General features: G+C 36.4%; 5 protein-coding genes and 1 pseudogene across 5 annotated transcripts; 1 reads left to right on the forward strand and 5 right to left on the reverse strand.

Moving 5' to 3' along the window:
* Positions 1–10226: 10226 nt before the first annotated feature.
* On the forward strand, positions 10227–11933 carry LOC142632793 (uncharacterized). Its single transcript, XM_075807130.1, has 2 exons — positions 10227–10296; positions 10798–11933. The coding sequence occupies exons 1-2, from the start codon at positions 10227–10229 to the stop codon at positions 11931–11933; spliced, it is 1206 nt and encodes a 401-aa protein (XP_075663245.1).
* A 3526-nt stretch (positions 11934–15459) lies between these two features.
* LOC142632794 (egg cell-secreted protein 1.1-like) lies at positions 15460–15789 on the reverse strand. Its single transcript, XM_075807131.1, has one exon. The coding sequence runs from the start codon at positions 15787–15789 to the stop codon at positions 15460–15462; it is 330 nt and encodes a 109-aa protein (XP_075663246.1).
* A 3403-nt stretch (positions 15790–19192) lies between these two features.
* Positions 19193–23527, reverse strand: LOC142632795 (egg cell-secreted protein 1.2-like). The gene is made up of 2 exons (XM_075807132.1): positions 23512–23527; positions 19193–19536 (listed from the first exon to the last, which is right to left on the reverse strand). The coding sequence occupies exons 1-2, from the start codon at positions 23525–23527 to the stop codon at positions 19193–19195; spliced, it is 360 nt and encodes a 119-aa protein (XP_075663247.1).
* Positions 23528–33059: 9532 nt separating this feature from the next.
* LOC142632796 (egg cell-secreted protein 1.1-like) lies at positions 33060–33389 on the reverse strand. Its single transcript, XM_075807133.1, has one exon. It carries the CDS (start codon positions 33387–33389, stop codon positions 33060–33062), a length of 330 nt encoding a protein of 109 aa, XP_075663248.1.
* A 21138-nt stretch (positions 33390–54527) lies between these two features.
* Positions 54528–56873, reverse strand: LOC142632797 (WEB family protein At1g12150-like; annotated as a pseudogene).
* A 6924-nt stretch (positions 56874–63797) lies between these two features.
* Positions 63798–69804, reverse strand: LOC142630392 (lipoyl synthase, mitochondrial-like). The gene is made up of 4 exons (XM_075804381.1): positions 69285–69804; positions 67713–67924; positions 65365–65744; positions 63798–64315 (listed from the first exon to the last, which is right to left on the reverse strand). The coding sequence occupies exons 1-4, from the start codon at positions 69686–69688 to the stop codon at positions 64196–64198; spliced, it is 1116 nt and encodes a 371-aa protein (XP_075660496.1). The 5' UTR covers positions 69689–69804; the 3' UTR covers positions 63798–64195.
* Positions 69805–72089: the final 2285 nt, after the last annotated feature.

The raw sequence follows: 72089 nt of genomic DNA on the forward strand, positions 1-72089 counted from the left end.
ATTTGTAGTACGATGGCATGGCACAACCTGAATCACCTACTTTCCAATTGGTTCATTTAATAGCATTTTAAGATCATTGGCTCCTCTATACTCACATCAATCAATGTATAATAGCATAAAAGGTAAATTTGCACATCTAACTGCAAAAATCACACACATCAGCGCATGTAAATTTGTGTAAATATACATGGTTGTTATTCACATACAAATTTATTTTTGAATATACTTATCTACTCATATATAGAGAAATAGAGTAATAAAATTGATAATATATACATATACATATATATATATTACTGAAATGTAGCGTAAAATAGATAATTTGATATAAGTATTTTCTAAAAAGTTGTTAAATAAAATAGAAAAAATAGGTTCTTATATTAAAATCAACATAAATTTTTGCACGAACCGATGTGAATGCTTTATTGTGACAAATGACTCTTTCTTAGGTCATAGAATGCATATATGAATCATTGAATTGCAGCTCTTCTAAATATCTCCGAACCTTTCTCTTCATGGCAAGGGCGCAAGGCTGAAGAAGCTGCTAGTTCCCTCCAATAACATGCATGGCTTCTGGTCTTAATCCAGCATTGCAGCACTAATGCACAAGTGCATGTGATGTGATGTATGGAATATAGACTTTTTTTAAAAAACTTTGGTGGTCTCCTGAAGTTCCGTAGGAAATACTACTTCATCTAAACATTTCCGCTTTTCATCTAGAACTAGAAAACGTAAGCATTATGCAATATATACTACCTGACATGGTAACAAAAGTAGTGTATTATCCTTGACAAGGCATTTGACGTGCAAACCCTTTTTGAAAAATCACACACACCTATACCAACTTCCGAGTCATACCCATTTACTTTCCCTTCATTTTCCTCCTCCCTTTCATTTCTCTTTCCTCCCCTCCCCTTTTTTTTCAAACACTCACTGAGAAATTGTTCTCCTACACTTAATCTTTAACACTATTGATCTGCACTCAAGGTGGAGGTGGTTGCGTCCGCCCTTTCATATTGGGTGAACCTCACATTTGTGGGATCCACCCTTATAAAGTGTGAATACATATATCGGATACATGATAGATTTTCTCATTACAAAACTTTAGTTCAGCCACATCATTATCACATAATTATATATTTTCGTAACCAAATATCACCTGACAGAGCGCGCGCGCACGCACACACACAATGTTTCTATAACCAAACACCTCTAAGTCAGGTATTGTACACCCAATTGCTATCTTTCGGTGTTTGGGGATGAAGTTTGTACGGTGCACTATTTGGAAATAAAGTTTTGAAATAGAAAAGGAGGTTCCTTTTGGATTTATCAATAACTAAATAAAACATGTTTTTGTTTTCTGTCATTGCACATTTCTTAATTTATTGAGTTTTTTTTTTTTTGGAGTTCTTGTATGAGATTAGTAAATCTGTAGCACTAGGCCGTGGGGTGTAGTTTTGCATATACTATTCACCGTATGGGGATCAACATTTGAAAATGGAAATATTGTTCCTTTATGGAGTTGTTGTTATGTGCCGATACCATTGTTGCCATTGTTGAGGGTCATGTGTTATATCTGATCCTGGAGTGCTGGCCAACTAGTTTATGTCTCCAAATTCGTTTAGCTGGTTTAGTATAGCCACTATGAGAAGATTCTATAGTGGGTTAGGATGAAATGGTATAAAGAAAGAAATGGAAAATGAAACTTACTTGTGTAATGGTGTGTGTGTGTGTTTTTTTTTTTTCCTTAATGTTTTAGTTTGGCAGTAATTTTGAAATTTTCGTTAAAATTTATTATAATTTTCTGTTAAAATTTGAGTTATAATTATATCAACATTAAATCTTGATTTTGCAATACTTAGCCATTATGCTTAAGGGTACAATATGATTATGAAATTTTGTGCATTGTTATTGCATTGTTTATATCCTTTTATGGAGATGGATTTTATGTTGTAAACATTGGATATAATGTTTAATATTATCGAAATGTAGTAGTGAAATGTGGGTATGATAGTAGGAACAATCAATTTGATAATCTGTGTCATATATTATATATAATAGCGTATACTATATATAATAGCAGAAGCTGAGAGAAAGTTGAGTTCTACAATTAAGGTTGTTATTCCACGTAAGAACCTACTTAAAATTCGGTCACATTAAAAATTAAACCCAACCAAAAGCCCGATCATTACACCATTTGAAGCCCGATTGTTACACCCAACCACTCCAGTCCATTCGGTCTACTTTGGTTCTTTCACTCTACTTTGGTCCTTTCGGTCCGCTTCAATCCATTCGATCCACTTTGATCTACTTTGGTCCATTTCGATCTACTTCAGTCCATTCGGTCCACTTCAGTGGTGCTTTAAGGGAAGAGGTTTGTGTAGAAAGAGGAGATACTTCATTAATAATATGTCACATTCTTAGCGTAATGTTAGTTTATTCTTGATAAAATTACATTTTCCTTATTTTATTGAAGTCTTGTATTTTTCAAAGAATGCACATAATTCAGTAAATTCAACTTACACAATTTTTCAAATAATGTACACAATTATTTACATTCAATGTACATCTATATTCAAAGAATGTATACAAATTATCAAAGAATGTATAAAATTTTGTATATTCAACATACATAATTTTCAAAAAAGCCACAATTTTGTATATTCAACATACATAATCTTTCAATGAACACACAATTCTGTACATTCAACGTATAATTTTTTTTTAAAGTAAATCATTTTTCAAAAAAAAATGTACACAATTTTGTATATTTAATGTACATAATATTTCAAAGAATGCACACAGCTGTGTATATTTAACATACATAATTCAAAAAATGTACACAAATCTATACATTCAATGTACAAATTTTTCCAAAGATTGCACAAGATTTTTCAAAAATACACACAATTCTGTGCAATTAATGTACACAATTTTTCAAACAATATACACACTTCTATATATTCAATGCACATGATTTTTCAAAAATTGGATAAAATTTGGTACACATTATGTACACATTTTTCTATAAAATGAGGAAAATTTTGTATATTCAATGGACACATTTTTTAAAAGAAATTACACAAACTTTCAAAGAATGTACACAAATTTGCAAATAATGTATAAAATTAAGTATATTTAATATACTCAATTTTTGGTATAAAATAAATATACTCAATTTTTCAAAAAATGCAAAAAATTCGGTACATTCAAGTTACACAATTTTTGAAAGGATGGAAACAACATATTTCATTGTCAAATTTCAGGATTTGGAACTTGGTGACTGCCTGGTGACTTTTCTTCTCTTTCTTAAGCATTAGACATTCATCTCTTTTTAGTATCTTTTTTTTTTTTTTCCAACTATCTACACCTAAATATTCCCATGCTCTTTATATTTTCATAGATTTTTAGAGAAATACATGGTTAAAGGCATGGGGAGATTGTTTGTGATGAGTCTTGAAGGAAAGATCTAAAGTTGTAGGCAGAGGCAGTAGGCATTGCCACACGGCCCACATCCATCTTTGCACTTAATGAAGACAAGTTTCTAAGGTAAAATTCTTTTGATTCATTACCTATTTTTGATTAGTTAAATATCATGTGGTTGTGGGTGTTGTTAAATTGCTTGGTTTATGTTGTGTGTTGGGTTCTAAGACCTTAGGGACTAATGTATTAGAACTTCAATATGTATTATGTTGGCAAACCATGATCAAAACATTTAGTCTAGGTTTAGACTTGCTCAAAGTTTGGTTTAATGTAAGTTTGAAATCGAGTAGTTGCAGGAAATTATTGTTCTATTTCTGCACGGCTCAATCGATCGAAGAATAGACTCGATCGATTGAGAATCGTGGATTAGGAATTTTCTGCAGAATTTTTAAGTCGGCCCAAATAGCAGTTCAAGCCCATTAAAGATTAAGGTTTTAGAGCTACTTCTCTCACTATATAAAAAGGAAACCCTAAGCACGTTTTTAAAGGCTTCTAAGAGAGATTAGAGTGCATCTTGTGCCCCTTTTGTTGATCTAGGGTTTTGTACCCAAAGCTCTCTAAAGTCTTGTTGTTGTTGTTGTTGTTGTTGTTGCTGTGTATGTGAATCTCTTGTGAGATCTAGAAGTGTTTGCCTTCACATATACTTAGGGTTATCAAAATCTAGATTGATGTCAAGAGCTTGGTGATCAATTCAGTTGCAGATTCAAGAGTTTAAAGATATACAAGCTGGAGTGCTTGTGCTTGCTGGGAATCTAAGAAAGAAGTAGTTCGTAAACTTGGAGCTGTCACGTGGTCGTGGTAGTAAGTTTCCTACTCAAGGTAGCAATAGGATGTTAGTGGTCTAAATCGTTATTGTGTAAACTTCAATTCTTTCATAGTAGATTTAGTTTTACCTTGAGGATAGCTAGGTTAAATCCTTCCCAAGTTTTTTACCAGTTTGGTTTTCCTAGGTCATCATATCATTGTGTTATTTATTTTTCCGCTGCTTTGTATGATATGATTGTTTTATGTTAACCTAGATCTGCATAATTTACCTAAGTTAATCACTTGGCTAAATAATTAGGTTAAACTAGTTGTTTTAAGGGGTCTAAAAACTTTACAAGTGGTATCAGAGCGAGTTAGCTCTAGTGTTTAGATCTTTTAGATCTAAGAGTTGATCCTTGATCCCTGTTATCATGGATAATTTGAAGTGTCTTTCTACTCATGTTTGTGATGATTTGAATAAAAATGACACTGTTGTTTTTGTTGATTTTATTGATGCCTGTGAAACTCTTCGTAAGGAATTATCAAAATCTTTGAAAATTGCTAAGAAATTTAAAGAAGAGTTAAAATTGGCTAATCTTGAAAAAGAAGAATTGATTGTGAGATTAGATGAATCTAATAAAAAGAATAAATTTTTGAGAAATCAAATTTCCTCTCAAGATGAGAAGATGAAAGCTTGGAACAAGAGTTAATTGAATTTAAAGCTAAAATTGAAAATTTGATTAGTACCAAACCTGTTGTTGATAACAGAAGTGTTTCTATTTCTCTTAAGCCTAAAACCGAGAAAGTTTATATTCCTCCTTTCAAAAGGAATAATAAAGAAAAGACTTATTTTGCTAGGTTAGACAAAGGTAAAGTTTTGATGTAGATGCTGAAATTTCTAAACCTATGTCTAAACCTATTGTTAGAGAGCATAAAAAATCTGTTTTTGTGCCTACCTGTCACCTTTGTGGTGTTCTTGGTCATATTAGACCAAATTGTTCTTTGTTGAGGCAAAAACCAAAATCTGAGACTAGATTTGTTGTTAGGAATACTGATGTTCCTAAATTTGATCCTGTTTGTCACTTTTGTGGTGTCTCCGGTCACATTCATCCTAATTGTCATAAATTTAAATTTAAACATTTTGTATCTGAATCTAGGATATGTGATGATATTGCTCCTGTCATAAGTCTATATAAATTGTTTCAAATTCTTTTGAAAAATTTAAGCTTGTTGGCTTGTGAAAGGAATTTGCAGCATTTTAGTCTTTCTCAGAAAATTGGTGTAATCCCTCAAATATACTCTAGTTCTTATGGATTTTCACCTACAAAGCCGAAGACTCGTGCTATATGGGTGAGAAAAGATTCTCTAAGGTGAGTGTTGTTTACTTGTCCTTGATTTAATTCTTTCAATTGTTTGTGGACATGTTTTATTTTTGTTTTTGGTTGTTTTGTTTTTTTAGGTTGTTTAAAAAAAATCCAAGAACATTGAAAATTTTCAAAAAGACAAAAATATTTTATTTTGTGTCTAGTTTTATTTTTCTTGAGGATTACATGAATTATGATATCTCTCTCTCTTGATTTAGAACATGCTTGATGTTAGGTTCCAAGACCTTTAGATTTAAAATGTATTAGAACACTAATTTGTAATGTTGGCAAACCATGATCAAAACGTTTTAGTCTTGTTTAGACTGCTCAAAGTGTGTGTCTTTTATGTAAAGTTGGAATCGAGTTACTGCAGAATTTACTGTGCAATTCTGCCTGGCTCGATCGATCGAGAATTAAACTCAACTGATCGAAAGTTGTGCAAATTGTTTTTTTGCAGAATTTTCCAACTCATTCCAAGCCCATTTTACGTGTAGGGTTTTATGTTTTGCCCTAGGTATAAAAGGGAAAACCTTAGCCACGTTTTTAGAAATTGTTGATGCTGTGTGTGTGAATCTTTTGTGAGATCTAGAAGTGTTTGCCTTCACACATACTTAGAGTTATCAAGAATCAAGATTATGTCAAGAACTTGATGATCATTCAGTTGCTACATTAAGAGCTTAAAGATATACAAGCGGGAGTGCTTGTGCTTGTTAGGAATCCAAGAAAGAAGTAGTCCGTGGACTCGGAGCTGTCACGTGGTCCTGGTAGTAAGTTTCCTACCCGAGATAGCAATAGGATGTTAGTGGTCTAAGTCGCTATTGTGTAAACTTCAATTCTTTCATAGTGGATTCAGTTTTACGTTAAGGATAGTTAGGTTAAATCCTCCTCAGGTTTTTTACCGGTTTTGTTTTCCTAGGTCATCATATCATTGTGTTATTTATATTTCCGCTGATTTGCATGATATGATTTATATATGTTAACCTAAATCTACATAATTTACCTAAGTTAATCACTTGGCTAATTAACTAGGTTAATTTGGTTGTGTTTTAAGGGGTCTAAAAATATACACTTGACATTGTGGAGAAAGTTGAATAGTATGTCTTATATAAGTGCTAAGTTATTTATGATTTTGTGTGAGTATGTACTAATTTGTACATGTATTTAAGGGTTAATTAAGAAATTGATATTTCTTGTTTGTGTACCCTCTATAGCTTAGTTAAGCACTATCATGCATAGCTTTGCATTATTCTTTTAGCATAATGTGTGTTTTTTGTTTTTTGTCATAAAATTTTTTTTGAAACCAAAAAGATTTTTATTTCTTTTGTATTACACATCATGAATGTGTAGTCAAGGTTGACCATATTATTTTTACATAACATTTTTATGTACCTTATTTAGCTTGGATGAGCTTATTTTATTGCACTTTACTAGTTTGAGCTTTATAGTGCATGTTGTGTGAGAAGATGTTTATAGTTCTTGATCATATGATCTTGATCTTGAAGTCACATGCCTTTGATTGTCGGACTTGAACTTAATGAGAAATGCATAAATAACCATCTTACCACTGTTTACTAGTCAATCATGAACACCTTAGTACATATCGTAAGATTTTGTACTCGAGAAAGTGTAGCACATGCACAAAAAGAACTAAAGGTGTAGTCTCGGTTTAAATGATAAAATTTGTATATACATTATTGGACTATAATTAAATCAATCAAATAAAATTGGTGTGTATATTATCCAGGCTTTTTTTAATAAGTTTCTGATCAAATAAAATTGGTGTGTACATTATGAGGCAAATCAAGAAACTTACAAGCTTTTATTCTAGGAGATGTGAGAGTTATATGATGTAACACTTTAGGAGATAGTCTCTTTCAAATTTATGTGATGAATTTTGTAGAAATGGTGATTGATTACTATTTACTTATCACCTCACATGTATCTCAAGCTCTTACTAGTTGTACACACTTCACAAGTTACTTTTTGTTAAACTTGGTACATGCTATTGTGTGTGATCTTGTTGTGGCTATCCAATATTATGTTTTCTATGGTGTTTGATGCAAAATATGTTTAAGGGTTGGCAAAAATTGTGTTTTTGATGATTAAAAACTTTGTTTTGAAGTTCTGGGTTGAAAACTCATGTTTTTGAAAAAAATTTAAACTCATTCTCATGCATTTCATCCATGAAATAACTTGGTTTGAGTGGTTTTTGCAAAATCTTTTGCTATTTTTCAAAAAAATCTGTCTTCTAGAATTTCGATCAATCGAGGGTGTTTTTCGACCCATCGAAAATGCGTTAAAATTTTTGGTTAGCTTCTGCCTGACTCGATTGATATTCGATTGATACTCGACTGATCGAAACTGAAAAATTTTCAGTTTTTAAGTATTTGACCAAATTTTTTTTCATGCATCATTTGTGTTTAGGATTCACATGCATTGTATTGATTTTTGTATCCATCTTGCAGTTTTGCAGTCATATCTCTCATTATTTTCACACATAACATGCATATACTTTGCTAAATTGGGTACTCAACTTGATTTAAAAATTGATTGATTAATTTTTTAGTCCTTTGTACATTTTAGTATATGTTATTTTTATGTGTGAACTATAGAAAATATTTTTTTTAAGAGATATGATGGATAATCAATGTGCATATATTTTCTCTACTCATGCAACTGTTTATAGGTCACATAGTGTCAAGTTTGCATTTATTGAAAGAGAGAATATTTTTCTTCATGTGTATCCTCAACTTAATTTTTATGTTTGGTTTGTGTCTTTTTTTTTTTTCCTCACCTCCTATATTTTTCCCAAAACTTTTTTTCCCAAAACTTGTTGTGTTTTTCCTATTTTTATAGGGGGGAAGCTTGTTTCTAACATTTGTTGTTCATAGGGGAAGTTGTTGCTCTTCATAGGAGAAGTTGTCTCTATTTTCTATAAAGTTGAATTGTTTTGTGTTCCCTTAATTCTCTATTCTCTGTTGCATATGTTTTTAGTCTAACTTCTGATTAGATTGTCTTTGCCAATACGTGACAAAAAGGGGTAGAAATGATGAAATTTTTAAAATATTTTGTTTAGGGGGAGTTGAAATTGTTTTTGAAAGGAGAGAAAATAAATTTTTTGATGTATCTAACTTAGGGGGAGAGTTAGTTTGCATATTTGTTGTTTTACTGTTTTTTGTCTTTCTTTCTACACATGCGTTTATGTGTTTGTTAAGTGTTACAAGAATATACAGGTTGATTCAGTCATACTACTGTCTACACTTACAACTGATAGATAGTGGTTAGATTGAATTTTTTTTGGGCATTTTGTAATGGGTTGTTTTGTAACTTTAAGCATTTTTGTTTTGGTATGTGTTTTGTCACGGATTACCAAAAGGGGAGATTGTTAGGTTCTAAGACCTTAAGGACTAATGTATTAGAATTTCAATATGGATTATGTTGGCAAACCATGATCAAAATATTTAGTCTAGGTTTAGACTTGCTCAAAGTTTAGTTTAATGTAAGTTTGGAATCGAGTAGTTGCAGGAAATTACTGTTCTATTTTTGCACGGGTCGATCGATCAAAGAATAGACTCGATAGATCGAGAATCGTAGATCAGGAATTTTCTGCAGAAATTTTAAGTCGGCCCAAACAGCAGTTCAAGCCCATTAAGGATTAGAGTTTCAGATCTACTTCTCCCACTATATAAAAAGGAAACTCTAAGCACGTTTTTAAAGGCTTCTAAGAGAGATTAAAGTGCATCTTGTGCCTTTTTTGTTGATCTAGGGTTTTGTACCCAAAACTCTCTAAAGTCTTGTTGTTGTTGTTGCTGTGTATGTGAATTTCTTGTGAGATCTAGAGGTGTTTTCCTTCATATATACTTAGGGTTATCAAAATCTAGATTGATGTCAAGAGCTTGGTGATCAATTCAGTTGCAGATTCAAGAGCTTAAAGGTATACAAGTGGGAGTGCTTGTTGGGAATCCTAATCTGAAGACTCGGAGCTGTCACGTGGTCGTGGTAGTAAGTTTCTTACTCGAGGTAGCATTAGGATGTTAGTGGTCTAAGTAGCTATTGTGTAAACTTCAATTCTTTCATAGTGGATTCAGTTTTACCTTGAGGATAACTAGGTTAAATCCTCCCCAGATTTTTTACCGATTTGGTTTTCCTGGGTCATCATATCATTGTGTTATTTATATTTTCACTACTTTGCATGATATGATTTATATGTGTTAACCTAGATCTGCATAATTTACTTAAGTTAATCACTTGATTAAATAATTAGATTAATTTGGTTGTGTTTTAAGGGGGTCTAAAAACTTTACATTGTGTAACAATACTTATGTGTTTAATTTTTGTTTTTGTTTGAGGGGTTATTATTAATTAAACTCGTATTAAAAATGGGTTGACTGTTTAAATTATAGTGGAAATTTTATTTTTCTTGAGTATGAATAACATCCATATAACTAAGTAAAAATTTCTAATTAAAATTTTATTTTTTAAAGTTCTTTTCAGGTTAATTTTTGAGTCATATTCTTAAAGCTAAAAGAATTATGAGCAAACGAAAAACAATTGATGCATTTTTTAAGAAAAAAAGATGTTAGCAATTCAAAAATTAGGGCACCTGTGGTTGTAGAAACAAATGTTGATACTTCAATGTCTGATGAACACCCCTCCAAATATTCAAGAATTCAATCTGAAGAGATAGATCGTGATCCAGGATCACGTAAACAAATATGTGAATTCCCTATCAACAAATAAGATGAAATCCGACGAGCTTATCTCAAAGAAGGTCCATATCAACCTAAAAATATAGACTATCCATACAACGATGATACTCATCATCATTGATTTCAACCTTCATGGTTTGAATCACATTCACATAGGGATTGGTTGGAATACTCACCTTTAAAGGATGCGATATATTGTCTATATTGCTACCTTTTTAGTAAGAAACCAATAGGTCGTCCCGATCAGATGCATTCATTTCAACAGGTTTTAAGAATTGGAAAAAAGTGAATGATGGAATGAATGTCCTTTAATTCGTCATGTAGGGAAAGATCTAAACTCCCCACATAAAATTGTTGTAATATGTTGCGAGGATTTAAAGAATTATTCACGACATATTGACAAGCTAATTGAGAAACAAACATCAAAAGAATTAGAGAATAATCGGTTGCGGCTCAAAACCTCAATAGGCTAGCATTCCAAGCTTGTGCTTTTAAAGGTCATGATGAAAGCCTTGATTCAAAAATTAGAGGTAATTTTATTGAATTGATAAAATTCACATCAACTTTCAACGACAAAGTAGCTAGTATTGTCTTGGAAAATGCTCCACGAAATTCCAAATATACATCACCCACAATTCAAAAGGAGATTTTGCATATTCTTTCTAGTAATGTGCGAAATGCTATTCATGAAGAAATTGTGGATGCAAAATTTTGCATTCTCGTTAATGAAGCCCGGGATGAGTCGAAGAGAGAGCAAATGGCCATTATTTTGAGGTTTGTTGATAAAAATGGTTTCATTAAAGAGCGTTTCTTTCATGTTGTGCATGTTAAAGATACTACTACGTTGACCCTAAAGAATGAAATATGTGTTGTCCTTTCTCGTTACAACCTTCACATTGAGAATATTCGAGGTCAAGGGTATGATGGAGCTAGTAATATGCGTGGTGAATGGAATGGATTACAAGCTCTATTTCTTAAAGAATGCCCATATGCTTATTATGTTCATTGCATGGCTCATAGGTTGCAATTGGCTTTAGTTATAACATCTAGAGAAGTAAAAGTTGTTCATCAATTCTTTGATCATTTGACTAATATTATCAATATTGTCATTGGTTCTAGTAAGCGTAATGATGAATTGCAATATGCTCAAGGGGAACAAATTGAGAATATGATTACTTTTAATGAAATTGAGACAGGAAGAGGAGCAAACCAAATTGGTACTTTGCAATGGGCTGGAGATACACATTGGGGATCTCATTTTCAATCTATTTGTAGTTTGACAAAAATGTTTAATGCAACTTGCAAAGTTATCAATACTATCTTTGAGGAAGGGGTTAATTATAAACAACGTGGTGATGCTGAAAGAGCTTATCAGGTATTAACATCATTTGAATTTGTTTTAATTTTGCATACGATGAAAGAGATTATGGGAATTACTAATATTCTTTGCCAAGCTTTGCAACAACATTCCCAGGATCTTTTAAATGCCATGCATTTAGTTTCAACTACAAAATCACTTATTCAAAAATTGAGAGATGATGGATGGGAGTCTTTACTTGCTAGTGTTACATCATTTTGTGGACAACATGAAATTGATATTCCTGATTTAAATGCTCGTTACACTAAAACTTGAGGTAGATACCGTCATCAAGATGAAGCTTTGACAACAATAGAACATCATTTAAGAATTGACATATTTATAGTTGCAATAGATTTTCAATTGTAAGAATTGAATAGCAGATTTTGTGAGCTAACAGTAGATCTTCTCACTCTTAGTTCAGCATTAAATCCTAAGGATGCTTTTAGATCATTCAAAATTGGTGATATTTGCAATTTGGCTAAAAATTATTATCCTCAAGATTTCACTGAACAAGAAATTTGTCTTTTGAAGCATCAATTGCAACATTATGAGCTTAATGTGACAAAGCATCCAGATTTTCAGAATATGGGTACAATATCTGAGCTATGTAAGGGATTAGAAATTTCAGGGAAGTCTAGATTCTATCATTTAATTGATAGACTGATTCGTTTTGTGTTGACTCTTCCAGATTCTACAGCAACTACAGAATGAGCTTTTTCAGCTATGAAACTATTAAAAACAAGACTTTGCAATAGAATGGAGGATGAACTTTTGGCAGATAATTTGATAGTTTATATAGAAAAGGAAATTGTTGGGAATTTCACGATGGAAATGATTATGGATGAATTCTATTCCATGAAAAAACGTCGTCAAACATGATTTTGATGTAAAATATGTTTTTTTGTGTGGATATTTTTGTATTTGTCTATAGTGAACTAGACAGTTTTTGTATGTTCATTAATGTTTAAGATATATCAAAATTGAAATTTCATATTCAATAGACTTGTGATTTATGTTTTTTATATCAATACTTCAAATCTGCATCTCATGTAAAAATTTCTGTCTACGCCCCTGCAAGGGATAGTAACACAAACAAATTTTAGCTAGCCATTGGAAAATTATGTGTGCATGTTTGTGAAAGAGAGAGGGAGAGACTGAGAGATATGTAAAAGTTAAGAAGTGAGGCGATATATAAAGCTGGTGATGAGGGAGAGGAAAGGACTATGTGATGTTTAACCATTGTAATGACAATGGGTTTTGATTGTGCTAATCAGAAGGAGTTAATAGAAGATGATGGGTTTCAATAACTGTCATTGATCATATCAATGAAATTTTTGGAAGCTGAAAGTATACAAGATTTCCGGGAATCAATATCAAATGGTGACCCATTTATGACAAGCCAAGGCACAGCTTCTTCAACCATAAATGTAGCCGGTAGCCCTTAAACTTGTAACGTACATTTTTTTGCCATCTGCCTTTCATTTTTTATGGGGGTTTTTTTTTTTATATATACAAGATAGAAATTCTAAACTGGCCTAATTTAAGTGTATATGTGTATGAAGCTCCCTCCTGAAAACTTAAACCTCAACCCTTACCCCCCACCCCACAAACACTTATACTTATGGAGTAACCATCGCACCAAGGATGTACGATAGTTATTTTTTATGGCTTTAATAAGAAAGGGTTATAGGAAGAGTACTTACAGACTTCAAAACTGTTTAAATCAGTTGATTGGACATCATTGTACTGCTTGGCTTTTTCCACTAACACAACTTGCATCAGTGACCCACCAAAAACCAATTGGTAGATTCCGATTAGCTCAATTAATAGAATCTCTTGTTGTCAAACAAGAGATTTGGAGTTCGAACCCACCTACACCATAATTAATTGGTGTCTTGGCTTGAAAAGAAAAAGTGTTCATTCTAGATCAGACACCATAGGTTAAAACCGTTTACCAATTCTCAAAAAAAAAATAATAATAAACCCTTGCATCAGTGACTACATATATTGCCATAATCTCATGTTTGCAATCTTGACTGAATGGAAGTTTGATTATTTGGTTAGAAGAGCCACTAACATGGTTGGATGCAATAGTATTTTAGGAGAAAATTGTTGCCCATCATCATCAACAACAACACCAATAACCAATTACCACATCGGTAAAAACCAATTACCACATCATTTTACAACATCTCATTTATCAGATATTTTATTCTTCAATTCTATACATTAAAATAATATTTTCAACACATTAAAATAATATATTAAATTCCTCCCCCATCATCATCAACAACAACACCAATAACAGCAACTACAACAACAACCAGAAAAATTGTTGCAGCCACAATCACCAGAAAAAAAATTAAAAAAAAAAAAAATACACACACACACACACACAACCACCAAAATCAACCCACAACCACCGCCGAATCCACCATCAAATCACAACAAAACAAAAAAAACAAAAACAAATCAGAATAGAGATCGGCACCACCACCGATTTGCCCATCAGCAGCCGACCCACCCACCACCACTAATCCGCCCATCACCATCTCAACCCACCGCCATAACCCACAACCCGAACCCACCCACCACCGATCTGCCCATCTTAACCCACCCATTGCCCAACCCACCCATCAAACCACAACCAAAAAACGTGAATGGAAAAAAGAAGAAAAAAAAAAGAACCTAAAGCGGAATAGAGAAGACAGATGGTCGGCGGCGTCGAGTGGTGGCCTTTAGTGATTGGCGTGCAGTGGAAGACGAATAGAGAAGACAGAGATATGAGAGAAAAGAGAGAGATCTGTGATGAGGAGAGAGAAGAGAGAGATATCTGTGATGAGGAGAGAGAAAATGGGAATAAAATAACAATATATATTTTGCCATTGCTTGTCCGTACTGTGCCAAATTGTGAGGGTACTGTAGCATGTTGCAAAAATTTGACACATTTAGCACATCTGATAAAGGGGGTTTTTTGTGTTTGGTGTGCCAAATGTGCCAAATATTTGGCATTTGGCACATTTGACACATCTGCTGCAGATACTCTTAGTTTTTCAATTTATATTGTTTCCATTAGTTAGTTTACGCAACATATATGTTAGCACATGTTTTGAATTATACAAGAAAAGATGTTTAAAAAATATATATGGTGCAAGTATTGTAGATAAAGGTGCCGCTTATTTTGTTGAAACTGAAAACTTATTGTTAAAAGTATTATAAATAAAAGTAAAAGTTAGTTAAAATAGTACGGTAAGGCCCATGAATAGTACCAAAAAGTGCAGTGAGATCCATAAATAGTAGTAAAAATAAGCTAAATAATGAAATAATTTTCATTTTTTATTGGTAACAAACAGAGGCCAAATACCAAAAAATAAAAAATAAAAAAACCTTTCAAGTTCATTTTAAAGGTTAATGTCAAATACAAGGAAAAAAAAAAGTTTTCCTAAAAATGCTATTTGAAAAATAACTCATTTTCTAGAAAATATTAATGTCGAAACTAATGAGTGAGACAAGATTAATTGAAACTAACGAGATAAGGTATATGGTAACATCTCTTATTAGTTTATATGCGTGAGACGAGATTGATGCTGACATATTACATATCCATATTTAAGCAGCTCTAATGCTACAAGCGACACTAAAAAATATATTAAAAAAAAAAAAAAAAACTCAAACCATAGTTGGAACCCAAAAGTAAAAAACAAACAAACAAACAGTGAAAATAAGGACAACATGTTTTATTAGAGATATCAAATTAAGGCAGGGAAACTATAGGACTAATTTACAGTAACTAGTCTTTTTAGCCCTCAATTGGTGTTGGTGACCGTAGTGGCAACGTTTGAGTAGTGGTATTATCATCTTCATCTGAAGCGTCACAATAACCAAATAGAATATCACCTTCTTGCTCAGTGAAGCCAAGGGAGCCCATCATAGCTGGCCAACACTGACGTTGTATAATCCTTATGGCACGGCAACAATTGGATCCAAGATAGGTCTCACCATTGAGGAAGAAAAATATGGCTTCTCCACTGCATGATTGGAGCTCAAACAACGATTCCCAGCAGTTATTTTGCTTGTCCAATTGTAAACGAGTTGCAAGGGTTGAGGGAGAGTTGAGAGGTCCTGCCATGGCTAAGAAGGCCATGGAAATTGTTAGGAAAAGTGTGAGAAAGAGGTTGAAAGAGTAGGCCATGAGATTGAGAGAGAGATAGATGGGTATGAGAGAATGGTATTATTGGTACGTACTCAAATGGGGTTAGGATGGCTGCAATATATATATACACATGAAGTTTGTGCATGGGAAAGTCTAAAAGACTTAAATGGGTGCACAAGCGGGGAGGCCAAGAGATAGAGTAACTTATAAGATAACTGGAATTTTAACAGTTAAAGACTTTATAGTAGATGTAAAGACCATCTAAATTTATGCTTTATGCCTTTATATGAATAAATTGATTAGCATCACATTTAAAAATTTTAAGTAAAAAGTAGACTATCTACATGGTGGTATTACATGTATATGATACATGTATTTGCCCTTTCATATGAGATGGATCTCATACATACATGTATTTGATACGTGATAGATTTTCTAATCTATATGCATACCTTATGCGAGAATGCCACATAACTTAGGTTTAGCCACATCATTATCACATCATTTTCATTGTAACCAAACACTGCCTAACAGCACACAACCATGCGCACACACACAATGTCTCTATAACCAAAACCTCCAAGTCAGGTATTGTACACCTAGTTGCTAAATCATTTCGGCGTTTGGGGATGAAGTTTGTACAGTGCACCATTTGGAAATGAAGTTTCGAAATAGAAAAGGAGGTTCCTTTTTTGATTTATCAATAGGTAAATAACATTTTTTTGTTTTCTATCATTGCACATTTCTTAATTTATTGTGTGTTTTTTTAGAGTTCTTGTATGAGATTAATAAATCTGTAGCACTGGGCCGTGGGATGTTGTTTTGCATATACTATTCACCATACGGGGATCAACATTTGAAAATGGAAATATTGTTCCTATATGGAGTTGTTTTATGTGCCGATACCATTGTTGCCATTGTTGAGGGTCATGTGTTATATCTGAACCTGGAGTGTTGGCCATCTACTTTGTCTCCAAATTTGTTTAGCTAGTTTAGTATACCCACTATGAGAAGATTCTATAATGGGTTAGGATGAAATGGTATAAAGAAAGAAATGGAAAATGAAACATACCTGTGTGTGGTGTTTTTTTTTTTTTTATGTTTTAGTTTGGCAGCAATTTTGAAATTTTCGTAAAAAATTATTATAATTTTCTGTTAAAATTTGAGTTATATCAACATTAAATCTTGATTTTCCAATACTTAGCCATTATGCTTAAGGGTCCAATATGATTATGAAATTTTGTGCATTGTTATTAAATTGTTTATATTCTTTGATGGAAATGGTTTTTATGTTGTAAACATTGGATATAATGTTTAATATTATGGACATGTAGTAGTGAAATGTGGGTACCATAGTAGTAACAAGCAATTTGTTAATTTATATAATATTTAAAAGTTAAAAGTGTAGCATTTATTGTTATTACATTCCTGTTGAGCCATATTAGCATAGCATTTTGGTTTATTTCAGTCCTTTCAATTAATGTTGGTCCTTTCAATCGTTTCAGTCCATTCGATCTACTTCAATCCATTCAGTCTATTTTGGTCCATTCAGTCCATTTGATTGACTTCAGTGGTGCTTTAGAGGGAGAGGTTTGTGTAAAAATATGAGCTACTTTATTAATAATTATTTCACGTTCTTAGTGCAATTTTGGTAGATTCTTGATAAAATTATATTTTTCTTATTTTATTAAAATCTTGTATTTTTCAAAGAATGCACATATTTGGTACATTAAAAATAAAAAAAATAAAAGCCCTTTCCAATTTCAAGCTCTAAAACCTGCGAAAACATTTTCATTAAAAAAATGTAAATATGAGATATATGATTAAGATTAAATAAATCAGACATAGACATTAAAAATAACTAAAGAGTTAATAACTAGTATACTAGAAAATTGTTTCGAGGTTTATGAGTTAAGAAAAAGAAAAGGACCAAAAAAAAAAGGGAAGAAGACTTTTTTTATAAATTGGTAAGTGTTATTTTTGAAACACTTACCAAACCAGTAGCACAGCCATTTTAGAACAGATCATTGCTGCAGGAACAACTAGAGAGCTACAAAATTGCAAGCCTCAACATACAAAGATCACCAATACAATATGAGCTTATAATAACTAAGCTTGCATCTTAACATCAGACAAGATAGCATTAGTACTTGGTGAACAACAGCTTACAATGTGCCCTGTTTAATGCTTCAATTCTTCCAATTTTGTGGGGTATCAGCACCTGGATCTTAACTTAGAATTCTATAATTACCTCCAAATTTCCTTGCAATTAACAGAACATAAGAAATAACAAACTGGTGTACGAACATGTCATCAACTCACGATTTCAGTTGTTTTCACCTGTGCGTACGTACGGCCATGTGTGCAACAGATTTTACCCTTTTTTTTTTTAACAGTTGGACAAGTGTGTATGGAGTGTGAAACTGGTGATGCGCGAGTATCATTGCTCCTCGAGTCCAAGAATCTAGGGGTAGACATGACTAACCAAAAATAAAACCTGCAATCAAAGAATTCAAAATCTGCTCCCTTCTTTTAAAATCATAAGCAAGATCTACAATCTAAAGAGTGCATGAACAACTTCTCTAAGATTTTCTGAACAAAAAATTCTTAAGGTTTTTTTTTTTTTTTTTTCTGGTGCTCTCTCCCTTACACAGGTGTTACCGCATTTTAATAGTGCTGGGGCATTGCCCATGCTTGCACCAGCTCTAGTGTGGTTGTACTTCATTTTAGGGTCCCTTTGGGAACACATTTTAGCATACTGATACTATTAACGAATTTAAAAATCATTGTATTAACTATTAAGTACATACTAGCTTGAATATTGAGACATTCAATCCCAATAAGAATTTACAATTTGTTGTTTGAGAGTTCTAATAATAATAAAGTCTACCCAATTGAGATCTTAGGTTCACTGTGAGGCTGTGTTAGGTTAGAGTTGATGTGAGTCTGCTTTGTAATTCTGTTTGTAATTGTAGCTGCTGGTTCTTGTAATTGTTTGCTTTGGTCTTAATAAAAATTTTCTGAACTATCAAAAAGACTCTAATCTAATTTAAGTTCATAAATATTAGTTCATGATAAAACATATTTGAAAAGATGAAAAGATGAGATGTATATATAGCTGACACAGAAAGAAGTTTATTTTGTGGTTCATTATTACATTGAAGACTAGACCACATCAAAAACCCCCAACATGGTCCCAAGGAACAAAATAGAGATACACCCAATTTGCCTCAGGAAATATTCCATGAAAAAACTAACCAAAACCAAGCAAGAGAAGGACATGACATCCCAGACATTATAGTAACTAAAAAAGGACTAATAAACTGTCCAGAAACATTTTAACTGAAAACTTCGTGCACTGGATATTTGCCCCCAATGTCTAAGCCTGAGGCAGTGGCAAGCCAAGAGGAGGAGCTGTAGAAGGAACTGAGGCTTCTGCATCACAATAACCTCTTAGAATATTACCTTCCTCAGCTGTGAAACCAAGTGAAGTGAGCATGGCAGGCCAGCAATGATGTGTTATGATAGTAATGGCACGGCAACAATCTGGGCCAATATCAGTTTGGCCATTGAGGAAGAAAACAACAATCTCATTTGAGCAGGATTTGAGCTCCCAAAGCGCATTCCAGCAAGGGACTAAGCCTTCACCACTGGCTTCAAGCCTTGTTGCAAGCCTGTGTCCAGGCTTAATGTACAAGTCCCTTGTTGCAGTCACATTTGTCACTGCCAAGAGACATGCAAGGGATAGAAACATAAACAAATTTTGGCTAGCCATTGGAAAACGATATGTTTTTGATAGTGACGTTATTACATGCTGACGGCACGTTAAGAAGTTGACGGAAATATACTTATTACATACTAACTGCACGTTAAGAAGCTGACGGAAATGTACTATCCGTCAGCCATTGTCATTGACACCTCTTTTGACGTTCAAAGCCAGACCCCATACGTGGCGACGTTAGGCTAAAGGAATCCAGATAGCGAAGTCAAGACTGACGGCCAAGGTGAAAAGGTCCTTAGCTGACGATATCTTTGGAGACGTACCTAGCCTGACGGCAATATAGGAGGTGCACATTGGTTGACGACCTATGCAGGAAAAAGCTGAAGGAGTAATCCAACCTCCATTCTCAATCTATCTTGACTTCTACATACGTGAATATAAGGAAAGTCCTTTCGCTACACGTTTGGTCTTAGTCAAAAGGATCCCTATAAGGAAAAGAGCTCTATACGATATGCAAAGATCCGCGATTGCTCTTCTAAAAGGAAAGTACTTCCTCGCCAAGGCGTTTATTTCGGCTCTACTGCTCACTATATAAACCCCGAAAACCCTCATGACAAAAGGTACGCACAATTACCTCAACTCGGCACTCTAGGGTTGTTTTAAAGACTCTAACTTGATCGTTGGAGGGTCTTTGGCCGGCACCACACCGGTGCTCTACGTCGATCACCTACTTTCTCTTCGCGGGTTTTGCTTCAATCGGAGGGGTACTCGCAGCTTACTGGTGATTTCTTCGGCATCATCAGTTGGCGCCGTCTGTGGGAAAAGTGACATTTTCAAGTATCTCAGCCGTGCTCTATCCCTGAGACAAAAAGTTGCATGGTACTCACTCGATCGATGGCAACGAATAACAACCAAGGCGACAAACCGCATGCTACAGCGCTAGAGAGACAAGTTCAGACGCTTGCTGCCGCTGTTGAGCGCCTGACTAAACAGAATCACGGCTTAGAAGAGCAACTATGGCAGATGACCGCGCACCAAAGTGCGCCAGGGGAGGACCAGGAAGTAGGGAGCCCGGAGGGGAGGAATGCCGTCAAGCCTGAAGGTAGCACCGCACCGACTAGGCTGAAGCGGCCGGAGACAAACCCGCCATCCGCCTCGGACTCCCTACCACCTCATATCACAGCCGAGATGCAGGAGATGAGGGAACGCATGGATGTGATGATGAACGCCCTCAGAGGACGGGTATCAAGCAATCTGGACGATCTAGTTCATAGAACGGATTCGCCTTTCACAGCGTTGGTGAATTCATGCCCCGTTCCTCCAAAGTTTCGCATGCCCCATGTGGAAAACTATGACGGATCCAAAGACCCGTTGGACCACCTGGAGTCTTTTAGGACCCTAATGCATCTTCAGGGTGTACCGGATGAAATCATGTGCAGGGCTTTTCTTACCACCTTGAAGGGGCCTGCGAGGGATTGGTACACCAGGCTGACGCCTAATTCTATCGGCACTTTTAAGGAACTGGGCGCACAGTTCGTGTCACACTTTATTGGAAGTCATCGACACAAGAGGTCTATCGCGTGTATACTGGGCATTAAGCAGCGTGAAGACGAGACATTAAGGTCCTATATAGCCCGCTTTAACAAGGAATCCCTCTCAATAGACGATCTGAGATGACAAGATACTTGTGGCAGACATTCACGAACGGGCTACGAGAGGGTAAGTTCTTGTTCTCTCTATGCAAGAATGACCCCGAAGACTATGTCCGAAGCGTATACTACGGGCGACGAAGTACATGAACGCGGAGGATGCCTTGCGGCCGAGAGACGACTATAAACCCGGGTGAAAAGGGAGAGACGGGGGAAGATACGAAACCCGATAATGGACGAAAAAGGGGGAGAACCGAGAGAGGGACGAGATGATCGACGACCCAAGCCGCCTACAGGAAGGTACACGAACTTCACTCCCCTGAATACGCCCATCGACCAGGTGTTGATGCAGATTAAAGACGAGGAAACTTTGGCCTTTCCTGGAAAACTGAAGGGAGATCCCAACAGGAGACCAAGGGATAAATACTGCCGATTTCATCAAGACCACGGCCATGACACCGTCGATTGCTACGACCTGAAACAGCAAATAGAAGCTCTCATTAGGAGAGGGAGGTTACAAAGGTTCGTCAACAAAGAGAGGGCGGACCCGCCATAAAATCAAGCCCCTCAGCGAGATAATGATCGCCCCAGGCAACCCGTAAGAGACATAAGGATGATTGTAGGAGGCACCGCAAGGGCCGAATCTTCCAAGAAAGCCCGAAAGACATACATCAGAACGATCCAGAACGTCCAGTCGGCAAGTCCTGCGCTTGGAAGGTCACGGATTGGAAATCCCCCCATTGAATTCTCGGAAGTAGACGCCCAGCGCCTTCACCATCCCCACGACGACGCTTTGGTCGTCACCATACGGGCAGGAGACTACAACATACACCGAGTTCTCGTAGACAACGGTAGTTCAGCAGACATCCTTTACTATCCTGCTTTTCAACAGATGCGAATTGAAAGGGAACGACTAATTCCGGTTAATGCCCCACTCATTGGCTTTGGAGGGGCGAGGGTACGTCCACTTGGCACTGTCACTTTAGCGGTAACCGTTGGAGACTACCCACAGCAGGTCACCCGGAACATAACGTTCCTGGTAGTCGATTGCTCGTCGGCTTACAATGCCATCATAGGACGTCCAACCCTCAACTCATGGAAAGCCGTAACCTCGACATACCATTTGATGATAAAATTCCCTACTGATCATGGAATTGGAGAATTGAGAGGAGATCAGGTATCCGCACGAGAATGTTACGTGGCCATGATGGAGATGGACAATCACATTCAAGCCATAAACATAGAAGAACGTCGGGTGGCGACAGAGCCCGTCGAGAGGCTCGAAGACGTAAATCTCGACGAAGCCCACCCGGAGCGAACGACAAAAGTCGGAACCCTGGCCGACCCGGCGGTACGTCAGAAACTCGCAACTTTCTTGAAAGAAAACAAAGATGTATTCGCATGGAGCCACGAAGACATGCCGGGAATCGACCCGTCGGTCATGGTGCACAGGTTGAACGTGTCGCCATCTTTTCCGCCCGTCCGAAAGAAGAAAAGAACCTTTGCCCAAGAAAGAGACCAAGCAATAGCAGAAGAAGTCCGCAAACTGCAAGAAGCTGGATTTATCAGGGAAGTGTATTACCCCGATTGGTTGGCAAACGTCGTAATGGTCAAAAAGAACAACGGGAAATGGAGGATGTGCGTTGACTTCACGGACTTAAACAAAGCATGCCCCAAAGATAGCTACCCCCTCCCGCGGGTCGACGTCCTGGTGGATTCTACGGCCAAACATCAGTTGCTAAGCTTCATGGATGCATTCTCCAGGTATAACCAAATCCGAATGGATGAGGCTGATCAAGAGAAGACTTCGTTCGTAACAAGCCAAGGCCTTTTTTGCTACAAGGTCATGCCCTTCGGCCTGAAAAACGCTGGCGCAACCTATCAGAGGCTCATGAACAAGATGTTTGCACGGCAGATTGGGAGGAACGTCCGAGGGTGTATGTCGACGACATGCCGGTCAAAAGCCAAGAAGAAGAAGCTCATACGGAGGATCTTAAGGAAACATTTGATACTCTTCGCTCCTACAACATGAAGCTCGGCCCAAGCAAGTGTGCCTTTGGAGTGACGGCGGGGAAAGTTCTTGGGGTACATGGTCTCCCAAAGAGGGATCGAGGCCAACCCGGACAAGATTCGAGGCCATTATGGGGATGGCCCCTCCTAAAAATATTAAGGAAGTACAAAGCCTCGATGGCGGGGTGGTCGCCGCGCTTAGCCGATTTGTGTCGAAGGGAAATTGCGGATAGATGTCTACCTTTTTTCCGAACATTGAAAAAATCCTTTGAATGGACTGCCGAGTGTCAACAAGCATTCGAAGATTTAAAGGCCTACCTCTCTTCCCCGCCATTGCTAAGCCCCTCGCAACCAGGAAAAGAACTGTTCCTCTATCTGGCCGTTTCCCCAACAGCCGTCAGCGCGGCCTTAATTAGAGAAGACGATAAGGTCCAACGACCCGTGTACTACGCGAGCAAGGCATTGCACGGTGCAGAAGAAAGATATCCCCCCATGGAGAAACTTGCCTTCGCTTTGGTTACAGCGGCCCGTAAGCTCAAGCCATATTTTCAAGCCCATACAATAGTCGTCCTAACTGATAAACCTTTGCGTGGGGCTGCCGGACGAATGGCGTTATGGTCCGTAGAACTAAGTGAATTTGATATACAATATCGCCCCCGCGTCGCCATCAAGGGACAAGCGGTGGCCGACTTCATTGCTGAGTTCACCAGCGCGGAAGGCGAAGAGGAAAAGAATCCCCAATGGGGCATTTTCACTGACGGGTCATCCAACAAGAAGGCTGGTGGGGTAGGGGTCGTGCTTAACTCTCCGGAAGGCGACGAGCTCAAATGTATGATTCGCCTCGATTTTCCTACAACTAACAATGAAGCTGAGTATGAGGCCCTGATAGCAGGTTTAGACCTTGCTCAAGTTGTAGGGGCCACGAACGTGGTTGTTCATTGCGACTCCCAAGTCGTCACAAGCCAGGTAAACGGCGAGTACGAGTGCAAGGGTGAAAGAATGAAGAGGTACTGGGAGCAAGCAAAAAAGAGGATGGATGGGCTGCAAGCCAAAATAGTCCAAATTCCAAGAGGAGAAAACGAACATGCCGACCGACTTTCCAAAGCTGCATCCGCGGAACCTATGACCCCCATCGACAAGGTACTTTCTTTCATTCAGCCCTCACCGTTAATTGACGTTGTTCGTACAGGAAATTGGTTCCGGAAACAATTGGACCACGGCCTTGATCTCCTACCTAAAAGATGGCACGTTGCCTGATGAAAAGGAGGTTGCCAGGAAGCTGAAGGTCCGGTCTGCACGGTTTGTCTTGATAAAGGACGTTCTCTACAAAAGGGGCTTTTCTCGACCATACCTAAGGTGCGTGGACCCCGAAGAAGCAAGCTATATTATGAGAGAAGTACACGAGGGGATATGCGGCAACCATTCTGGATCACGGTCATTGGTACAAAAGTTGATTCGGGCCAGATACTATTGGCCAACAATGCAAAATGACGCCCAGGTTTATGTGAGAGCTTGCGACAAGTGTCAAAGGTTCAGCAACATCATTCGGCAACCGGCGGAAGAATTGACCCCCATCGCCCCATGGCCATTCGCCCGATGGGGGTTGGATATCATGGGACCATTCCCGATGGCGACAAGGCGGCGAAGTTCCTCGTCGTCGGCATCGATTACTTCACCAAATGGGTTGAAGTGAAGCCCTAGCCACAATCCTTTGAAAAGAATATAAGGGGTTGTGTATGGAGAAACATTGTTTGTAGGTATGGAATTTCAAGAGTCTTAATTTCGGACAACGGTAAACAATTTGACAACGACTCCTTCCGAGCCTTCTGTTCAGAGTTAGGAATCAAGAACCATTATTCCTCCCCAGCCCACCCTCAGGCAAACGGACAAGTGGAAGTCACCAACCGATCCTTGCTTCGAATCATCAAGACTTGGCTCGAGGGGGGCAAAGGGCGTATGGCACGAGATGCTACCCGGCGTGTTATGGGCATACGAACGACAAGTACGAACCCCTACGGGAGAAACCCACTTTCCACTCGACATACGGAAGTGAAGCGGTCATTCCAGCCGAGATAGGACTCACGAGTTATAGGGTGGACAATCACGACGAGGGAAGAAATGATCAAGAGCTTCGTTTACAATGGATCTAATTGACGAAGTAAGGGCGGTGGGCGAGCGAGACTCGCACGATACAGGACCTTGTAAGCAAGCACTACAACTCTCGAGTCAAGCACCGAGACTTCAAAGTCGGAGATCTTGTTTTAAGGAAAGTAATGGGCGCGGCCGAGAGATCCCACACAAGGAAAGCTCGGCCCGAGCGGAAAGGACCCTACAAGATCGTATCATGGCGAAGAAAGGGCACCTATCACCTAGAGACCCTTGACGGGCAGAAACTACGACACCCATGGAACGCCGAGCACCTCAGAAAGTACTACCAGTAGAAGATAGCAAGCAGAACGTTACTCCTCACTACCAGTTTATGATCCTTAATTATTTGTCTTAGCCTATTCCTGTTTACAGTGTGTTTTAAGTCCAAAGGGCTGAAAGTTTATTTTTTCCTATTTTGAACAAAATTTTACTCATGCATTCATCATAATAAGAGGAGGTTCATTCAGAAACGACTAGTGAATTTTTTATGTCTTGATGAAAACAGCAAGTCCTCTACAACTAAGTCCACAAGTTGGACAATCTTATGGCCAAGTCCACAAAGTGGACGGCCTACTTCTAAGTCCACAAAGTGGACGGTCTACGTCTAAGTCCACAAAGTGGACGGCCTACCTCTAAGTCCACAAAGTGGACGGCCTACTTCTAAGTCCACAAAGTGGACGGCCTACCTCAAAGTCCACAAAGTGGACGGCCTACTTCTAAGTCCACAAAGTGGACGGCCTACTTCCAAGTCCACAAAGTGGACGGCCTACTTCCAAGTCCACAAAGTGGACGGCCTACTTCTAAGTCCACAAAGTGGACGGCCTACATCTAAGTCCATAAAGTGGACGGCCTATTCCTAAGTCCACAAAATGGACGACCTATTCCAAAGTCCACAAAGTGGACAACCTTCTTCTAAAATCCACAAAGTGGACGACCCCAATCTAAGGACAACAAGGTGGACGACCTCATTACTAGAAGGCCTTACCACCAAGCACATAAGATGTACAAGGGCAATAAAATGCTGATATGTTCCCTCTTGGGCTCGTTACCTTGCCATGGTGCAACAAGGTGACGGTGTTACGTTCAAAATAACGGTGTTATGTTCAAAGTGACGGCATAATAAGTTAGCTGACGGCATTGTTCGTAGAAATGATGGGCGTATTGCCAAATGGATACATCGAGCTAGATTAGCTGAAAGAAGAGCGTATTGTTAGGAAACTAAGGCATACAATTAAGTTGTCCAACGACGTTGCCCATGTAACTGACGGAACGATAAAAAACGACCCTATGTTTTCATGGAAAAGAAGCTGACGCCGTCATCAGTTCAAAAAATTGAATTGAAAGAGAAAAATCCCGTCACCCTTAAGCTGACGAACTCATCACGGACAATTTTGACTTACAATAAAAAACACACATGCTTGAAGCATAAAATGACATTAAAATTAAAATAGGCAATGTCTTTACAAAAGCCCAGAAAAATGGGCGCCAAATACTACAACTCCGTCTACACTTCTCCAAAAAAAAAAAAAAAAAAAAGGGGGCTTTAAGTTCATAAGAGGGTGTCAGTGTTGTCCATCGTCTTCAACAGTGAAAGGCTGGGCACAGAAGAGAGAAGGGCTGACGGCATTTGGGTCGCCATTGTGAGGATTTGGAGTCAGAGTGACGGAGTGATCCGCAGCTGGTTGGGCTAAGACGACGCTGTTGTCTCTCTGATTATTGTCGTCAGCTTCTTCATGGACGGCGTCGCCTGCAGGGGTTGACGGGATGGACTCATCCATGGAAATCCTTGACAAATCCAAGTCAGGATAGACAGACTTTACTTGCTTCAAGCAGTCCTCGAACCCGTCACCGTAGTAGGCAGCACAAGCGTCTATAAAGGCTAACGAATCCTTGAACTCCGTCACAGCATCGTTCCTAGCCATCTCCACTTGGACTAGGATGGACCTCAACTCCTTCTCCGCCGTCACCTTGGCCTCCGTTTCCATCTCCCATCGGCGGGTCTCCTCCGTCAGTTTTTCCTTGTAATCCTTCAGCTCCGTGCCCAAGATGCGGTTCGCCTCCTTGAACTGCGCCTGACCGTCAGCTAGGTACTTGACGCACTCGTTCAGACGGGTGATCACCCCTTCCTTGGCGAGCACACCGCGCGGTGCCTTCATGCGAACCATAGCACGAAGAAAAAGGGGACAAGACAACGTCAGGGTATAAAAAGTTGGTCGGGCATCAAAATAGAAATCGAGACTCACCCTGGTAAGGTCGAAAAGGCCTGACGCCTTTATCTCGTCAACGGTCTGCTCGGCACAAGGGTTCATTTCCTCCTCCTTCAAAATGGACTTCGTCACCTCTACAGCATAATCTTTGTGGGTCAGCAGGCGACGTGCAGACCCCTGGGAGATAGGGCCTGACAAGGTCATGGGCCCCTTACCTGCCCTATGAACGGGCCTGGGAGGTGACGGTCTTCGTGAAGACTTGTCCTCGGGAGTTGGGGCAGTTTTCTTCCCTGGACGGTCTTCCCTACCGTCAGGTTTCCTCTTGGCCGCGACCTTCCCGACGGGCCTGAGGGCTGACGGTGGGGTTGACTCGCCCCCAGCATTCTCTTGCTGTTTCTTCTTGGCCGCAGCGGCAGCTCGAACCCATTGTTTAGCTGACTCCATTTCTGCGAAGAATTAGGGTTAGAAAGAGACAACGTCAGGATAAAGACAAGAAGTTGAAGGACACTCACGTCGGCGAGAATAAGCGTTCAATTTGCAAGCCTCCTCCGTCAGCTCAAGACCACCACAATATAAGTAAAGAGTGTCTAATGTGATTAGATCCCGACACTTCCTCTCGTCCAAGGGAATGGCCGTCACTCGACGAATGAAATCCTCTTGCTCCGCGGTGATACGTGGACGGTTGTTAGCTGCAGTGTAAAGTGACGGGTTAGGACAGCAAAAAAGTAGACGAGGCGAGAAGGGTCGACGAGATTAACCTGAATCTCTAACATAAGCCCATGTGTTATCAAAACCATTGGGCATTGACTCCCACTCCTCCTGACGACATACCCAATTTGTTCCTTCTACAAAGAAGTATCTGCCCTTCCACTTCCTATTAGATTCAGGCATATCTGACACTAACTTAAACTCCTTATCCCTCACTGCAAAATGATACACTCCTTTTGACGAGGAAATGTGCTGAGGACGATAACACCAAAAGAACTCGTCCAAGGTCAGCTGACGGTTCCCTCCGCTCAGACGACCCCACAAGATCTCGGCACCAATGAAGGTTCGCCAAGCATTGGGGGCAATCTGGCTGACGGATATCCCGAGAAAGTTAGCCAACTGATGGTGTAATGCCGTCAGCGGCAGTCTCAGTCCGGCCGCGAACATGGCGTCATACATGCCGACGTCCGCGGTTCGTCCCGAGTAATACTTCTCACCCTCCTCAGGCAGACGGATGGGAATGTCGTATGGTATTTGGTAACGGGACCGCAAACTTTTGAAAACATTCTCCGACATCGTCGGGAGAAAATTGTTGACGGACCACTCTGAGGGTAAGATGAAGGGACGGTCATCACCAGAGGATCCCGAGGTGCTCTCTAAGGCTTCCTCGTCGCCGTCACTCTCACCCCGTCAATACTGGCCTTTCCACGAACCCCCTGGTCTTCGTCGTCTACCCCTTCTTCATCACCACTCACCTCACTTCCTCTAGAACTCTCTACTTCACCGTCAGAAGGAGTTGACGAGTCTCTTTCTGACGACCAGGATAGGCCCTCCACGGGCTCACGACTACGATGGGAAAACTTCGTCGTAACCCGCTCCATCGCGGATTGACGATTGATCACTCAGCGTCTCCCTAGACATCTGACTACCTACAAACGACGGGTTTTTCTAAGATCCTAGGCAGACGACTTCACTAAAGGGCGTCACTAGAAAAAGTAAAAGGTAAAGTAAGGAAAACTTACGTGTAGGAGGACAGTCTCAAGAAGGTGACGGTTGCACGATCGACGGTGTGATAAAATTGGCAGTGACGAATTCTTTCTCTCAAGATGAACAAGGCGAAAAAAGTGGGAAAAAGGTAAATAGTGAGGTATATATAGGAGAGAGGAGGCGCGAAAGACGAAGCGACACACTCGTCCAGACGCGGAGCCAATCAGTCTATGACATGTGTCCCACCATTTAATGAACATGGCACAAATCACCATGCAAACACCATTTCCCCGGTAACACCAACTCCATGACCCGTCGCCCATAGCTGACGGGATAATGGAGTGGGGGGCAGCTGATAGTGACGTTATTACATGCTGACGGCACGTTAAGAAGTTGACGGAAATATACTTATTACATACTAACTGCACGTTAAGAAGCTGACGGAAATGTACTATCCGTCAGCCATTGTCATTGACACCTCTTTTGACGTTCAAAACTAGACCCCATACGTGGCGACGTTAGGCTAAAGGAATCCAGATAGCGAAGTCAAGACTGACGGCCAAGGTGAAAAGGTCCTTAGCTGACGATATCTTTGGAGACGTACCTAGCCTGACGGCAATATAGGAGGTGCACATTGGTTGACGACCTATGCAGGAAAAAGCTGAAGGAGTAATCCAACCTCCATTCTCAATCTATCTTGACTTCTACATACGTGAATATAAGGAAAATCCTTTCGCTACACATTTGGTCTTAGTTAAAAGGATCCCTATAAGGAAAAGAGCTCTATACGATATGCAAAGATCCGCGAATTGCTCTTCTAAAAGGAAAGTACTTCCTCGCCAAGGCGTTTATTTCGGCTCTACTCCACTATATAAACCCTAGAAACCCTCATGACAAAAGGTACGCACAATTACCTCAACTCTGGCACTCTAGAGTTGTTTTAAAGACTCTAACTTGATCGTCGGAGGGTCTTTGGCCGGCACCACACCGGTGCTCTCTGTCGATCACCTACTTTCTCTTCGCAGGTTTTGCTTCAATCGGAGGAGTACTCGCAGCTTACTGGTGATTTCTTCGGCATCATCAGTTTTTATGTGTGAAAAAGAGAGGAAGAGACTGAGAGATACGTAAAAGTTAAGAAGTGGGAGGCAATATATAGAGCTAGTGATGAGGGAGAGGAAAGGACTATGTGATGTTTAACCATTGCAATGATAATGGGGTTTAATTGTGTTAATCAAAATGAGTTAATAGTGGATGATGGGCTTCAATAACTGTCATTGATCAATAAGATTTTAGGAAGCTGAAAGTGCACCAAGATTTCTGGGAATTAATGTCAAGTGTTGATCCATTTGTGACAAGCCAAGGAACAGCTTCTTCAACCATAGATGTATCACCGCACACCCTTGGTGCAATGGTCACTCCACAAGTATAAATACTTGTAGGGTGTGGAGGGTAAAGACCGGAGTTCAAGTTTCCAAAAATGAGCTTCACACATATACACTTAGATCTAAGGGTAGAGTAGAAATTTTATCTTGTTAAAATAAAAAAATAAAAAAAAAACCATAGATGTAGCCCTTAAACTTGTGACGCACATTTTATTTTTCCATTTTCCTTTCATTTAATTGCTTTAGGAAGGGTTATAGGAGGAGCACTTATGGACTTCAAAACCGTTTAAATCAGTTGGTTGGACGTCATTGTACTGCTTGGTTAAATCAAGCAGTACAATATTTTGAGGGGAAAAATTGTCACATTCTCTGCTAAATGGTTAAATAATGTTAAAATTTTTTGTTTTTCATGCATCTAAAAATATTAGTATAAAATCAACATCTTAAAATGGATATTCTTCGTTTCAATCAAAATTGAGCAATGGTGATGGTATGAAATGTTTATGGTGGTAAATTTTGTTGTACGGTAGCAATAGCATGCTCCCTATGAACATTGAATTGGGGAATTCATGCATTGGATGCTTGAAATTGAAAATCTCATAGGCAAATTATTTAAATAAATCCCTTCTTGACCTAAACAAAAGAAAGAAATTAATTTTTTGAATACCAAAACTCCAAATAAGATCCCACCTCTAAATCCCCAATATTCCAAATTTGAAACATAGCAAAATTTGTGTAAAAAACATTCCCACTTAGAAGGCTCAAACTGTCCTGTTATAGAGACCTAGAGTAACGTCTCCTATTAATTTTATACATTAATCTCTCTTTTTTTCATTGGAAAACCTTACATAAAAATAGTTCTTATAGCTATGTTTGGTAGCATAAAAAAATAAAAATAAAAAAAGATCAAAGGGAAACTATTTTTATTCAATTAATAAACTTTTAAAAATATCACTAATTTTTAAGAAATTTTTTCTTCTAATTTTTTTTAAAAAACAACTCTCTCTCTCTCTCTCTCTCTCTCTCTCTCTCTCTGTCTCTCTCTGTGTGACCTCGTTGTTCTTCAACATGTCAGTCAGAATCGATCAGTGTAATATATACGCCAATTTTATTACTTGTTTGATTAATATTGGTTGATGTGCTGACAGCATGGATTGGATGAATTTCTAGACATGGTAATTGTTATCACAATACATGTGATTGGTCAGATAACTATTGATTGTGGATCCGTGAATATCAGCCAATCATATGTGGTGACAAATCTCTCTAACATTAGTGCAAATTGTGAAACCTATTTAACTATTCTCTCAAAGATATCAATTCATGACTATAGATATTAATCTGGGCATGATTGATGTTGCTTTAGAGCACTGGCATTGGGGGTGTAAACACCCTCAGTTGCTATTTTACAACCTAAGACAGTAAAAACTCACTTCATCTAGGTTTGTATGCTTAAAAATTTTGCAACCTATAAATAGTAAAGTTACATATATGCAACCTACTATTCATAGGTTGTAAAGAAAAAAATAATATTTAATTTAGTGATTGTGTGTGAAAAGAAAAAGACAGTGGGAGGAAAGAGAAAGAGAAAGAGAAGAATTTTTTTTTTTTTTTATTAGGTAGTTTATATTATTTTATTGGGTCATATGTAAATATAAAAAGTGGGATATATGGTAAGTTGTAAAATAAGTTGATAAAATAGATAAAGTAGTATTTAAGGATGCAAAATAGGTTTTTTTTTTTTTTTCATCCCTGCATGTCAGTGCTCTTAGGAAAGGTAACAATGTAAACATTGAAGGAATTTTCTTTATCAGCATTGATGAAGATTTTTGATAACTAATTTGATAGAGATGTTGTCACGTTATTTTAGTTTAATATTAAGCATTCCAAATTAACTTAATAGTTAAAACATCGATAAAAACCAATTGATACTTAGTTTTTTTAATTTATATTGTTTCCATTAGTTACCTTACACAACATATGTGTCAGCACATGCTTTGAATTATACAAGAAATATTAAAAAATATATAGTGCATGTCAAACACTCGAAAACACTTTTACGTTCATTTTAAAAGTTACTGTGAAATACAGGAAAATAAGATAGTTTTCCTAAAAATGCTATTTGAAAAATAACTCAATTTCTAGAAAATATTAATGTCATCACAAACAGGTGAGATGAGATTGAAACTAATGAGTCAACTTAATATAAGATATATAGTAAGATCTCTTATTTGTTTGTATAGGTGAGACGAGATTGATGCTCGACATATTACATATCCATATTTGAGCACCTCAAGCGCTACAATCATCACTCAAAAAAATAAAACAAACAAACAAACAAACAAACAAGGAAAATAAGAACAACATTTTTATTATTAGAGATATCAAATTAAGGCAGGGGAACTATGAGACTACTTTAGAGAAACTAGTCTTTTTAGCCTTCAATTGGTGTTGGTGATGGTAGTGGCAATGTTTGAGCATTGGTACTATCATCTTCATCAGAAGCGTCACAATAGCCAAATAAAATATCACCCTCTTGCTCAGTAAAGCCAAGGGAGCCCATCATAGCTGGCCAACACTCACGTTGTATGATCCTTATGGCACGGCAACAATTGGATCCAAGATAAGTCTCACCATTGAGGAAGAACAATATGGCTTCTCCACTGCACGATTGGAGCTCAAACAATGATTCCCAGCAGTTATTCTCATTGTCCAATTGTAAACGAGTTGCAAGGGTTGAGGGAGAGTTAAGAGGTCCTGCCATGGCTAAGAAGGCCATGGAAAATGTTAGGAAAAGTGTGAGAAAGAGGTTGAAAGAGTAGGCCATGAGATAGAGATAGATTGGGTATGAGAGAATGCTGTTATTGGTACGTACTCAAATGGGGTTAGGATGGTTGCAATATATATACATGAAGTTTGTGCATGGGAAAGTCTAAAAGACTTAAATGGATGCAGAAATAGGGAGTCCAAGAGATTTAGTAACTCGTAAGAGAATTGGAATTTTAACAGTTTAAGACGTTATATTAGATGTATAGACCATCTACATTTATTCTATGCCTTTATATGAATAAATTGATTCGGATCACATTTAAAAAATTTAAGTAAAAAGTAAACTAATACAGCAAATGAGTTTACAAGCAATGCAGATATGTTGATCCTAGGTCAATGATTAGAAATATCAAAAGTTTCATGATCGGATCATTGGCCAGTCAAAGATTTTGATTAAACTAATTTTGGTTTTAAACAAATTCGTGATCGCATCAAATATGTGGGCTTTTAGTGCGCCTAAAAAACTTAAACTCTATATCAAACTTTTTCCTTTTTTGTCTATATCATCTTTGGCCCAAACCATTATTAAAATTTTATCAAAACCATCCTTCTTGGGCCTTAAATTTCATAAGTTACAAAATCTCACTATCAAAACTTTGAACCCAATACATGGGGTGGGCAAATGTTGAATCTGAATTAACATAAAGGTACACCACCAACACCAAGTTTATGAAAATATATTATGTTTCCACTCCATACAATATCACACTTGCTCCACCCAATGGCGTGGAAATACCAATATACATTTCGTAAGTATAAATAAAATGTTAAAATCATGTACACAATAAAAAGTTTTTATATAGTTGTGTTTCACTGGAAAAATATGACCATATATAATATCCCGACACTCTATACCAAATATGTGAAATTTCCAAATCAGTTATGCTTTATATTTTAACGGTTAAGTCCTTTTAAAACACAACAAAAATTCACAACACCACCAAATTTACATCCAATTCACAAATAGACTATTATAAAAATTCAAATTGCATATTCTATGAATGTAGTGAATTTTTGTTATGTTAGTAGATTTATTGTAAAATGAATTTATCTCAAATATGGAAATTATCCTTTTTAATATTAATGCTATATTGTTGGCTACTTGGCATAGTCATGTTGTAATCATTAGATTTAAGTAGAAACAATAAGTACATCTCTTCATGTGGTAACATTATTGAAAATATATGAGATAATTAAAATGTTGCAATCATCAGATTAAAATTTTCTCAACCATATTAAAGTAAATGCTTTATTCGTAAGGATCACATTATATAGCTAGATACAACAACACACCAGAAAACATAAAAATCACGCACCCACCCTCGGAATAGAACAGAAGCATCCCAATTGTAACACATAATTGTGCTTTATTTTATCACACCAATATCATTGACGTCTTTAACAAGAAGCTTAATTCCCAAGTTTTTTCATCTTGTATTATAATTCATCATCTAATAGTTGGATACTATTGTGCAGAATCAAAGAGCCAGCAGAAGATGCAGTTGAACCTGATGTTGCATGACAATGGCTTTGCAATATGACACCATGTGTAGGTGTGAATCCAAAGGAAGAAAGGATGGCTGGCCAACAAGTATGGCTAATGGTGGCAATTACGCGGCAGCAACAAGGGTCAAGACCACCTCGACGGTTAATGAAGAAAGAAACAATCTCATTTGAGCAGGATTTCAGGTCCATGAGTGTGTTCCAACAATTGGCAAGCTCTCCAGAGTTTTGAAGCATTGCTGCTATGTTGTATCCTGGCATAACTCCTAGGTTTCTTGTTGCTGTTGCATTCTCTAAGACTAAAGCAAGGGCCAATAAGATAATCACATTTTTTAATGCCATTGTATCAATGTTAATGCGTGTGTATGTGAGATAGAGAGAGAGGGATGAAGGAAAGCTTTAGGTTCAAAGGGTTTTTAGAAACAAGGCAGATATTTAGGAGGGAACTTTTTTAATTAAGATTTGAGAAGCTGTTATTAATTAAGATGTAATTATTGTTTTCAAAATATTGTTCTATTAGTGTGAGCCAAAAGAGAATAGAGAAGATGATGTGTTTATGCAATGTCAGCAAACCATTCGGAAGTATAAAAAATTTAAATTTAATTTACAAGCAATTTTGGGCCAAGTAGTGAATGAAATATTATAAAAAGAAAAGAGAAGCCAATGCAAATTTTATATTTATATATATATATGCTAAATTTATTAATATGGTAAAAGAAAATTTAAATTTTAAAATTTTTAAGGTTAGCAACCTTAAATAGTAAAATGATGGATGAGTTTCAAATTTTTTAGCCAATCCACCATTGGCAAGTTAGAAAAATACTAAATCACTACCTATCAACCAACCTACAAAATAGCAGGTCAGTTGATGATTCAACTCAACGGATTGGGCACGTTCTTTATGTGTTGTATGCTAAACTTCAAATTTTTATTTTACCATTTATGAATATATATGTAAAAAAATTTTCCTCTAAATCCTATAAACCATTTAAGGACATGCAACAATTTTATCAACCATTAAAGGAAATCACTTTCTCATAGGTAAAAGTACACACATCTTATGGTGTGAGTATTTTTTTAACTTTTTCTCCACCAAAAAAAAAAACTTTTAAGCATATCCATGTCACTATGTATGCTTACAAATAAGTTTTTTTTTTTATATAAAAAAAAAAAAAGCACATTATTTATATTAACATGTGTAAATAAATGAAGTCAGTGAAAAAAAATTAAAAAGCTAAATTTGATATGAGACTAACAAGAGATGAATATATATAAATAAAGGTAGATTGGGTTATAGGTCTTGGCAATTTAAAAAAACTCAACCCTCATATGGATTGGTGAAGAATGGTCGAGCCAAGCAGTTTGGGTGGATTGTTACATAGGCCTAGTTCGTAAAACAATATTGTCTTGGCGAATGGTAGGCTTCTACCAATATGGCGTGGTGTTAAAAGTCCATTTTTAATCAATTTGAGAAGAATATTGCAAACAAATTGCAACTAGTACATTTACAAGTATCCCCATATGAGAGGACGATGGAGCAATGCTTCTGGAAATAATTTTCAACATTTACATATCCATGCAATCCATATTAGATCATTTTGTAAGAGAATCATAAAAAATAGATATGATATATTGACTTTTGACTCAATGAAGAGTTTTTAATTTGATCATATTGATGTTTAAGTATATATAGTGACATCTGAAAAAGAATGCTGGCTATCAGTAAAAGACTAGTAAATAGTCTTTTAGTTAAATACATTGGTTAGGGTTATGAATGTTTTACAAAAATTTATAATATGATTTTCTAGTGACTCTGGAATAGTTGTGCAGTCACTTGTGTCAACAGGAGTAGAGCCAAAGAATTATAAAATTTGTGGAGGAAATTTGGAAAAAAAAAATTTTATTTAAAACTAAACACTATAAGGGTTTTCTTTTTTCTTTTTTAATCAGAACATTATAAGGGTTATATGTATAGTTGATAGCTTTTTAAATGGACCATCCATATATTTTAGAATAACCAATCTCTATATAATAACTAATTGAGTTCTTGCATGATCTGCTATCTAACTTATTATTAGTTTTCTCCAATATTTCAATAAGTTTTATCAAAAATCTTTTAATTTAACTGATTGGCACCTCAATTTTCAATAGAAACATTCAGGATTCAGATCCCCACCCCCAACTATCGATGTATAAAAAAGATTTTTCAATAAATTTCATTGTAAAAAATTGTAATCTTTAGTTAATTTATATATAGACAAAATAAAAATACAGTAAGAGTAATATAGTGATTTGATCATACTCTATATGTGTTTATAAATTGAAAATTGCATGATATAGTAGCTAATATAGATAGGCATGTTTCATGCCTACTAAAAAATGCATATATCCTTTATTTTATTTACATTCTTGATTGTGTGTTACTAAAAAATATTTCCCCTTTTTGTTGGACATGGTTTCAATTATTGCAAAAACAACTAAATTTGAGTAAAAATGCCATATTTTAAATCAATTGTTTCTCACTTAAAAAAACCAATTGTTTCTCATATAAATCTTGGAAAATTATGTTAAAATTTCATTATGCTTAAAATAATTAATATAACAAAATAAACATATTCCCCATAAAAAAAATAAACATATTTTTTATATTAGTAATCTTTCTAATTACATAAACTACATACTACAATGTTAGGTCCACACACACACAAAGGAGTTAGAAAATTTAAAGGATTAAGATTAATTTTAGTGAATTAACAAATATTTAATTTTTTAATGGCTTTTGTGACAATTGTTTTCAAAGCAACTAAACATAAGTAATATTGTAAGAATGTTATATTATATATTTATTATTATTATTCCAACTAAAAGTTATTTTATATATATAGTTTATAAAAATAATCATATAAATTCATTTAAAAAAAATACTTAATGCACAACAGTAGATAATTAATATATGTATTTACTCTATTGGCTAATCCAATAGACAAATATTTTAATATAAATGGAAACTTTGTTGAAGTACGTAGAAAACTAAATAAGGAGAATTTCAGGAAATGCACCACATGGCATAACTTTATACTTTCCAACATAAGGTCTTTGCTACCACCGCATACCCTTGGTGCGATGGTCACTTCACAAATATAAGTGCTTGTAGGGTGTAGGGGACAAGGGTCGGGGTTCAAGTCTCCAGGAGGGAGCTTCACACACATATACACTTAGATTAGACTAGAGTAGAATTCTATTTTGTATCAAAAAAAATAAGGTCTCTACTTTTATATATCTCTAACATGAGATTTCTATTTATATATATATATTGATTGGTTGATTATATTTAAGGGATAGCATCTAAAAAAAAGGTTATATTTGAGGGAAATTAAAGGATTTCAAGAACTTAACTTGCTTATGACCATATCTCAGAGTCATTTGTATTTTCCATCTTTCCCTAAATCGGTTTATGTTACCACTACAAAACACGCGGGTCTTAGGCCGCGTTTTTTTCAGTCGCGTTTGCAAAAACGCGGCCTAAGACCCTAGTTGGGCCGCGTTTCTAAGAAACGCACCCACAACACCTGATTTATGGCCGCGTGGGTTGAACGCAGCCCAAGCCCAAGTCTGTAGCCGCGTTTTTTGGTTCTCCAGCCGCGTTTTTCTGGAATGGATTGAAGCCGCGTTTTAAAAACGCGGCTTCAGACCGATCTTTAATTTTTTTTTTTTTTTTTAATATACGTCTTAAAGCCGCGTTTTAAAAACGTGGCTCTAGGACTGTCCTAAAGCCGCATTTATTGAAAAACACGGCCATAGCTACACCCGAAGCTGCGTTTTTTAAACGTGGCTTCAAGAATCCCTGAAGCTGCGTTTTAAAAAACGGGGCTAAAAACCTTACTATAAATTAGAAATAACAAATCACTTTACCAAAAAAAATCCCTTGCTCTGTCACCTCTGAGCTCTTCGAACCCAATTCCCTCAAAGCCCTTCGAACCCAATTCCCTCAAAACCCAAACGAAACCACTCTCGGTCACCTCTGAGCTCGCCACCATCCCAGTCCTCTCCTTCACCGGTGGCAAAATCAGCAAGACCCAACTCGAACTCAAGTCCGCCCCACCCGACACCGCCCGCGCCACCCTCACCCGCATCGTCACTAACCTCCAGACCAAGCGCCGCGGCACCGCCTCCACCCTCACTGCCTTGGGTCTCTCCCTCTCTCTCTCCAACTCTCAATCTCACTCAAGACGCTAACAGGGCCGACTAACAGTAAGTTTTTAAAATTGATTGTTTTGATTTTTGTTTTAGGGTTTCCATTTTTGTTTTAAGGTTTCGATTTTTGGTTTAGGGTATTGATTTTAGGTTTAGGGTTTCGATTTTGTGATTGTAGGGTTTCGATTTTGTGATTGTAGGGTTTCGATTTTAGGTTTAGGGTTTTGATTTTAGGTTTAGGGTTTCGATTTTGGGTTTAGGGTTTCGATTTTGGTTTAGGGTTTTGATTGCAGGGGTTGATTTCAATGGAATCCCCTCACAAACTATACTTAACACTACTTGGAAGTTGTCATGTTCCTTCGAGTTTTTTATTTTTTCTTCTGCTTTCCCTAACTTTGGTTAAATAGATAACAACGTTGTTATCTATTTACTATTTATTATACAGACACTCACATATGTGTATAGTTGCCATAATATAGTCACTGTGGAGCTAAACTGTGGCAATTAACCTAAACGCACGTATAATCGTACAAACACTATTAAGTGCAGTTCATGCTTAAGTGACAAATTGGATATTTGTGAAAATACTAGGTAGTGTCTAGTATAAACCTAAACTTTAGGGGAGATTTTAAATATTTAAAAAAAAAAGGCTAATTTCGAGGGAAAAAAAGAAGCAAAAGACAAAAAAAAGAGTTGTAATTTAGGGAAGCTTACACCTTTGAACAAAAATGACTGTTTTATCACCCCAAAAAAAAGGTCTTAAATTGGATATGTGTTGGTTTAATAGGTAGATAATAACGATAATAACATTATTATTATTATTATTATTATTATTATTATTATTATTATTATTATTATTTAGTTTATTTTTTGAAGCATTTACTTTGTTAAGATTTAAATTGAAAAATTCAATGACAGTGTAATCTTAACTATCTGTAATGCATTAGCAAAGTTCAAGTTATAATGTTCAAGATGCAACTCAAAGAATAAAATATTTCAAGATTGTGTCTTGATCGATTTGAATGCAAATTCTTGATAGATCATCAACGGAGACTTGATTGATCGAAGTCGAATAAACCAAATCTAAACTGTTTTAATTAAGTAGTTGTTGTCTTGGTTTTTGTGCTCTACATGCAAACATATAAAAGGCCATGTTATACACAACTCTAAAAGGGTTTAGAGTGCTATTTCCGTATGCTACAAATAGAGAAAACCTAAACCTTGTTTTCATCAATCCACGAATATATGAGATTTAATACATAACGATATTGCTATTTAGTGATCAAGAAGCTAAAGCCAAATAGTCAATCCCAATATGTTACTATGGAGCTAAAATCTTCAAGATGGTCCTTGGTCAGTTAAGAGGGTTTGACTGTGATCATGGGCTAGGTTTGTATGAAGAAGTTCATAAACAAGGGTATCAAAGGCTCTGAACTTCATTGTGGGATCACAGCAATAAGTTATTTACCAAGTAGAATCTAAGTTCAAGTGTTTAAAGAATCAAAATGTAAACTTCCCCTTTAGTAGTAGATTTCTTCATTGGGGTAGGGGCATCTTATAGTGCTTTTTCATTCGGAGTGATTCTCCATTGATTTTCCACTTTAATTATCATAATATCATGTGTTCATTGCCTTATGTTTATTGCTTTACATATTGGTGACTTTGTTGGCTTATGACATTTAAATTCTTAAATTTTGATCATATAATTAGCAATTTGACACAAAATTTAGCATTTTCTCAGCCATTGTTGTGTTGTTCCAGTTGAAGACTCTATGTGGTTGGACGAACAAGTCATTTACTATGTTGCTTCAAGTTTTGAAGGATTTACTTCCTTCAGATGCCAAGTTGCCAAAAGACCATTATGAGGCTAAGAAGATAATCCGAGACTTGGGTTTGGGTTATGAGATGATTCATGCTTGTCCCAATGATTGCATGCTATTTTGGAAGGACAATGTTAACCTCGACGCGTGTCCTTGTTGTACCGCTTCAAGGTGGAAAACAAATGAGGCATCTGTTGCTAGTAAAAATGCTTCATCCAATAAGGGAAAGAAGAAAGCTACAAAGATCCTACGGTGGTTCCCTTTAAAGCCAAGATTGAAGCGGCTATTTCTTTCACCCGATTTGACTAGTTCTATGAAATGGCATGTTAATGGTCGTACTGATGATGGGGTTATGCGGCATCCTGCTGACTCCGAGGCATGGAAAATGTTTGACACTAAGCATTAAGAGTTCTCGTCTGACCCTCGTAATGTCAGACTTGGATTAGCTGCGGATGGGTTCAACCCCTTTGGAATTATGAGCACTAGTCACAGTACATGGCCTGTCATGTTGGTCCCCTACAATCTCCCACCTTGGCTGTGCATGAAACGGTCATCTTTGATTCTATCAGCGGTTATTCCTGGTCCTACCTCACCAGGGCTTGTTATAGATGTGTACTTGCAACCATTAGTAGAAGAACTAAGGGAGTTATGGGATGTTGGAGTACAGGCATACGATGCATCTTCAAAATAAATATTCCAATTGCGTGCAGCATTGATGTGGACTGTAAATAATTTTCCTGCATACGCAGATTTGTCGGGTTGGAGTACCAAAGGTGGGTTGGCGTGTCCTTCTTGTGCCATGGAGACCGACTCTCGGTATTTGAAAAATGGCCATAAATTCTATTACATGGGACATAGGCGATGGTTGGATCTTGACCACAATTTTCGGGAAGAAGGTATGTTATTTGATGGATCTAATGATACACGATTGGCTCCTGTACCACCAGTCGCGTCACAGATTATTCCGGACACTAAACATTTAGTTGGACGTTGTCTGGGAAGGAAATGTCAACTTGCTTACAATAAAAGAAAGAGAGGGGAGGCAGATCAAAGTGGTTGGAAGAAGAGAAGTATATTGTTCACCTTGCCTTATTGGGAGGATCACAAGTTGCGACACAATCTTGATGTGATGCATATAGAGAAGAATGTGATGGACAATATACTTGGCACACTATTGAACTTGAAGGATCAAACAAAGGATAATTACAAGGCACGCCTTGACTTAACGGACATGGGGATAAGGACTCAACTTTACCTACAACGAAGAAGTGATGATAAGTATATTATACCACCCGCTTGTTTTCATATGAGTTCATCGGAGAGAGATGGTTTCTTGCAAGTTTTGAAGGATGTAACAGTGCCTGATGGGTACGCTTCCAATATCTCACGCCGTGTGAATATGAAAGAACGCAAGATTTCTGGTTTGAAGAGTCGTGATAATCACATCTTGATGCAGCAACTTTTTCCCATAGCATTACGTGGGTCTTTGCCATCTCATGTTACTAGGCCTTTGATAAAGTTATCTTGCTTCTTCAGAGAAATTTGTTCCAAAACCCTTAGTGTTTCAGATATTGTGACTGTTGAGGCAGACATTGCAGTGACGTTATGTGAATTGGAAAAGATATTTCCTCCATCCTTCTTTACAGTGATGGTACATTCGGTCATGCATTTAGCTACTGAAGCCAAGATTGGTGGTCCAGTGCACTACCGGTAGATGTATCCTATTGAGAGGTAAGACGTATGTAATATTATTAATCAACTATGAGCTTCATGTGCGTGTTCGAATAACCATGGCCAATCATTAATCTTAATATATATATATAGGTACCTTGGACGCCTTAAGTCTTACGTACGAAATAGAGATGCTCTAGAAGGGTCTATTGCTGAAGGATACATAGTAGAGGAGTGCTTAATATTTTGTTCACGGTATATGGATGGAGTTGAAACTATATTCAATCGACCGACTAGGACGATTGAGGAGTCAACAGGGGTTGTAACAATCGTGACACTAAGCAATAGAGAGTGGACCCAAGCCCATCGCTATGTTTTATTCAATTCTGAAAACATCAACCACTTTCGTGAGTAAGTACTACAGATTCCAATATGAGTGCACGTCAATCCATTGTACGTTAGGTCTATTAACCCTAATACAATTTCCTGCATAGGATGCACAAAAGATTGATGGAGGACGAACTCCGAAAAGGCCACCATCGTATATCTGAGACCATTATATATAAGCACCACATGGAGAACTTTTGTAGTTGGTTTAGGTGTCACGTACGTATGACAGTTTCAACTTCTTAAACAAATTATGAGTACTATGGTTACTTGTACTGATATAAATAATTTTGTTTTGATATGTTAGGTGATGTCATTGACTAGTGCTGATAGGGAAAGGGAGGGAGTTAGTGATACCCTTGCTGCACTGTCCAAATGGGCATATAATTCTGTGAAGCAGCTGAAGCATTATGTCATAAATGGCTTAAAATTTAGGAGTGTCAAAGATGAGGTAAACAGAAAAACGCAAAATAGTGGAGTTAGTGTCGCTACTGATGGTGGCATTACATACTATGGTGTTTTAAGTGATATAATCGAGTTGAATTATTATGAGAATATCAAACATGTGTTATTCAAGTGTAAATGGGTTGATGACCAAAATAGGAGAGGATATAAGACTGATGAATTTGGGTTTCCTATGGTGAACTTTACACACTTCATACATGGTGGGGATGAAATGATAGATGAACCGTATTTCTTGGCATCTCAAGCTACACAAGTTTTTTATGTGGAAAACAAAAAGCAGAAGGATTGGTATGTTGTTGTCAAAACTAAAGCTAGGGATGTCTTTGATGCTCGTGTTGGTCCCCAACGTGACGAGAATGACACATATAGTTTTTCTGAGAATGTTCCGTACAATGTAAGTAGTAATGAGGTTGTGAGTGACAACCTTGGTTGGGCTCGGGATGATGTAGAGGAAACGACAATTGATGCCTCTATCATTGCTCAAAGAGATCTTCATGAAGTGGACAACTTAGACGATTGTGAGTTTATTGACGATGAGTCCAACAATGATGATGCCAACGAGGACGAGTACACCGATGATGAGTAGTGTAATAGTTTAGTGGTGTATTATGTGTTTGGATGTTACAGTTATTAATGAAAATGTATGCCATCATAAATTTGTTGGAATGCCTCTGTGTAGTATTTGATTTCTTTGTTAATGAAACATTAATGTTGTTAATTCCTTAAATTTGTACTTATTATGCATCTAATTCCTTTTCCTGCTCACTATTGGATTTGAAATTCATTTGTTATGAACTTGGATATATGTTCGTGTGGTGTTAGGGTTTCCTTTCATTGTTGTTAAAGTGTTTGACAAAGAGAAGCTCTTAAACTTCGATATGTGGCTTATATATGTTGTTAGATATTAAAATTAGTTATTTTACTTTTTGTTTTTCACTTTCATTGTAAGCAATTGATTGTTGTCTATAATTAACATTTTCTTTGTGTTCTAAAGTTGTTGATCGCAGGAATGGGAAGGAAACGTCCATTGAAGTTTGTTCATGTTGGCAAAGGATCGTCACGTTTAAGACAGAGGAGAAAGGAGGAGCTGGAGGCCAGCTGTACTGCTGAGTAGGCAAGAACCGATGCAAGTGCTTATGGGACACAACCCCCAGGTAGTGGACACGTCTTCAAATGTAACGTTTGATATTTATTACTAGACGCATAATTATGCTGTTATTGGCTACAGCAATGAGAAGGGATCGTGGATTAACGGTGGTTGAAGTTGGCGAAGGAAATGAACGTTCACGACAGAGCGTGCAGGAGGAGCTGGACACCGCCTTTGCGGCTGATCAGGCAAGAGGGGATGCAAGTGATGATGATGAGATGCAACCTCCAGGTAGTTTACATGTCTAGGGACAATTTGAATTTTGAGTGTACAAATTTCCTTTAATATTAATATTAATTATTACCATGGTTCGTTTACATGATTTTTATTATGTTCTTCAGATAACAACAATAGGCTACCCATTGCTTCTTTTGAATTTTTGAAAATATGAACTTTGTTAATTCACTTATTGTACTGAGTAATAAGTAAATTAACAAAACGAATGGGAAAAAAAAAGATTTAAGTAATAATATAGTATGAAAATGTCCACATTTACCAAGAGCATATTCATGTTACTTGAGCACTTGAGCTATATACAATAACTTCTGTAATTGTGAACTTAGAAATTTAATTCGTAATGGTGGTTTTTGAATGTGCATATGATGTAGTTCAAGAAACCCCAGCATCCAATAATTTGCGTAAAAAGTGTGAGAATACGTTGCTTACGCGAATATGGAGTCTTCCACCTAACATGAAAATTGAATGTAACTTAAATGCACGCGGCCAACCAATTGGGGAGAGCGGAAAAACATTCAAAAGGTGGTTAGGCACTTTTGGCCTCAGCCACGTCTATTGCCCACTTGTGCCAACTGCTTGGACGCGTGTCCCGACTAGCAACAAAGTAGGTTGTTGGATGGAAATTGAGGTAGTATCAAATTAAGCTACTTTAAACTGTTATGTATAATCGTGTGTGTGGGAAGTCTCTGATTTTTCAGTAGGGTGGACTATTGTAATATGCTAACTCAATTTTTGCATTGCAGAAACAGTGAATCATTGACCCAGAAATTATCCAAACAGCTGATCAAATGACTTGGGCAATGCACCAGCTGGGGGAATTGAGGAGGAATCAACGGGGCAAGTTGAAAAGGAAATGCTACAAAGATGATGCGTTAAGAGCAAATGTCATTCAAAGCAGACCAGATTGGGTTGACGAGCAGCAGTTTATTCAGCTAGTTGACTATTGGTTTCATGAAGACACGCGGGTATGGAAATTTTCTTGCTATTTTATCTGTTAGTGGTAATATACATATGATGGGGTATTTGAATTTACCGAGTACAGTTTATGGACACACTGATTTTTTTTGTTTTCTTTTGTTCATAGACATTAAGTAGTACGAACAAAAGAAGTCATGGTAAACAGAAAGAGATCGCAAGATCAGGGCCTATAAGTTTTGCCCAAACTGCAGACGATATGGTAAGAAATGCATTATATAACAACTACCAAGGGTTTGAATATTGTACAATTTTAAATTCAAATGTAAAGAATATAAAGAGTTTGATGAAACTAATTTACAGAAGAATCTTGAGCATTTTGTGTGAATTAATATGGAATTGTTAGCCTTGCTTGCCTCATTAGTAAAATTCCGTAATAAAACGTCCGGTCAGAGGACCATGTGAGGTTTCATGTTGATGCAAATGAGAGCACAGTGTTGGGGTAAGGAAGACTTGGCTTTTTTGCATGTTCATGACTGTGAATACACATTTCTTGTGGTGTTTCCTGTTCTTAATTAGTGATTTAAGTAAGAACTATGTTTGCCAGGTTGTGAACTTGCTATATTGGTTTGGTATATAGCGATTGGTTGTTCTTTGAATGTGCTTTCCTTTATTACATTCTCTGTGGAAAACTGAATAGGTTGAAAGTGGACAACTCCAATACAATTGGCATGCATATGTTTGGTAGGTGCCTGCATACAACACATAGGAGTGATTAATGCAGAGTTATAATGTGTGACTATGTTTAAGGTACAATTGTAAGATGCCTAGTTGGTGGTTTTGACTGATAAACATGGTTATCACACGATTGATTACAAAACTCATACTTGCATCTAAACTTAAGCTGATTTAACTTGTGCATGGAAGGGAAAAAAAAACAATGCAATCGTGTACTATCAAAGTACACCTATTTGTTACACTTTGCACAAGATAGGAGTATTGACACAAGGATACAACATACTTTTTTCAAAATATGTTTGTGAACCATTTCCCTACAAACAAAGTAAGAATAAGTGAACCATTAAGTGGTGTCTTTCCTTGTAACATATTAAAAGAAAATTTTGTTTGAAAAAATGATTGTCATAGTTAAGTTGGAGGAATGTATTAAAGTTGATGAACCATTACGGAATATGCATCTAAAAAGTTGTGTACATTGTCGTTTATTTTTATTTAGAAACTTAGATTTTATACTACAACGGTGTAATTTTGAGTGCAGAATGCATTTTACTTAATATTGATTCAATGACAAACCATACAGCTTGAGTGTATTAATAATTTCAATGAATATAAACTTGTGTGTAATATTTACTTTTTTTCTTTAACCTGTTACACTTTGCTTCTCTATAAATAGTTGTCATATATGTATATTTACATGTTGGCCAAGGAATTAGGCAATGACATACAACACCAAAGTTGGCTTCTATGCATAAAGATAGGGACCAAAACCGCTTCATACTAAGCATTCGCATAAAGATAACAAAACTTTTCTTCTTGAACGTAATAATGTAATGGTTTTTATTTTATTATACATTATACTGCATGTTATGAGTGAAATTCAATTTGCTAAGTTTGGTTGTCGATTGCCGCTTCATATCACTAACATAAATTTTCACTATTGTAATGAGAATGTTGAATATGTAGGCAAAAGAAACTGGGCAGGCAGTGGAGCGTGCCGTGCTTTTTGCGAAAGTATACAACACCAAAGAAGGGCATCCTGTTACTCCTGATGTGGGAGAGAAGATTGTAAGTCGTATATCGTAACCTATTTCTTTTGTATTTTGTGCGTGAATTGTTTAGAGCAAGTACTATGTTATTTGGTTATTGTGTGATAACAGAAACAAATGACTGAAATTTTAAATCGTGGGAGCTCACTACAAGGATCACGGCGCAAAGGAATCCTATGGTCAAAGGATGATGCTTTTGCCCAAGTGATGGGGGCAGAACGCTCTGGACGTGTTCGTGGGGTGGGTTTTGGACCAACTCCATCAGGAAGAAATGGGTCCAACCGTTCATGCTACACACTTCCACCGTTGTCCATCGAAACAGCCCATAGAATGACTGAATTGGAAACTTCGCACCAAACTTTGAGGGACCAACTTGCCCAGGTAGAGCAGAGGCATCAGGAGCAAATCGCGCAGTTACATGAGCAACATAAGGCGGAACTCACCTCAGCAATTGCCCAATCAAAAGCAAAGCATAGCAAACAAATGGCAGAGGTGATGAAAACAATGGGCGACATGTTACGTGATGTACGCCCACTTATAAGTGCTTCACAGCTGCAGTCTCAGGTACTAAAAATGTTGTGTTTAATTTAATTTAAAGAAAATAGTGGTTTATTGCAATGAATTGTTACGTTAGAAATAATACGATGTGTTTAATGTATTCAGGATAACGCTGCATCTAAATGAAGACTCTTCGTGGATATTTTGTGATTGTATATTGTATTATATACAGATTGACAATATTTTGGCTGTTCATGAAGGAATATGGTTGACATTATTATTATTTTGATATTATACACAGGTCAATCATGTCATTCAAAGATGGCCAATATTTTTTGTGCAAAAAAAACCTTGTAGTTGTATCTCTTGTATATGTAGACAACTACATTGATGCTTTAACAACATAGAAGAACGACGAAGAGGATTAAATAGTGAAGCCGTGCATTCTCATTGTAAGTTTGAAATATGAAAAATACAATTTCGTAATTTGTGGTTTGATTTGTTTTCTTTATTGTTATTTTAGAACTTTTTGCTGGTTCAATTTGTGTAATTTTGTTGGATAGGAAAGTTTCCATTATCACTCATGTTGATAATGACAAGTCGAGTCTTTGCTGACAGGCTTTTGGAGCGCACTTGGACCATTAAGAGAGGACATGGTCAGCCTCAGCACCTTCACAAGTTGCAGGTATGTCGGCACTTTTAAAAGATTTGTTTTTGTTGTTGTTTAGGAAAAATTTGACCTTTGGTATTCAAAGGAAATTGTCTTGCTTTCGAGTGGGCTTGTTTAAGAGTGATGAGTGAAGTTTATACTTGTTACGTTGTGTAGGAAGAGACATGCATAGGGAATGATATGAAATTAATAGTGCTTTTGAGTGTATGACAACTGAGAAGCTATGAATTTTTACTATTTAGCAGGAAAAATTGGGTAAAAAGTTGCAAACCTTAGCAGTGCTTCAAAAAAAATAAAAATCTTCGAAGCTATGTCAATTTTACTATAAATAGTTTCCAAATTAATGTGCAAATCAATGTAATTAGTGTCACATCAACAATAATTTGACAAAGCAGTTTATGTAGTATCACTCTTGTCGCTGTTAGTTGCTAATGCTTATTGTTGTGTTTGTTGAAATTGATGGAGCATTCATGTGTGTTGCTAAGAAGTGGAAAAAATGAGCCGTGTTGGGATCAGTGGGGACTTGGTCAACCACTTGTTGAATTTCACGGAGAGCTTTGAAAAATTGATGTTTCCTTTGTAAGAACATGAGTCCAATGAGAACAAGGGTGTGTTGAGCATTCCAGTTGACATTTTGATGTTGCCAAGGAGTATATTTTCTACATGGACGTGCCTGGTCTGTCCAAGTCTGATATTCAAGTGTGTCTATCTTTCCCACCTTCCTACATTGCTATAGGGTTTTATTTTACAATATTGTGTTTATTGAATGGTGTGGTTGGACTTAGAAGTTTGTGAAATTTGATGAAGAGGAGGTATAAGGTTGAAAGAGCTTGTAGTGATAGTTGCACATCCATTTTCATTTGATGAAGAAGATAATGGTTTGTTTCTAGTTAGGTGCAAAAATTTGAGACAGCATCTGTTGATAATGTACATCAAATTGGATATTTTGATATGGATATGATCCATTGAATGTGGAAGATTTTGATTTCATAAATTGGGTAAAAAGTTGTAGAGACCAAATTTCATCCGCAAAAATTATAATTGCTTTAGAATTATAAACATGAATTAAGTAAAAATTTGTCTAAGTTTACCAAGCATTCTCATTAGAGTGTCTGTATTTATAAATACAGCATTGTTGCAAGGAGGCAGTTTGTGGGATGGCCATTGGATTTTCTGGGTTGGGTCTTTTTTTGCTTGCATTGCTTATTATCGTTTCTCTTTGAGCTTACCAAAGGAATTTCAATTTACGAGATCCCTTCGAACTTAAAAACTTTGTTCTAGTGTATATGAAGAACGCAGTATTATTAGAAGATTTTATAGTAATTTTGGTTTGTAGTTTTGTAATTTTATTGATAATCGCACAATTTGCTACATTTTATCCTCATGTAAAGCTTGCTATCTCTAGTATAATGGTCTTTATGGCTAGCAAATGTTCATTGCCACATTTTAGAGTGTCTGTATTTATAGATGCAACCGCTAATCTTGTCTAACTGCTGCCATTATATTTTTGTAGTGCCATTGAAATATAAACTTTGTTCTACCTGGAAAGCAACAAGGGTATCCACTTGTAGACAAGAGCTTGGAGATGGGAAGGAACCCCTAGAAGCATCTGTGTAATGTTTGTAGTTGAGGATAGTTGAAAAATCATATGTTGATGCTTGTTGCAACTTTTTTGCTGTATTCAACTGCATATTCCTTGAAAGTTGATAATTTTCCATAGTCTTTAAAGCTTGATTGAGATTGTGACAGGTTTGATATTGTTATTTTGTTGCATGCGTTGGAATTTTGCAGGAATAAGAAGTTGGAATTGTGTGAGTGACAGGTTGTATATAGTGGCGTTTGTAAAATTTATAGCAGCGTTTTGTAAATGCATTTGTCATGTGGCGTACAAATTATTTATAAAAAAAAAAAAAAAAAAAAAGTCTATAGCCGCGTTTTAAAAACGCGGCTATAGACAAATTCAAAAAACAATACAGGGGTTATAGCCGTGTTTTCAAAACGCGGCCATAGTAATGGGCTGAAGCCATGTTTGTAAAAACGTGGCTGTAGGACATACTCTAACCACGTTGAAAACGTGGCTATAGGGCAATTGTTGATTGCCCGGAAGCAAGATTGGCCGCGTTTAAAACGCGGCCATAGTTGTGGAATAAAGCCACGTTTTTAAAAATGCGGCTTTAGCTCACAACTATGGCCACGTTTTAAACGTGGTTATGGCCGCGGTTCTGAAACCGTGGCTAGAGTATGTCCTATAGCCACGTTTATAAAAACGTGGCCATTGGTCATGTCTATAGCCACAGCTACAAAAACGTGGCCATAGGCCCATCAAGCCTATAGTTACGCATTTTAGGCCATGGTTAAAAACGTAGCCTAAAAAAACGCGGCTATAGACCAAATCGTCCTATAGCCACATTTTTTCGAGCTATAGCCACGTTTTAAAAACGCGGCTATAGAACCTTTTTTTTTGTAATGTACCTAAATCTAGAGACTATTGAAAAAGTTTTTTCATAATTTGCTCTTGAATTAACTTGCTTTTGACCAAACTTTTCAAAATAACCCCAGCTTTCACTTGGGATGCTCCAAAAAGTAATTAGGTTTAAATAAGTTTTGTTTGGTTTAATGGACAGGGCTAAGCACAACAAAGCATAAGAGAATCTGGGTGGTTCCAGCTAACCTCAACAAAACCATTTCGCTGTATTACGGTAAAGAATCTAATTTTTGGATCTAAAGATATACATAGTTATATCACATCTTTTAAAATTTTAAATATATAACGCAAGACACTTTTGTATTTGTACTATTTAACGTGAACTATGAAATAAATCTTGACAAATTAGAATTGGTAATATGTAAAGTAAAACACAAAAAGTAAGATAAAAAATTTGTATTATAAATGAATTCATTTTAAATAAAAAGGAGTTATTTTCAAATATACAAAATTATTGCCTTCAAGGTGTACAATATTCTTGCAAGACCAGTTTTCCTACATTAATTCCTCGCAACCCTCAATCCACAATTGGGTTGGTTATACTTAATTAAGTTCAACACATCTTATTTAAAGTTTAAAACAACTTACACAAAATTTGTATTGTGGATTACATGAAGTATATAATCATTAGCTTTAACACACACTTTCAATATGATATGTGGAGTAGAAGTTTTTTTACCATCAAGCTCAAATTTATACAAATTTGTATTACCAGCCAGAGCTATGCTAGTAGTAGGACAGTGACATACTTTGCATTCATGGTATAAAGTTATAATAAGAATAACCGTTGTTAATTAATTATTCAATGTTAGAGAAGTCTCACGTTGGCTATTGTTAGTTTTTTTTTTTTTAAGGGGAGATGTGGTTGAAACTATAGACATGAGGCATTATAAAGGACATCATTATCGTTGAGATATCACTCAAACCCCAATTAATATGAAGTTGATATATGCTTATTATGAATAGGGGTGGCAATTGAGTGGGCCGAGTAGATTTTGAGTCGGGTCTTAAATGGGTCAAGTATATAATTATTCATTTATCTAACATTACAATGTAATGTAACATTACAGAATCAAATTTTTCCTTCATATTACGGGAATCAAACGTTAGAAGAATCTAACATGAGATTTCAAGAATCTAATTGTAATGTACTATTTTTAAAATAAGTCTTTGGTTATAATTTCTATTTTCTAGAACAGCTCCTGTTAAAAAAATTGTGTCACTAACTTTATTGGGTTATTACTAGAGGCATGGTTGTGACATGGTATTGGAGAAGTCCCACTTTTTCTTTTTCATATTTTTTTTTTAATTCAATAGTTACAATGAAGGAGGGAGGATTCGAATCATGGGTATCTTCGTTGGAAACACCAAGAGGTGCCAACCATTTAAAGTATTAACTTTTATAGCTTTTATCTTTGTTGGATCTCACATTGAGTGTGAATTTAATAAGGTTCAGGTTGAATGATCTAACACTAATAAAAAAGATTTTGGTAATTTGCTTTGTGAAGAATTTTTAATACAAATGGGACTTTTGTTACACTAGTGGAGCCAAAGCCAAATAATTTAGCTCCACAGCTATCATATACGAGTCTAAATCTTCTGTCCCACTTTTCCTGCTCCACTCTATACTCCACCAATAAAAACTTGCCACATATTCACCTAATTAATTAAATATTATCATTATTGACTTATTAAATACTACCGTTATTAATTAATGATAATATTTAATTAATTAGGTGAATACGTGGCAAGTTTTTATTAGTGGAGTATAGAGTGGAGCAGGAAAAGTAGGACAGAAGATTTGAACTCATCATATACAGCTACGATCTTTACCTTCTCTTCCAACAAAGTTGATGGCTCCGATCACTCCAATTTGAAAAGAATGGATCGTTGGGTGTGGCCTGTGAGTCGGTGGTGGGCATCGGTGGTGTGAGTCCTTGGGTTGTGGGTTGTCACCAGTTGTGTGGGTTTTTATTGGGTTGTGGTGAGTTTGTTGATGGCCATTGTTGATGTGGATGGGTTGTTGAGGTAAATTTGTGGGGGTGTTTTTTTTTTTTTAATAAATCAAAATTGTTGTGGTGGCAAGTGGTGGTTTGTTGACGTGGGTGGGTTGTTCAGGTGGGTTTGTGGTGGTGGTTTTTTTTTTTAATCAGAGTTATGGTGGTGCCAGGTGATGGTTTGTTGATGTGGATGGGTCGTTGAGGTGGGTTGGTGGTGGTGGTTTTTTTTTTTTTTAATCAGAGTTGTGGTGGGCTGGTTGTGTTGGTGGCAATAGGTAGTGGGTGGCTATGACCGAAGGAAGAGAGAGACAGAGAGAAAAGTATGAAAAATTAAAAATTAAAAAAAAAAATTAAGAAATATTATTTAAATGAAATTTTTCTAAAATAGAACCATGTAGAGTAAGCATAGTTGTCAAAATCTCGATCTAGATCCTACGATTTTACGATCTCACCTGCCCAAAACGATCTGAATCTTTTAAGGATCATTACGATTGTTCAAGATTGGTCAGATCGTATGATTCTGACGATCTCAAATGACTTTTTTTTTTGTAATCTTCTTTAACTTAACAAAAGGCTCAGTTGGACCTAAATAAAAAATAAAATTTCAATAGACCAAGTTCTTTTAATCTAGTGTAGAGAGAGTGTCAGTTAAACCAAAATAAAAAATTCCAATAGAGTGTCACATTTTAATGTTTTTGGTCTCTTTAAATGATGCTTACAAATGGATGTAGTGATGTATGGTAATTGTATCAGTGAATGTATAATTTATGTGATTATTTAACATATCAATGTATATTTTTTGTCTTTTTCTCAAATAATGTAGGATCTTACGATTCACGGTCCGATTCTACAATCTCACCTACCTCCCACGATCCTAAGTAGGATCTTGATTTTGACAACCTTGAGAGTAAGTTATAAAATAATAAATTAAAATAGATAAAGTCACTTTTTATAGTGTCAAAAAGCTAAAAATTTAGCTCTACCAACAAAAAATATAAATGTTTTGCTGATTATATGGCTCCACCAACATTCTCATCACATATAAGAATATATAATTGCTGATTATCAACGACAACAAAAAAGTAACATTGTTTTGCTTGGTTGGTTCCTAATAGTTAGAATTCCGATTTTTACATGGGCATACTTGTAGCAATTACTGCACCAGAGATAAAGAATTATTGAACTATGATCATAATACAAGGTTTTGATTCATATCAGAATCAGTCTTTGTCCTAGAAGCAGTTCACACCTTTGACATAAAAGTTAATCAAACTAAAGTTTCACAGAACTTCTCACACTAAATTTTCATGTTGAGAACTTTGCCCAAAGGCTGATATGTTGTAGTAGGTGGTTTCTCATAGTGAGGGTCAAATTCTCTACGAGCAAATTCCTCCCTGAGTGCAGCTAGAGCAGCCTTTCTCCTTTGCTTATGCTCTCTCCACTTCCTTAGTTGTTCTTCAATTGCAACTTTAGCTTTCTCAGTCAACTCAGCCCTGCTAACAGCCTGTTCTGCTCGATTCCTGAACTCCCCAATTTTCGCAGATGCAATTTCCAATTCTTTCTTCAAAGTTTCCAGTTCATGCTTATTTTCAGGTGTGCTCAACTTGCTAGAATCTTCCCCTAGTGACACGTGAAAGTGATCAGCTTTCTCTAACTTTCTGATAAGGGACTCATATACTTCCAATGAAATTTTTATGTGATCATCATCCTTATCCATCTTCTCTTCATCTTCTATTTTCAACTCCTCAGTTTGGGAAGCCTCTATATTCTGCAAAGGGTTCTCAGATTGAGAGCCAACAAGTTCAGAGTTCTCAGTTTCTTCGGCTGCCTCATCTGCTCCTTGCTTCAACCTAAGATTTTCCTCCTTTGCTTCATCTGCTTCTACAGCTAACTGTTGAACTGCAAGATACAGACCAGATTTAACACTCTTGGCTCTTTCTTCTGCTGCCTCTGCTGCTGTAATTTTGGACTTCCCTTTATGAAGTTTAGCTTTTAGCAATGCTATCTCAATCAGTGCTTCAGTCTCTCTTCCCTTAATCTCATCCATCTCAGCTTTTACCTTCTGAACTTCATTGGTGAGTGTTTCAATAACAAGGCTCAAGCGGACTACCTCTTCTTCTAAATTATTATAATCTAGTTTCAACCGATTTAGTTCCATTTCTAATGTCTCAGTGTAAATTGATTGATCCAAGTTCCTTCTTTCCTTGACTTCCAAATCTACTTGAAGTTGATTCAAACTGTTTATGATATCGGTAGCAGATTTGTCAGATAACCTAAGTAATTCACTTGATTGCTTAATTTCTAGCGGAAGTGTGTCAATAATTACAGACTTGGCCATAAGCTGTATCTCCAATTCCTGCATCATTTCAATTTTTTTTCTGATATCTTCCAGCTGATCTTATGCTTGAACTGCTGCTGCCCTGGCTAACTCTATCTCAGCATCTTTCTCAGACAATACCGCTAGCTTCTCTTTCTCTGCTTCAATAGCAACAAGCCTTGATTTAGCAATATCTTCACTGAGATCTGAGATGCGTTTTAGAAGCTCTTCAGTCTTTTCCTTTTCCATGTTGGAAGCAATTTCCGTCAGTTCCACTCTAGTCATGGCCTTAAGGTTAGAATCTCTAGCAACAGCAAGTTCTGCTTCCATGCTAAGCAGCTCTGATTGTGTGGCCTTCAACTCACTCAGAACATGTGAAAGTTGCTCTCGGATCTTTGCAGTTTCTACCAATTGATCACCCATCTCCTTCACCTTAGATTCAAGTTCATTTATCCGAGTTTCAGCCTCTCTACTTTCATCAATGCACAATTCTCTCTCAGTCTCTGAGATTTTGAGCAGGTTGGAAAGTTCATCAACTGTTTTCTAGTAGTAATCCAGCTTTAGAAGGGCTTGCTTGTAGGCAGCATCCTTTGCATCCAGTTGCACCTTGTAGTTGGCCAAATCCTTTGAAAAGCCTTCAAGCTCTTTCTCATTCTCACACTCCTTCTGCAAGGAATGATGAAACAAGAGTAGTCATCATGATTCATGAACCTTGAATAAATGATAAATCAGCTCATAGGACAGGTATATTGCACGGGCAAGAAATTGATTTCACTATTTAATATGTCATGCTGTAAATCTCTATCAAATAGTATGTCATAATACAATAAGTCAATCTCAGTGTTGATCTACTCCATGTAGTGTTTCAGCATGACTAAATATACAATATCCATAAGAATCAGAAATTTATACTATATAAACTAAATGACTCACCACTGCAATGGACCTACTGAAACTCATGTCAAATGAGCAGGTATAACAAAGATAATGCAACCGCATACAGTGTCAAACTCAGATCCCAAAAACTTTACCATAAGGCAATGATACATATATATAATACACAAACAAGAACATTAGCACATATATTATGGATTTAGTTAAAGAAAAGACTTTTATTCAGTTAAATTTTAAAAAATCAAACTTAAATTTGTACCATTGAACTTATGATCAGTTCAGCACCCAATACAATCAATTATTATACACTGAAGAACATATAGATATTACATCTCTGCTGGTAGGCCGGGATTTCCTTTGTTCGCCTTTGTCACCAAACAAGGAGAGAGCAACTTGGACTGGTTCAATTGGTTTGGTATCAACCTCACCCATGTTAAGTATATAGAGAAAACTGGTAGATCCCTACAAATTCCAAAAAGCAATCTGCAATGGATGTGAATCACAATTAACATACTCCCAAGCATGCTATGTCTTTTTGATGAATAAGCATGCCATGTCTTAACACACACACACACGGAGCAAGGTATAAAGAGTACATTGAGACAGAACTAACTGGAGAATTGTTTGCCACTTCCAACCTACATTTGAATTGGAAAGCTTCATTTTAAAATCTCACAAGTCTGTCTTAAGTCCTAACCGCATGGAACTGATGGGTATCTAGCAATACTATCTGAATTATGTATTGCTTCTCCTCGTCTAGATGAACAAATTTATTACTTAAAAATAATTCATGTCATAACCAGTAAATCCTAGTTTTAAATATGGGTATTGTCCAATGTTGGCTTTGGTACAATTCTGACATAGAACTGATTTTAGGGTCCCAAAATGTCACATGTAAACTATACTAATCCCTTAACATAATCAACAAGCGACTTGAGTTTTGCATAGAAGTAAAACTTGTATAACAAAACCATAAGTAAATTAAAGATTGACCAAGTTCAAATACGATAAAGATAATAACAAAATAGCACAAAGGTGTAACACAAACCTTATAAGATGAAGATAACATGAACGTTAAAATTTTGAATCGTATCAAATCCTATGAAACCATGTTATGGTTGTTTATTATTGTACATGTACTATCACCAACAAAACAAGAGATGGGTACCTGAATTTTCCGGAAGGTGAAAAACAAAGGATTAGGAAGCAGAGAAAAAGTGAGTTTTGAATACGAGCTAGGAGAAAAGCTTGTGATACTATGATGAAACATTTGGTTGTGTGAAGTAGAGAAGTTGTAACTTTAGGTTTTTTGGGTGTTTGGAGGAATTGAGGGGGTGAGTTTTGTCATAGTCGAAGAGCCAAGGTTTGAACTTCGATGGTAACTATTAGTTACTAACGATCAATGGGGCACTGTTATCTGTACCTTGTACTGATCGACAACAGCCAAATTCTAGTACTTGTTGGTTGCACATTCGTTTGTTTTGTTTGTTTTCTATCTTTTTTGGTAACTATTAGTTACTAACGATCAATGGGGCACTGTACCTTGTACTGATCGACAACAGCCAAATTCTAGTACTTGTTGGTTGCACATTCGTTTGTTTTGTTTGTTTTGTCTTTTTTTTTGGCGGGGTTTCCGTCAAAGTTTCTTGTTTCAAAGAAAGACTCAACAAGGCATGTAAAATTGTAAACCCAGTCTGATTTTTTTTTTTTTTTTTTAGAAACAGAAAAATATGGTATTATTTTAAATAACTGACAAATTAGTAGTTTTTTTTTTTTTTTTTTTGAGAAAGACAAATTAGTAGTTAACCAATGGTAAAATGTTTGGTGAAACAAACTCCATCTAAACTAATAAAGGAAAATAAACCTTTTAATTCATCATTTTTACCTCTTGCATTTCTATCCTTTATATATACCTACCCATTGTCTTTTATGCCATCTCATGTCAAATACACACAGACCAAAAATAATGTCATTTATCTTCAATCTTTCGATGACACCTATCTAGATCTAATCCTAACCCGTGTGAGTTGGCTACAACCAAAGAAGGAGGGATTGAATTCTATATTGAGTGACAACGGCAATTACTATTATGATGTTATGGTTAGGGGTGGCAATTCGTGTTCGCGTGTTGGGTTCGTGTCGTGTCAACTCATACATATTCGACTATACGGGTTAACACTAACCCGACATGTTTATTAAACGGGTCAAGATTCCTCAACCCTAACACAACCCATTTATTAAACAGGTCAATCGTGTCGACCTGTTTATTTGATTTTATCAAAATGAAGAAAAACATTTATGGAAAAACAAGCAAATAAATATTTTAAATTTAAATTTTAGAACTAATGAGTAATTATATCACAAATAATCATTCAAAACTAAAACATATCTCAATATCATAAATAATCAATCACTATACGTCGAAGAAAATAAACTACAACAACTAATAAGTTTATATACCTATAGTTTGAATGGTATACTGGTAAAATTTCATTTAATTAAACGGGTCAAACGGGTCAAACGGGTTCCATAGGTTGAACCCTAACCCAACCCATTTATCAAACGGGTTCATCGTGTCAACCCAAATATGACACGAATCCATTAAGCCTCAACCCATAACCTGCTAATTTCGTGTCGTGTCGTGTCGGGTTCGCGGGTCGTGTCCAATTTTGCCACCCCTAGTTATGGTCAAATGTTGTAGATTTGTGGGTTTTGTAAATGATGTGATTGACTATAGGTATTTAGGATGGGTATTTTTTTTTTTTTTAGAATTAAGGAGAAAGCAGAGAAAGAGACATTCTATATTAACTTTTATTCTATAATATTCCTCCAAAGGCTTTCTTTTATATTTATATTTCTCATCACTTCAATTGAATAATTATAATGGATATATGTGTGTAATTTATAATTGTTTTTTTTATGTACTCATTATAAAAAAAGTTTTATAACAGTTATACTATAATATTTATACAACATTCTTCAAAACTATCTTACATAAAACATTATAACATTGTCTATGCATCACACGAATAACTTGCTAGTTCACAATAAAATGAGAAATACAAACATAAATTGCTAAGTCATATAATTACATCATTATTTTCCTCCATATGGTTAATATACTTTCTCATTTCTTTTATTACTTGCATCACAATTTTTAGAATTCAAAACATATATATAGTTTTCAAAATAAATACACTTTTTTGTTCATTTGCATTTTTATTCTTTTTTATTCTTCCTCTTTTATTTTTTGGTATCACCTTTGTTTCTATAAGAGTAATATTATTTTTGTTTGTGAGACAATGAGAGACTTGGTTAAACATACACTTTAAATTTCTTCTTTCAACATCAACAGTTATTTTCTTTTTAAAAGAATAAAACACTGTGAGACAATCATGGCAATCTCATCACACTTTTGAGCCTAAGATGACAAAAGTGAATAATTGTTAGTGTAAGGGCACAGATTGACCCACAGCCCAAGAATGACCCAAACAATGGCCCAACAAGCCCAAGTCAATAGATTTGTAAGAGAATGGGGTGGATATTGATCACAATACTGGTTAGAGTCATCACAAGATAAGGCGCCAATAAGCTCCCCTTTTAGGGATCTTCCTTTTTCTTTTATATTTACACACAGATTATCTTAACCCTACACTTGGAGGGCTAAAATTGCATTCTCTGGACTTCTGTCTCATCTAAAACATATTAGGCTGAGTTTGGATTGGGCATTTTGTGGCCACGTCCAGCGTTTTGTGTTTTGTGTTTTGTGTTTTTTTTTTTTCTTCTTCAGCTGCTGTACGGGTCAGGAGACAAAAGCTACTGTTCATGCACTATGCATGAACAGTAGCCCGCTTTTGCTGACTTTTCAGCACATTTGTGGGTCCCGTGTACTGTTCACGGGACCCACAAACTTCACTTTACAGAATTTTTTTTATTAAAAATGGGTCCCACGACACTATTCACACATTTAAAAATTATTTTGGTACAGTGTTTTCAGTTTTCAGTTTTCAGTTTTCAGCAATAAGCTCTATCCAAACGGACCCTTAGTAAACTTCTACCCAACAATCTAAGCTGTGCCACTACTGCTCATGGTCATTTCCTCATTAATGCAACTAGAGAAGTAGTTGTCTTGCATTTAATGCGGAGGGGATAACTTCTACACCCTTCTCTCTTCATCTTCCTCGTAACCTGTGCCTAGTCTGCTTTCTTTCCTCTGATATTTAACTTCATGTTCCTCCTATGGTTGATGCTTGCCCCCAAGGTTAACTAGTGCTCGTCTCCATAGTTAACTAATGCTTGTCCCCGAGATCCGAGATATATCCTCGAAAATGATCTTGACAATCCACTCAAATGGGATTAGGGATGCTCGTCCTCACAGTTAGTTTCATCCAATATCTCATTAGTGGTATTCACTGAAGACTTCTATGTAAAATCATCGATTTAATGTTTGGGTGTTGTTAACAACTTTAGACTCAGTTGAACTAATTTCTTTGTACTAATACAATAATGATCATGCCAAAAAAGCATGCTATTGGCATGTTAAATGACTTTCATGCAAAATATGGTTACATTGCTTGAAAATGTTTCATATGTGTTGAGTATTTTAAATATAAAATAAAAAAGTTTTAAATTTTAAATGGTGTCATTTCTGTCAATTACCTTAATTCAACTTCAAACAAAATATTTTAAATCCCACTCAAATTTGCGGTCCTTAATAATAGGGCCTAGCGTAGGGGCTACTTCAACACATTTTGGGCCTCAGGCCTTCTCTTATTTTTAAATATTAATTAAATAATATTTATATTTTGATTACTTTTTTCATTTAAATTTTTTTTTCTTACTTTTGAGATGCAAGATTACTACTAGTTATGTTTCTTTATTCAAATTCCGGTAAATTTTCCGTTTCAATTGGTAATATCGCTCTTCCATCTAATTTGTGATTGCCTTTGCTAGTACTCAAAATGATACCAAAATAAATTGAAGACGCCTTTGCTGATCACGTAGCTGTGATGCTGAATTGAGGTTCACATGGTTTTCCAATAAGAAGGAAAATATTAATCGTCCGTAGCTTTTGACCCGGACATGAACATGATTCATTGTAGGATTCAGAATTGTTTGTCTGCTAAAAAGAGTTCTAGCTTACATGTATTTGACCCGCCCCTTCACTAGTCCACTGTTAAAAAGAGTTCTAGCTGAGTATTAGGCTATTAGGTACGTTTCATTTTTCATGTGAAGATGAGTTCGAATTTCTTCTGGTCTCTTTTTAAAGGGTAGTTTCTCGATTCATCTAAACATTATTTCTCATATCATTAATAAGTAGTTCTTGTTTGCCGTGTCAACAACATTGATTTAAATTCCTCACATTCACCACCCCCACACTTCTTAATTGTCTTTCACTCCTCCCACACCAATACCACACTTCTTAAATTCCTTATATTCCACAATTTCTTGATTCCATGATACACGCCTAAAAGCCCATGGACCAATATAATACAATGGTTTGAACTTGAGAGATGTGGTTACAATACGATCTTCAAGTTCATTGAGCCCATCACTCAAATGTCCTCTAAGAGACCATTTGCAAAAACTTTAAGCATAAAAGTTCTAAACTAATGTCACAAATCACCCCAAAAAAAAAAAAGACCAAAAAAAAATTAATAATTCAGATATTTATTGTCACATAAGTTTGTAAGTCTTTTGTAGCAAAATAATTTTAATATTTTACTTCTAAAGAATTTCTTCCAAGAATACATGTATGATATATCCATTATGTCTAAAGTCTAGGCACAAGATTACGCTTGGCTTCTTGCTTAGGTACAAGCACACTATTTGCATTTTTCATCACATGCTATATAGGATTCCCCACAATATGTGCTGAGAAGATTATATATTATTTACGAAACGTACAGATCGTGCCCAGTGTCCGCCATTTTCTAAACCTAGGAAAGGCCTGCCAACTCTAATCTCTTGGTTCAAATGGTTACATATCCATTTCATCTTGGCTTAGTTAGCCAATTTTGCAGTATCAGCATGACACTGACACACAGGGATGCTGCAAGAAATCCATGATTTTTATGGAAACAGTTATGAAATCCACAGACTAGGCATTAGTGTACTACAATAGAGGTTTATAGTACTTGTTAAGCAATTATTCCAGTGGCTGCATTAGAAAGTTTTTTTTTTTTTCCCCAACCGTTACACATTTACACCTCCATGCTTTATAAGCCTTTCATCATTTACCATAATAGAATGTCACAGGACTTGCATATGCTGTTTGTTTTAAGTGATGGTCATACTCAGATCGAACATTTTCTAACTGAGTCTTTGATCAACCATTACTCACTTTACTTGGTAGATATTGCAGAGGCATCAAACTCATAACCCTTGCCTCCAAGTGTATCCTCTATAATATTGTATCACTGTTTTCATTCTTGCAGTGTAATTAATCAGTCATTCAAGGCCGGCATTATTTGTGGTAGTAGAATTTGTAGTAGTCATGACTCGTGACATGGGATGGCAGCCAATTTCATCACCCTACTTATTAGTGGCGTCAAGGGTGATCAATCATTGCTACAGAATTTTTTTAGTTTTTGTTTTCCTTTCTTTCCACAAAAATCTGAATAATGTGGCCTGTTGGGTGTTGATTTGATCCTATAAATAAACACATTTTGCTTTGGTCTATTTAGTGGATTAGTAAAAGAGAAGCTATATAGCTCTTTTCCACATCATTTTGTGGTTTAATTGTTTTTGTTTACTCGTACTTCCATATTTTTCTTTGCATTGCCTCCATATTTGTGATTAATTCTGTTAATTAAGCTGTGCGGATGACACTGTAATGCCAAAAGCGTATCGATTTTGATGCCTGGCTAGGAAATTCCTACCTTCATTGCACACCCTGCTACTGCACCATGTCCCCCCGACAAAGCCTTAAGCAATTTGACACTGCCACCAGCCCACCACCAATATGATTGCAACAGAAAAACTATATATGGTTTCAAGTACATTTTTCCGGCAGTGCTGAATCTGCTGATACACTTTTGGCATTCCATTTCAAATCAAGTAGACCCAAATGCAAGTATAAATAATTTAAGACAATGTCAGTGAGAGCAGCAATCTAGAAACTATTGAATTGTACATCATGGAAAATTTCAATTTTCTATAGAGAAGACAAGGAAATGGGCAAATTATCCACTGAGATCTTTGGCATATTTGTATGTTCCAAATTCGCAAAGGGGATTTCAAAAACCAAAAATGAAACATGGATATGATTAACAATTAGTGCTAGCACTATACTAGATATTCAGCAACTTAATAAAATAAAAATAAAAATAAAAAGAGGTAACATCAAAGAAAGAGCAGCAGAACAAAATTGAATAATTACAACGAATTGGATGTACGCGACCAGGTTAGGATTACAAAGTCACTGGTGTCCACACAATTTCAAGCTTATCTTATACCATAAAGAATTTGGCACCCAAGAGGAATAGCCTTCTTGTCTATTTTCATCCTAACCATATTTCACTTTAGAAAAGTAAATTTTTTTTATTTTTATAGTTACAGTGGGGGAGGAGAGAATTGAACCTTAAATGTCTCTGTTAAAAACACCAGGAAGTGCTAGTTGAGCTACAAGGTTCTGGCCACTTTAAAAAAGAACTAAAGCTGATTGACCTTAAGCCCAAGTAATTATCACTTAAACAATACACAGGAAGTGATGATTTTATGGTATTATATGCAAGAGGGAAAAAAAATACTCATCAACAAACAGGAAGCTGTGAAGAAGCAGCCCGATCTGATTCAATCATGGATTTGATGTAGAATTCACCTGCTTTATATGAAGATCTAACCATAGGACCAGATGCAACATATCGAAATCCCTGTCCATCCAAAGCACACAATTGATAATAATTATGCATGCACTCACATTGAGAAAAAATTCTCGTTGTCAACTTTATGCATGTAGAGAGAGAGAATGATATGTACATTTGACATGATCAACTGACAATCAGCATATGTTTAATACAAAGTAGTACATCAAAACAATGTATCAAATTAACCAGAGATAGGCAAGAAATCAAATGTCTCATTGACTCATTGTTCTACTGTGATTTTGGAATCCTAACGTTTGAATGCTCTTCAGTATTTGTTTTGATTGAGCAAGATGTAAGATGCCTCCACTTGTTCTCACACTAGTTACAATTCCATCATTACATATCCTTAATCACCACAATATATATTAGAGGAACTCATTTCTTTAATAAAATCCACCAAATAATCTCCCTAGGTCCTCTATCATACATCTTTATATTTCTAAATTAGACATCTAAGTAAGAAAAATACTTCTATGGTAGACCTCCCTCGCATAAAACCAAATTGATAATCCGATAATGTTCAATCTGCTGCATTACTATACTAGTACCCTAAAGCATAAATAAAAAACAAAAAATAAGGAAGAGAAAAAGATTGGTCACTAAAGGCACTCTCCTCCATAGGAGGAAGTATAAATCATATATTTTACATATAGAATGACTTCCCAAGTAAGCACAGTAAAGTAAAAGAGGAGAACACACCATCACAATTAAAGGGTACTACAATCAGGTAATTCTAAGTGAATATTGAGAAAGTAGAAATTGTAAATATATATAAGGTCCTAATAAAGTACTATTATTACCATCATGTTGCAGGAAGGGGACTGAGAGAGGGAGGGGGATTTAAGAATTAGAGAGGGAGCATATGCTGCAGCACTACCAATCATGGTCACTAGCATGCAACAAATGAACATAGAATACACACATACACACGCACATAACACAGCCCAAGACAGATCATCTGCCCAAACTACAATAAAGTTGATCAAACAAGCCATGCATGTAAGAATAGAACCAATTAATGTGCCATAATCAAAATACATAATATTCAAGCATACCATTTCCATGCCAAGAGTTTGATACTTCTCAAAAGCCTCAGGTGTAATGTATTCAGACACTGGCATATGGCGCTTTGACGGTCTCATATATTGACCAAATGTCATCACATCCACACCTGCTGCTCTCACCTTCTCCATAGTTCTGACAACTTGCTCAGGTGATTCTCCACAGCCTAACATTATTGAAGTTTTGGTAAGTGTTCCAGCAGGAGCATAGTCCTTGGCCATCACTAGAACATCTAAAGACTGCTTGAAATTAGCACGGTTATCACGCACAGAACTCTGAAGCTCTTCAACCGTTTCAATATTATGAGCAAAAACGTCTAATCCTGATTTCGCCACTTTTTCTACACAGCCAGCATCTCCTCGAAAATCAGGAACTGCAGAATCAAAATAGTGCAACATTACAGAAAGAACAAAGACTGAGACCATCTATGGGCATAAATCAAAGAGTCCTTGTAAAGTAATCCAACTTCCTATATATAAGCAGAATCAAATCATGCCTACATTTGGATCCAAATTTAACCATGCATTCCCCAGTCTAGGTAAACTTTATAATAAGTTCTAAAACAAGTATTCAAATGCCTCGCTCTAAAACTGCCACTAGTGTACATGAGCTTCCCTATAAACAAATTCCAACGTAAAAATTATTCAGCTCAACTAGTCAAACCTCCAGAACCACCATAAAAAGATTATACGAACAGCCAATTAAAGGGCTTGCATAGCTGATGAACCAAAATTTGAAAAATCAGGAGCTGCACAATCAAAAATAGTGCAAGCAACTGATTAAGAGAAGGTAAAAAAAAATTATTTAGTTCCAGTTTTATTTAAATTTCAAAGTCAAATGTATTTTATTTTCGGTATTATTAGTAAATTATAAAAATTCGTATTTTATTTAATTCCTAGAGTCAAGGTTATTTTTGTAATTCAATAATTGGGATTTCCCAAATAAATTAAAATTCGGGTGTTCCTATTTCAGTTAGAATTAGGCTTAGTCCTAATAGTCTATAAAAGCACAACAACACACTCCTATATATGAAGACAGTCTTATAGATTACAGTTTGAATTATGAATAAACTATCTCTTGGAATTTCCCAATGGTTAGGTCCAACCCTATGTGCTAACACCTAGAAGTTCGTTTTATCTTGCTTGGTCCTAACTCAAAGCACTCCAAACTCCTAGAGGTTTGTTTTATCCCTCTTGTTATGACACAAACAGGAATAACAGAAAATGGGAAACACATTGCCGGCTTGTGCAGCATTAGCCGTGGTGTTTACTAGCCTACATTTGCAATTAAATCCCAGGCTATCTATGACTTTTCCAAGGAACTGCACAATCAAAATAGTGCAAGCAACATCACAGAAAGAACAAAGATGCCTTTAAAACAGCTATAGACATAAATATAAGTAGATTTAAAAAATGTTTAACCATGCATTCCACTGTCTAGGAGAACTTTACAGTAAGTCCCATAAAAAACAAAAGTATCCAAATGCCTCTCTAAAACTACTAGTAGTGTAAATGAGCTTCCATATCCATATATACAAATTCAACATAAAAAAATATTCAGCCCAACTAGTTGAAACTCCAGCACCACCAATAGAGATTACACAACCAGCCAATTAAAGGGTTTGCGTGGCATATGAACCACATTTTCAAAATCATGATCTGCACAATCCAAAAATATGCAAGCAACATGACAGAAAGAACCAAGACACATATCGAAGACCAAGAAATGTTAACATCAAGAGTCATTGACAACGTAATCCAACTTTCTATAATTAAGCAAACCCTTACCATGTATAACAATGGATCCAAGTTCAACCATTCAATCCACAATCTAGGTAAAGTTTACAATTAATTATAAAACAAGTATGTAGGGGGCTTTGTTTGGATCTGCCTATAGCATACATGAGCTGCACTATTCACAAATCATAACAAAAGGCTTAATCACCCAATCAAGGGCTGCAGGTTTTAAAACTATGACAAGCTAAGCAGCTTTGAGCAGCATTTCTCAAAAGCCACTCCACAAAATTGGTGAAATAAATAATCTCTGAGTTACAAAAAAAGATGCAGGCAGCTTCCACTTTTTAAAAGCTGAAGCTTCATTTGAAAAGACCCAACAAACAGAGCTTAAAAGGTCACTAAATCAAATGCCAATTCTAGCAATCCAGGAAAATGGATTTCAAAGGCAATAATAGAAGAGCAACATTAGTTGTAGTGTCCACTGGCCTATGTTTATGGTTAAATTCCAAGCAATCTATTGCTTTTCTAAATAAAAATTACCTATACTTGCAAACCTTTCAATTATTCTCACACTTAAAAAATAAAAAACCAAAGCTCATGCATACCCAAGGCTTCTATCAGCATATTTGGCTTCAGCACCTTTAACTTCTGCACCGTCTCAGCAAAATGGCCACTCCCCTGGTCAGGCAAATCATCCCGGTCCACACTTGTAATCACCACATATTCCAAACCCCACGAAGCAATTGCCTCCGCCACATTCCCCGGTTCATTCGGATCAGGCGGTGGAGGTGTACGAGATGTCTTCACATTACAAAACCTGAGAAAATTAACAATTTGAATTACAATATCAAACAAAGTATACCATACACCCATCCATCCATCCCTCTTCACAAACTTACAGAATCAATTCCACAAACATACCCAACTCTATTAAAATCAAAGAAATAAGAAGCAGGTGACAACTTGGCACCAGATATTATCAAGCTGTGGATTTAAAAGTCACACTTTACCCATCCATCTAGGGTAAATTACGTATTTGGCCCCTAACATTTAGGTTGTGTTTCTTTTTTTCTTTTCAACATTTTTCAATTTCAATGAAGTTTATTACTTATCAAAAAAAAAAAAAAATTGGTGCTTGACCTTTCAAATGTGTCAAGTTGGTCCCTAATCCTTTGTAGTGTGTCAACATGATCTCTACCCCTAATAATCTATGAAGCACGGGTGCGTTTCCAGATTCAGGTGCGGGTGCGGGACTCGGCAATTTTTGAATAAGTAGGGTGTGGGTGCGGTGAGGTGCGACGATTAAAAAATTATTAAAAATATTTTTATTTATATTTTCTATATATTTTTACTATTAAAATTTTTTAAAAAAATACATTACTATGCCTTAATTCACAAAACAAAGAAAGAAGAAGGCAAAAAACACAAAACAAAAAAGAAAACACAAAAAAAGCAACAAATATTCAAAATAAAATTTAGGGAGGACAGATTTAGGATGTTTGGGCCTCATTCAAAGCCGATTTCGGCTATTCCGGCATGATTGAAGGCCGATTTCGGCCGTTTCAGTCGCTGGCCGATACGACCCGATTCTGGCCAAATCTGCCCGAATCAGCGCGAATCAAGCCGAGTCGGCACAAATCCGTGAAAAAAAAAAAAAAAAACTCAGACGCGGCACCAACGCACGGGCAGCCACGTCGGACGCCACACCCCGCATCGAGCTGCGTCAGACTCGGGTGCAGCACCCTCCCAGCCGCGTCCGTGCTTCATAGCTGATAATAAGGGTGAGCATTTTCCATCCACCAGGGACCAAATTGACACAATACCAAAAGGTCAGGGACCAAATAGGCAATTTACCCTTCTATTTATTTTATAATTGGGGTCCGAAGTTCAAACCCAAATCTAATCTCTTATTCGATAACCAGTCAATTTACCAGTTGAGCTACTAACTAAACCCCATTATTGTAATAAGATTACTATTGAATTTTACTGGGCTCTTTTACTTTTAATCATAACAAGAATTCTAATCATTTGATATTGAATTTTTTTTTTTTTTAAGTGCGCTGAATAATGTTCAAATTAGATATTGGCATTGCAAATCAAATTGTATTTACAGAACTAAAAATCATGAAAGCTTAGACAATGATAAAATCATGAAATGCATAATTTTGTTTCCATACCGGCAACCGCGAGTGCAGGTATCGCCGAGGATCATGATGGTGGCGGTGGCGGTGCCAGTTTCGCCGCCGGACCAGCATTCGCCGAGGTTAGGACACCTGGCCTCTTCGCAGACGGTGTGGAGCTTGAGTTCACGGAGCTTCTTCTTGATTTGAACGTACTTTTCGCCGCCGGGAACGGCCTCCTTCATCCACTTTGGCTTGGGCAGAGGGTTCTTCTTGGTGCCGACTTCGACGGAGTACGCGAATTCCGATAGGGTCGGAGATTCTCGGGCCAGGCGGGCCCGAAGACCCTCCAGGGTTTTGGGGAATTCAGAAGGTGGCGGCGCTGTTGTTGTTGTTGTGGAAGTTGAGGAGGAGGAAAAAGTTCTGGTTATGGTGCTTAGGGCTCTCCACCTCCATTGCATTGTTTCTGTGTGTGTGTGTGTGTGTGTGTAGTGTGTCTCTCTCTCGCTCTGTGTTTGTGCGTATGAGAGAGAGAGAGAGGGAGATTGGGTTTGGTGTTTTGACTAGTGGTGGTTGTTGAACGTTCATTGTTGTCTCTCCATTTTCTTTTTCTTTTTCAACTTTTTTTTTTTTTTACATGTTGAGAGTTTTTTATTTTCTAGTTTTAATTTATTTGATTTACGTACCAACTTTTTAAATTTTCTTTTTCTTTTTTTAAAACTCAAATAAAATATTTGAACTTTGAAAGCACATTACAATAATTAATTGATGTATTGTTCTGACAAGAGCAACACATGCCATAAGTTGAAACTTTCGCTTCAAAAAATATAGCAGTTGTAGTTTTGCCTAATTTATAAAGAAAAAGTCTAGCTCAAAATTGGATTTGGAACTATTTTCTTCCAATTCGTTAGGCACATGATCATTTTTTTTTTTTTGAAAAACAAACACGCATACAAGGGAGAGAGAAAGAGATTATAATACAAAAGTATACCACAACTCTACTCAAAAGTCATTGTAACTTTTAAGGGACGATGGAGCTATGCAAGTGATCAATTATGTGTAATTTTAAAGACAAAATTAGGCTATAAACTTGATTGTAGTCAATGACTACAACCTCACTAAAAAAATTAATATGGTTATATATTTTGAAAATTTAATTGCATGTTTTTTATATTCTTAATAAACTTTTTTTGTGTATAATTTTAGACTACAATAATTTGTAATTTAAACATTTGATTAATAATATAACTATTATTTTTTATCATTGAAAATTTTGTAATTATAAAAAATATAAAAATAAAATGTAAAAAATAAATAAATAAATAAAATCTTTGGTGATCAGGAATATATTAGAAAGAAGAAAATGTAATCATGAAGAATTTTAATCCTGAATTGTTGTGTATTCCTTTAAACTAATTCAGAAATATATTTTATTTTTTTATTAAATACCTAATGATTGGAGCTTTTCATGCCCTGTCCACCTACCACTTCAATAACCCAAGCTGCCACTTTGGCTACATTAATAAACTCATCTTTAGATGAGGTGATGTCATAGTTTTCCTCATCAAGGAGGATAAAAATAAATTATAGGTTTAAGTAGTGGTGGAGCTAGAAATATTTTTCAAATGACTAATGTAGGGATATTGGACTCAATAATTTATAAAGGATGGCCCAAAAAATCTCTTGGGCTAAAAATTCAATCCGAGGACATCAAATGATCTAGGGGTACATGAATGTACCTCGTAAAGAAAATGCTAGGTAAAGATGTGATAACGTGTGGACAAATTATGTCCGAGGAAAGTTTTGTCCTCGGATAGTAAAGCCGAGGTCATAGGAAGAGAGGTTTAATATTCCCAAAGTATGTTATAGAAATTCCTATGGCTACGAGAAGACACGGTACACATGGAGGACAATAGAAAGGGCGGTGGGATATCTAAGGTAAAGCTGCTACCACCGCCCATACATTAAAGACTCTGCAATTGATATACTGACTACATTAATGGAGAAATGGGACCTGAGCATGAGGTTTGGAACTTGGTCCCTGATCCTAGAGGACTTCAGGGAAATTTGATGGGACAAGTATCTAAAACCAGCGTTATAACCATGAGGTGGAAGATGAGAATGTAAGAAAGAAGGAGTATAAATAAGAGAAAAGACCTTCGGAAGAAAGGAGGCTTTTCTTTGAGAAAGAGAAAGAATAGTATAAACCATTGTAATCGACCTTAAAAAGTAATATCATAAACTATCCTCGGATTGTGTCCGAGGAGGAGCTTTCATTCATATTATTACAGATAACTCCTTATTTTTGCCATTGGGCCCAAAGCCTTTTCTTTCTTTATTGTTTAAACCAACTTTGAAATCTATATATCAAGCCCACTCTCTACAAATTTATTGTAAAAAGGCCTTTTAAGCCCTTTCCCTTTTGATTGAGGATCGGGAGTTCGAATTGTGTCCTTACAATTGGCGCCGTCTGTGGGGATTTAGTCTTTGAAGAGGTTTAAAACATCATGGTGGGATCAGGACCACAACACCGTGGAGAGTCTGTGGGACGAGGAGAATCACTCCTTGCATCCTGGGCACGAGGAGAACCGGGAAGGTAGTGTGCATACTACACACACTACCAAAAGTAGGAGTCATTCACAAGCGGGAAGCAGAGTTCTTCATGAGGAAAATACCAAGGCCATGCAGAAAGAAATTGACAGCTTAAAAAGGAAATTATGTCACGAGAGGCGAAGGCAAACTCCTTCTATCTCCGATCCCTCTTCGAAGGGTTCCGAGGATGACAATTACAGGCAGAGGTCTAGAACTCCCCTAGATGAATCTTTCTCTTGCGAGGAAGACAACCTGCATGGGCGGCAGGGT

The sequence above is a fragment of the Castanea sativa genome, chromosome 4 (genome assembly GCF_040712315.1).
Source record: "Castanea sativa cultivar Marrone di Chiusa Pesio chromosome 4, ASM4071231v1".
NCBI lineage: Eukaryota > Viridiplantae > Streptophyta > Magnoliopsida > Fagales > Fagaceae > Castanea > Castanea sativa.

Coding starts and splice junctions, on each gene's coding strand:
- LOC142630392 (XM_075804381.1), bottom strand. CDS start 69,688: ATGCAATGGAGGTGGAGAGCCCTAAGCACCATAACCAGAACTTTTTCC. Junction 65,745..67,712: donor TATGCTGATAGAAGCCTTGG/GTATGCATGAGC, acceptor TTGATTCTGCAG/TTCCTGATTTTCGAGGAGAT. Junction 64,316..65,364: donor AAACTCTTGGCATGGAAATG/GTATGCTTGAAT, acceptor TTGGATGGACAG/GGATTTCGATATGTTGCATC.
- LOC142632794 (XM_075807131.1), bottom strand. CDS start 15,789: ATGGCAGGACCTCTCAACTCTCCCTCAACCCTTGCAACTCGTTTACAA.
- LOC142632796 (XM_075807133.1), bottom strand. CDS start 33,389: ATGGCAGGACCTCTTAACTCTCCCTCAACCCTTGCAACTCGTTTACAA.
- LOC142632793 (XM_075807130.1), top strand. CDS start 10,227: ATGTCTGATGAACACCCCTCCAAATATTCAAGAATTCAATCTGAAGAG. Junction 10,297..10,797: donor AGATCGTGATCCAGGATCAC/GTAAACAAATAT, acceptor GTGCTTTTAAAG/GTCATGATGAAAGCCTTGAT.